The sequence below is a fragment of the Lycorma delicatula genome, chromosome 1 (assembly GCF_047948215.1).
Source record: "Lycorma delicatula isolate Av1 chromosome 1, ASM4794821v1, whole genome shotgun sequence".
Lineage (NCBI taxonomy): Eukaryota > Metazoa > Arthropoda > Insecta > Hemiptera > Fulgoridae > Lycorma > Lycorma delicatula.
The window spans coordinates 183,408,083-183,480,171 of NC_134455.1; the positions used below are offsets into that span (position 1 = coordinate 183,408,083).

A 72,089-nucleotide genomic window follows, 5' to 3' on the forward strand; every position below is an offset into this window, starting at 1 on the left:
TGATTTTGGTCAATTTGAATTATGTTACTGCTTAGTAATTGTTTTGTATCATGTTTCACCATCGGTTGCAGTGTGGGAAAAATTCATCTCTATTTCTCTTTTAGCAGCCCAGTAACCCATGTGCATATGTAACGTTTGATTTTTGTGAATGTTAGTAAGTATTTCTGGAACCTATCTACACTTTATAATAAGCTTAATTTTTGAGTAATAGTTTTATACATTGTATACAAAAATAAGTCTGAAAATTCAATTTCAAGAACACCACAAATTCTAAAAGAATTTCCTTGTTCTTTGCTTAATTTTTGTTAAGTCCTTTTCCTGAGGAATTGGATTACCAATGAATGAATTTAAAAACAGGGCCAAACAATTTATCATCCAAGGTATAGTCATTGTCCCAAGAAAGGAAACATTAAGATTGCTGACAAAATGGATGTTTGTCAAAAAGTGGTGCTGATTCTTTTAATAAATTAAGTCTTTGAGTTCTTGTGATTATAATTATTTTATTGTAATTTTAAATATCATTTATATGTATAATGATTGACTTGTAAATCATTATGTAAGTTTATTATATTAATAAATGTAGTGAGTGAAAGCCTTGATGGGTCCCTAGAGATTTGTAGTAGTCTCTTCGAAGACTGGAATAGGACTGTCTGAATGAAATGAGGAGCTTGCATATACTGTGTACGAAGTCACTGAATCATCAGGAGTCAAGTGCATCTGAAAGGAGCTATGTGAACTGTAAAGACCCAAGTGATGAACACCTTCTAAACAAATCAAACTTATTTGACACAAACTTATTGGCACAAAATTTGTGGTAGCCTAGCTTCTGTGAAACAATTTCAAACAATAAAGTCCGTGAAACTTGTGGGAAACATAGGGAAAGCTCAGTTATTGTGAAACGGGGGTTTTCACGAATCTTTTCGTCAACTTTAGAGACCAGATCGTCAGTCACAATGCTCGGACGTCCACTCTTCTCTTTATCGTGAACGTTTGTTCGGCCATTTTTAAACTGAATGCACCACTTCCTGACAGAACTTTCACTCATTACGTTGTTCTCGTACACTTCACTCAGTTCCCGATGAATTTCTATTGGTTTTGAGTTTTTTACCAACAAAAAACGAATCACAGACCGCACCTCACAACTGGTGGGATTTTCGATTGCAGCACACATTTCAAATTTGTATATAAAAAAAACCGGGCACTGCAGAGATGTTCCCGTTGTCACGGCTGGACGCTGACTGAGGTGCCGAGCACGAGCACACCAATATATACGCGATTGGCGTGAGCCTGGCGGCGTCAGGTGGAAACGTTCCTTACTTTCTGAATAGCCCTTGTATAAAGAGCCGAGTGATAATGACAGGAGCTGAGTGCATCTGTAAGGAGCTGTGTGAACTGTACGAAGCAGAGTGATGTCGACAAGAGCCAAGTGTGAATGCTATATAAATTAAATTATTTTAAATGATAGCATAAATCATATGATTTTTTACACTTACAAATAAGTTACATAAAAACTACAATTTATAATGAATTATTTGAATGAATAACAATAAGTTTAGTTGTATATATGGAAAATAACAAGATTAACATAATGTTAAAATAATAATACAATTGAGTAGTTTGCTTTTTACACAATTATAATTAAACTAATACAAACATGTAATTAAGAACAATATTTATAAATGTATTCACAGACATTTTATAAAAATACAATCAAATGAAATTAATGAAAACAAGTGTATGAAATATTTAAACTAATCAAAAATATTATAAAAAATAAAATATATATATACTATTTGAATTAATCATCTGTGCTTGGTACAGGCATAATTTTTGAATAGGTCTTCTAAATGGGTGGAGAATTTTCATTAGTAACTAATACTAAGTCTCCAACACAAAGATTACATGATGGAAAACGTAATTTATTGCATTGCTATAAATAATGTAAATAAGTCTTTGACCATTGTCTCTAGATAGATTGTACAAATTTTTGTAGTAGTTGCCAGTGGCCTAATTGATTAATTTTAAGTTCTTGGTAATCGGGATCAGGTAAGGAAGTGAGTGGACATTCGATAAGAAAGTGTCTCGGTGATAGTGGTTATAAATCTCTGTGATCATTTGAATTAGGGAAGATAGGACGGGAATTGAGACAGGCTTCAATTTGTGTTAAAATTGTATATAATTCTTCAACATTAAGAATGGTTTTTCCTATTACACGATGCATATGAAATTTAACGGTTTGATTGTGCTTTCCTATAAACCACCAAAATGGAGTGAAGAGGGAGGAATGAAGACCATGTATGCTAGTAAATGTTCCAATGCCAGATTTTAGGTTTTCTGAATTTAAAAATTGATACAAATTATAAACTATATTTTTGGTGAAACAAAAATTGGAACCGTTATCAGAAAAGATTTAAGTGGGAATGCCTCTATGTGATATGAATCTTTTAAGTCTTGCTATAAAAGACTGTGAGGTGAGATCAGAAACTAATTCTAAATGAATAGCCTTAGTGGTGAAACATATGAAAAGAGCTATATAAGATTTGCTTAATGTTTTAGACCTCTGTCTGCCAATATGAATCATATTAGGACTGTTGTAGTCAACTGCGCAAGTAGAAAATGGTCAGGAAGGAATTACTCTGGAGGGTGGTAGTTGACCAAACTGTTGTACTTGGGTTTTTGCAATATATCGAAAGTATGTCATACATTTATGAATGAAGAGGAAATAACTTTCTTGCCATTTATTATCCATTATTTCTGTCGTAATGAATGATGAATAAGTTGAACACCAGCATGCAAGAGTCATAAATGTTAAGCATTAATCATTCGTGATGTTAGTATTAAAGGGTGTAAAACAATAGGATATTTCACTTGGTAATGTAATAGAGAGTGTTGCAGTCTGCTATCTCGAGTAGTAAGCCTGAATTATCTAGAAATGGATCAAGTGAAATAAGTTTGATTTGTTTAGAAGTAGTTATTCAACAATCATCACATACATTTTAAAAATGTATGTGTTGTGATTGTTGAATAAAAAAGGCAAAAGTGAGGTTTAGTTCCTGCGTAGTCAAAGAACCAGAAATTCGTTTTGATTGTCTTGATTTGGCATTATGAATAAATCTGAAACAAAAACTAAAAGTGTGAATTAAAAGTATATAGTGACAAAAATCGTTCTGTGTAATCGAATACAACAAACATAGATACAAATTATATTACAATATGTTTGCGTTTTTCTATTAGACATTCAGCACTTATATTACAGTTATTAAAGGTAATATTAATATCTTTCAGTCAATGGGCAGCAGTTTGTGAAAACCAATGAGGACCATGCCACCACAGTGATATGTGAATTAATTTACTTGGTGAACAATCTCTAGACAATACATCTCTGCTGGATTATCAGAGGATTTGATGTAATGCCAATTAGCATTTGTGGTAATTTGTTGAATCTCAGAAATTATACTATCGTAAAATATACAGATTCTACCATAGTAGAATCTGTATATTAGTCAAATATACAGTTTGACTAATTTTGTCAAACTGTATATTTAAGGCATTAATTACCTTTAATAATAAACAACTAATAATAAACCACCACAAAGTTCAAGTCTTGGAATTGTAATTTGTTTTAAAGGTGTCAATTTTGACTTGGAACAAAGTAAATTTAAGGAAATTGTATTTTTAGTATATACAGTTCTTATGTAAATGCAACAATAATAACCCCTTTATGGAGGCATTGGAGAATCCATGTATTTGAATAGAATTAATTCTACTATCAATGTTGGGTTTGATGGAATGATCTATTTTAATGGAGTCAATCGTATGCAACTGGTATAAATTGAGCCGTTTTGTAAGTAACGTATTGGGTGATGTTTTGTCCCAATCAATTTAAAGTTATCACACTGATTGCATAAAATGTTTATGTGAGAAAACAATAGAACCAATGAGTCTTAAAGGATCAAATACACCAGCTATAATGGACAGAATATTTCTTTTAGTATGTTTTTTAGAATCAATGGCATGAATAGTTTGGAAAAATTAGTTTATCTGAGTAATTATTCCATAGAATCTTAAAGTATGTAAGTTCTGTTTTTGATGTAAAGCAATGGAAGTATTGTGTTCAAAAGTAGGAATGATGCTATTATTGGAAAACCATTTATGGAGTGGAAAACCATATTGTAATAATTTAGCAATATCAGTTTCTAACTGAATAATTTTGTCAAATTTTTCTGAACTTGTTATGGGATCACTAACATAAAAACCATTTCAAATGAACTTACTTGCAAGTGAAAATTATTTTTCATTTGCAATTGGAATTAAATACTGTGTGGCCAAATATGGTGCACAAGCGGTCTCATAGTTACCTACATAATGTGTACATAATGCGTAGTGTTTTATCTCCTGATCTGGAGAATCACACCAGAGTATACATTGTATTAACACTTGATGATACATTTTAGCTATGTCAGAAGTAATGAATGACATAATTATGGATTCTAAATCTAAGCAATATGGAAATTGTATCTTGTTGAACTACAGGTCTAACTGAAAGAGTATCATTGAGGAATAAACCTTTAGTGGTTTTTAGTGAACTGTCAAAGACAAATCGAATTTTAGTAGTTAAACTTGATGGTTTAAATACTGGACAGTGAGGTAAGTAACACACCACTGTAGAACAGTGACCAAATAGAGTTGCTGCAATTTTTCTTGAGCTGTCGCTGTGGTATGGTGTGTAGTTTAGAAAAAGAAGCAACACATTCAGGACATCACAGCTTTTGGAGCAGTAGGTTGGTTTAATTATGTTTTGCTTGCTTGCAGTAGTATGCAGCATTTATTATTATTCTTCAGTCATTATAAATTATGACCACCAGTGAAAAATTTATGTCATGAAAAAACTTGTGTTTTTGTCAAAGTTAATAATATTCTGATCAATAAAACTAGGTACTGGTTACTCACTCATCCTGTTACGGAGTAACAGAGTAATTGCATGTGGTACACATAATTACATAGACATGTTAAGAGTAAGAATAGACATGTCCACACATTTTTAACAACATACAAACAAGTATTCAGTTGCTACAAAGAAATTCCCTTTATAGTTGACTGTCCTCACAAAATATCTTCAATGGGTTTATTTGAATAAATATATATCATAAGGAACCTGTGTAACATTGCTACTAACAGTTTAATTTATCAGCCACTTTTTAATATAATAATGGTAATGAATTATATAATGTAATGTTTTATATCTAGTGATGAATGATATTCAAAAAGCTTTTTATATAAAGTGTAAGTTTATAGTAAGCTTGAATTCTGTTGTATTTGTAGGTGATTTTGTTTATATATATTACATGTAACAAAACTGTTCAAGTAATTTATAAATTAAAATCTATAGTTCTAATATAAATGTAAATAGTCAAATTGAATAATTAAAATTTTTTTAGTAATTTTAATTTAGTAATCTAATTTATACTAGATAACAAACAACAATGTTCGTAACACTCTCTATGTCAGGCATTACATATGTAGCGGTACAATTATCAGTTATACTATTTCTGAATTGTGTTAATCTTTTAAGAATTGATATCATACAGTCTGTAAATAACAGTTTTTGGCAAATGCATAATAATTTATAGAAGGTGTTGAAAATGATGTCCATTCGTTCCTATGCATTTGTCAACATGTCTGACCATGTTCCTGGCTACTCTTGTTAGCTGTACCCTGTCTGCTTCCTGGATGGGATAGGTAATGTTCATTTTCAATTCCTGCAGGGTGTGTGAATTATTCCTATAAACAATTCTTTTTAAGTAACCCACAGAAAGAAGTCTGGAGTAATCAGATCAGGGGATCTTGGTCGCCACTCTTTAGAAATGACTCTTCAGCCAAAAAGATCCTATAGCATCTCCATAGTAGAGCAAGCTGTATGGCAAGTGGTGTTATTCTGTAGCAACCAGCAGATGCTCATTCTCTTGAAGTAAGACTATGGACCGTAGGATAATTTCTTGGTAGGTGGCAGCATTCACAGTTTTTTTTCAAAAAACAAGGGTCCTATTATTTGACACCTTGAAACTGCACACTATATACTATCTTCTGTAGGTGAATGGGAAATTCAAAGAAAATATGTGGGTTTTCAGTAACCCAGATCATGCAGTTTTGACTATTAACATACCACCAAGATGATCTTGATTCATCTTGAATCAAGATGAAATCTTGATTCAATATGGAAAAAAAATTCTAAAATGCCAATGTTGCCTCTAATGAAGTTCTTGAACCTTTGACACTAGTGAACCCATTTAGCATAATTAGCAACAATTAACTCATGGAAAACCTGCATTTGATATGCATAACATTTCAGCATTCTCCTCACTGCATTATGGGCTGAACCTAGTGAAATGTTCTTTTCTTGGCACGATTCCACAAAGATTTATGAGGAATCTTGTAATAGCCGCTTTAATATCCTGTTTCACCTACATCGTTAAAACTGACCTGTTGGACACTTTTCAGGTCTAACATTGAATCTGTTTCACAAAGTTTTTTTAACTAACTTCTGATAAACACTTTTCACTAATGCTTCCTTTTCAAATCGCTCCCTGAACCTTTGCAGACACACAACATAATTGTCCCTAAGTAAGTTTCCATCACAAATACATGTTCTTCAACAGTTAATCTTATTTTAACAAATAACACATGATTATGCAACCTTCTTCAAAAGCCATTGCTCGACACAGACTGGCAATACACAAATGTGCAGGCAGTAAACAGTCCTCCCCACTCCAGCTCCCATTATACCAACATCTTTTACATTACTTTATTCACCTCAAACCAATATATGTATTTTAACAAAAATATGCATTTAGTATAAACTACTGAGTGGTGGGCCTATTTTAAGTTGAAACTCTGTTTATGCACAACAGCTAATGATACTCTTATAGTCTACTGTCACACACACTCATTTTTAAATTATGCTGATGGAATATTATCATCGCATTACCACTACTAGAATAAATTTTGTGATATCATACATTAAATTCTATTCAGTTTTAAAATTAATTATTTCTGCTATTGATATGTTAAATTTAATATCAAACATTGTGAAGAAAACCATATTGTTATGAGCACTTACCAAGCCTCAATTATCTTATTATATTATGTAAGCAATCATATACAATAAAATGCAACTGTGCTCCAGTTTTATTTCTATGTCTTATTTCTACACCTGCTGTTTATTAATAATAATTTATTATACGCTCAGGTGGATCTGTTTTTGTGTTTTCGAAAAGTAGCCCTGAGAACCCTGTATTGCATTTTACTGAATAGCAGTATTTAAAGAGTTAAATCTACATAGAAGATGGTAGAAACAACAACTGAAAGATAAGATACCACTTCAGATACTTATACTACACACATCAGATGCTATATCAATAGCTCATCCAACTATTAACATCTTTTTTTGACTAAGTATTGAAAAGTACACGAAAATTGCATATACAGAAAAATAAAACAGAAAGAAGTTTGTCAAATTTTATAAGTAGAATGGAAATAATTTTTATTTTCTATAATACTCACACAGAATTATAATGTGATGAACTCTTCAGAATTAATAAGGAGCAATAAGTTTGGTAGCAATGGGAGAATTTCAGATGGAGACTTGCACTCATTTCCTTACTTGGCTCTTCCAATATCCGAAGAAAGCAAATATTAGACTGTGCTTCAGTCATTACAACCTGTAATAATAAATAATAACTCAATTAAAACAATATACAGGTATGAAAAGGCAAATACATTTTATATTAAAAAGAATTCATTAACAACAATGAAATAAGAGTAATTCAAATAATTCTGGTTAAACTGTACTTTTATGTACACTACCGAGCCTGATTACTTACCTCATCGTTTTTAAGAAATAGTAAATTATTTACATCATTAATGTTAAGTGAAGAAATGCTTGTTCTATTGTTGTTACACAACTCTAATGTAGCATATCAGAAGCACATAATACGACTTTATTGTTTGTCAGTAGGCTAAGAATAGAATAAAAATACTGGAACAAGCCAAGCTTCCAATATTAATCTGCAAGTAAACATCTTAGTTTCTCTTTAAAAATTAACTTCTTTTTACTACTTTTTGGAAATCAACAGTGCAGTTGATTTTCTCCATTCACCTCTTTCAATAGTTTTCATAATATTATCTTTTAGACAAACAACAGAATGTATTTTTTAAAAGATTTTTTTGCAACATGAAAATCAAATTCTTACTTTAGATTTTAATTAAAAAAAAGGACTAATAAGAAACAGTTTTAGCATATAAATAGCTAATGTAATTTTCTTCTCTTAAAATATCCACTGTTTGTATATAAAAGAGTAACCAATATTTCAGTTCTGTTATTTACATAAATAAAAGAAAAAATATTTTTATTAATGTGAAATAGCTTTTTTTTTCTTTTTTTCTTAATGATATGTCACATAAGCTTGAAGCTTGTGTGTGGGATATGGAAATAGGATTTTTAATACATGAAAAAATGCCATGGTTGACTGGTATTCGAACCTGGCACCTTCAGATGAATGGTAGAGATGCTATCACACTCTGCCACAGTTAAGACATAAAAATCTCAATAATTGATTGATCATGTTAAATAAATTTGTTATATATGTTCAAACTGACATTCTTTATGAAATAACTAACTGAACATTTTATATTTTAAAATTTCAGTACACTTAATTCTTCTAATATTGTTTCAATAAAGTCTTGATATAGTAAACAAAGTTACACTTAATTTGTTTAAGTACAATGCTCTAGTGCTAAAGTGAAAATAGATCAGTTTACAGAAATAATTCTGAGCCAGATTTCATCTTCACCACTCCCAAATTTATAAAACAGCAGATCTGTATTGTTGACCAATAGATTCATTGCAAATGGCGATTATGGTAGTAGACATTGGATTGTACATTATGGATTTATAATTTATATTATAATTTTTTCTCATAGTTAGGACCATCAAAAACTTTTTGAGTTACTGGATAACTGAAAAAAACCAGGTGCACAATTAAAACTATAAGCAAGTTCATGTAAAAATGTATTAATGTATTTAAATATGTATAATTTATTTTGAAATGAATGCTTTCATTTTTCTTTAGACTTATAACTGGAACTTATTAGGTCTTACTTTAAACAGAAGGTAATGTTACAATTTTATTATGCAAATGACATAGAAAGATGAAAAATACCATTTACAAAGTATAGGAATTAAAATTTACCATACCACAAAGGTCAAAATTATTTTCATTATTTACATTCGCTTTGATTTTTACAGTCTTAGTAAAGCATTCAGTTTAATTCCTGATTTCTAATTGCTTACATTTCCCACTTTCAATTAGCTTTATTTATTTCTTTATATATGAAATCATACCTTACCAACCATCTGACTAAACAGAGAGATGAAATTTTATTGTGTTTTACGAATACCCATAATAAAACACATTCTTATTGATGTAGAATAATGCAATGATACAGAGAGTTGTCTGTGGAGTACCTAATTAATTACAGTGATCAACAATGATTTTATTATGTAGTTAATATTTGCAAAATGTTATCTATTTTTAGGAACTGATTTCAAATATAAAATCAGAATTTCCCTATTGGCCTCATATCTTTTGTAATTGCCCTTCCTATTTTCCAGGTGAACAATGGAAATGCAATATATTATTTACTTGCTTCATTATGCTTCAGCAGTTAAAATTGCTAAATAAACTATAATTTATTTGAGTTGATAAGAGCCATGAAAAATAAGTATTATTATAATTTACACAGTAATTAAACAATTACAAATGATTCATGTCATATTTTTTTCTAAATGTACTTATGTCATGCATTAGTCACATGGTATTAATCAAACAATGCGCAGCATATATAAATTTTGTTTGGGTGATTCAGTGTTGGATGTAATACTGTAAATATTAAACAATGTATCATGAAGCGCGAGATCTTGTATGTGGTGCAGCTACATTTTTGATCAATCTGTGATTTTATTTTTTCCTGTTAAGTCAGTGTATATACTAGACTACTGTGTGTATAAAGTGTTTAAAGTTTTGTAATACAGGTTTATGAGTATACTGCAGTGAATGTTTTAATAAAAATGTCATGCAGTTGCATTAATCATTCAGCCAGTTTCTTGTACATTTAAGGTGAGGAAACATTAAAATCTCAGAGGAGAAATATCTGACATCTGATAAAAAAAATATCACATGAACTATATTGTGGTTATAAAGTAGGTAATCAGGACAGGTTATGGGCTCCTCAAATTTGCTGCTATTCATGTGTAACACTGTTTACTGTTTGGTTGAATGGATTTCATCACATGACATTTGCAATTCCAGTGGTTTAGAGAGAACAAAAGGATAACTTCACAGACTGCTATTTTTGTGTAATGAAAAATATCAGGGATAATAGCTAATTGATATTCTTAACAAATATTGATAACAGCTAACTGATTTAACTGTTAAATGTCCTGATATTTCCTTTGCTATAAGACCAGTCCCTCAGTCCAGTTTCCAATTCCAGCACCACGAATTTGAAGTAGATGAAACTGTTGATGTTGAAGGTTGTGTAGATTTTATCAGATAATGAACAAAGGAGAGATCCAGAATTGTTAGAAAATAGAAATACTACACCATATTGAATTAATCAGAATTAAATGATCTTGTTTGTGATCTAAATTTGTCCAAGAATCAAACAGATATTCTCACATCACAACTGAAAGAATGGAATCTTTCACAACACAATATTAATAAAATTCTTTCCATGAGAGGCAGTATGAATCTGAATGGAATTCTTCTTCAGTAGAAGAAGAAACATTCAGATTTCCATCATTGCAGTAGCAATGATGTAAAATCTTTACTAGAAGCTTAGGGACATATGCACCATCCTGATGAATGGCATCTTTTATAGATTCAAAGCGTACTTTGAAAGTAGTCTTTCTTCATGTTGGAAATAATATCCTATCAGTCCCTTTAGCTCATACAGATCACATGAAGGAGTAATATGAATATATGAAACTTTTGTTGGATATGATTCAGTATGAGAAACATTTGTGGCCTCTAATTGAGAGCACTATTATTTGGTTTAAAACTACTTATACTAAGTTTTGTTGCTTCTTGCGTGAGTGTGACAGCAGAGATAGAAAGAATCATTATGTTAAAAAAAGAGTAACCATAAAGAATAACATTGACTGTAGGAGAGAAGAATGTTGGGAGTCCAGCACTAGTATAACCTGAAAAGGTTTACCTTCTGCCACTACAATTTAAGTTAAGTTTATTGAAAAATTTTTCTAAAGCAATGGATCATGATAGACTGGATTTCACTTTCTAAAAACAATTTCTGGAAGGTATATTTGCTGGATTGTAAATAAGAAAATTATAATTTCCCCCCAACACTTGTGAATTTTTTAATACAAAATTGTAAGACACCCAATCATTCTACTTCCTAATTCAAGAAGAAGAAGAATACCATTGGCTAAGTCATGGAAGAAAAGCCCAGCAGCTGCCCGACAGAAGAGAGAAGAGTCCTGCTCTCTCCCCTGTGCTGCCCTTTCCAGACCACGGGATTATTCAAGGCTTATGGTTTGTAAATTATTTACAGCTGGTTTATGGAAAAGGCAGGCTGCGGAAGAAAAGAAGAACAAAGAATGAAAATTGGCTCGCCAACAAGATGAGGAATCCGACACGACAGAGCCCAGCAGATACACAGCATTGAAGACAGCCCAAGTGAAGGAAGACTACAAACTTCAACTTCACCTCACCTATTCACCTAATTACAATTATGGCCCCAGCCAGCACATGTGACTCCCTCTGGAAAGGGGAGCGCATTGCTTCCTCCAAACACTAGAGTTCCTGGAAGGTATATTCCTGTTAGGTCAAAAGGTGCTAGCACCAAAAGGACTTCAGGAACAGATTGAAAGGGAATCAGATGGGAGTACGAAGCTCATATGCACCTAATCTCCCACGATCAGTACCTGTCAATTATTTCTCATTAGTCTAAAGGACCAGAATGCAAATGCCATATCTATCCACAAATAAAAAATATAAAATCTACAACCACCACTAAACACTAAATAAATAATGACCCTCCTGATAAGTGAAAGACAAAGCAGGAAGGGTGGTCATTTATCTATGCATTGTGATTAGTAGGGAGATAATAAACTCCCGCTATACTTGCCTTCTGGTCCGTTCCAAGAAAACTAATGGATGATACTGAATTTGAAGACAGTCTGAATGACTGGAAATCTTTCCATATCTGAATGATATGGAAATCTTTTAAAAGGTTGTAAGCAACTTCTTTGGAAATCATAAGGTAGATAACTACAAAGAATTTATAACAAAGTTTCTTAAACTATGAAGCACTTAGAGGTAGTATGTCATTAATGATCCACATTTTAGATTCTCAATCTGGATTTTTTTTTGCTACCAATATTGGAGCTATGAGTGACAAACATGGAGAATGCCTTCACCAGGAAATATTCATCATGGAAAATGCTACCAGGGAAAGCGGAACTAAAGAATGCTGGTTGACCACTGCTGGAATCTCAGTATTGATGAACCTACAGCAAACTACAAAAAAAATTCAAAATAAGTAAATTTTAGGCACGCAGCTAATGCATGTATAACATTGTTATACTATCATCAAAATGTTTTTTTCTTACAGAAAAAACTGTTAATTACAAAAAAAGCTGTGCCTGATAGAAAGAAACAACTTACATCTTTGAAATCAAAGTCAATAATGCTCTAAGATTCAGCTATTAACATTTAAAACAAATTAAAAACGAGATTTTGTTGTTCAATGTTATCTACCTCAAAGTGAGCTAACTTCTGATTGTATTCACAGATAATGCAGTGTACCTATACTCAAAGACAATTATTTAAAAAGAATTAGGAAATTCATGTTAGACAAAGCAAAATTCATGATTTTGTTTTGTAGGAATTTCCAGTAGAAGTACATCTTTTAAAATTTTCTACATTATTCTGTTTTCTTTTTTTGTAACATTTTTTTCTAAGTTTTCGTCGGTTTTGTTGTTAATAAGAGTCGGACATGTTTAACATTTTATTTGTTTTCTGTTGACATTATTTACATCAATCTTCTTATAATTAAATTCTCTACAATTTCTGTTTAAAAAATGTATGATTTATTGCCAATTTAACAACGTTATTGTACGTCAAACGTAAAAAAATATGTTTTCTGACCCTATTTTTGGCGCTTTACATGGAATATCTTAGAAATTAAGAGAGATACAGTTCTGGGACCTATTTTTTTCGATTTTCCAGCTCAAAAACCATAAGAAACAATTGAATTTGCCCCTTAATTGACTGACCTTCCCAAAATTTCAGAAAGCCTTAATTTACCCGGTGTAACTGAAACTCGGCGAAATCTTTCACTCTGTATAACTCGCTAACGAAGCGTTTTCAGACCTATGTTTATATGAACTTTTTTCTTATTTTTAGCCTCTAGAATGAGTTGTCAAAGTATTGCCCTTTTCTTTTTTAACACTCCGTATATAAACAACCCATCAAGTTAACATCTTTTTTAAAAGTTAGAGTGCAAACAACAAATAGGTTCTTTCAGAAGTTATACTTTGCACATTAATATAGAAATAAATTGAAATATTTCACAATAACTGAACAATTATGTAATTATAATATTTCATAAATAAACCTATCCATAAATCTTTCTGCCTTAATTACATGCCCATACACAAATCCAATACCATGTAAAATAATGGGTGCAGATATAATAGAAATATCATAACACAAAATATTATTATATTATATTATACTGTCACGTATATGTGTTAGTATGTTATAATTAATATTATTCATTTATCATTTATGTAATATTAAATTGGCCAAAAAAATAGTCAAAAACTTTTGATACATCAAATAAAAATGCAAAACTCCAATACCAAGGCAGAATCACAAATATAAGTCCTACTGAGCAAAGAAAAATCAAGACCAAGATAAAGTTCAGAGTATTAAAGCATTATATCCTCACAAACACCTTTGTAAAATACACACATGGTTCTGAATCATTAATAAGAAAGTACATAACCTTTTTGAAAATTAGGTTTTATCTAAACCAGGAAAACAAAACTTGTGTTTTTGACAGGTTTTCTGAGACTAAAACCCTTACATTACTTTATATAATCTTTAGTAAAACTTGAGAACTTTTGGATTTTTGTCAGTTTATGTAATAAGTAAGAAACAGGAGATACCAATTTAAGAAGTGGAGAATATATCAATATTCTCTACAGAATAAAACAAATTTTCTCTACAGTTTTAACAACGAAAGCAATAAAAAATTTGCCTTTCAGAAATACATCTTTAGTATGATATTCAATGGATACATCAAGTTGAAAAAAATGGGGAAAAAATGCCAGGAAAGGTAACATTTGTATCAAATGTAAACTGAAAATTAGAGACAAAAATTAAGAAGTTAACAAAAAAATGTTCATAAATTAAATAATTGATGTAGATAAAGGTTACAATGAAGATGATGGTAAATTAATAGAAAATTTGAAGCAACAAAATTATGAACTGGGAAAAAGGAGATTATGGGTAGAAAGAAAAATTAATAAAACTGTGATCATCGAGTATAAAAACTTACTGGAAGAGCTTTTTTAAATTCTTTAATAAAGAAGAAATAATAATTAAGTTGGGATGCAGATGTTGTTTTAAGAAAGAAATTTTGAATTTGATACTGTTCTAAGCGCTGAAATTTAATCATGTAGATAAAAAAATAACGAATTTTTGGGGAAAATATTTGATAGAGGAACTTTTCAGTAAAGATTGTTTAAACTAAGCCAATAATAAAAGTATGTTGTTTAAAGTGTCAAATGAAGAATTAAAATTAGATTACAAATATTTTGCAAGTTGTAAAGGCATTACAATTTTACAATTGTAAACGTAATAATATTATGAAATAATATATGAAATAAAGAAAATAATATTATGTTTATATTGATGGTCATTTCTTATTCCGTGTTTAACGTTCTTCTTAGGAAGAGCAAAAATTTCACTACTGTTGTCAGAAGATGACATTTTAAACAAACATTGTTATTACAATCACCTATTCATATATAAAACATACATATGAGTATATAGATATAATTTACATTCATATATCTATATACTTGAATGTAGATTATTTTCAAATAAATATGAAATAAATAAAACAATAATTGGGTGTAAAGTTGAAGTATGAAAAAAAATTGGATTAGATTCATCACTCTATACACAGCATAATTTGTTGTAGTTACTCAGCATTCAGCATTAGAGGAAATCATCCATAGTTACAACAGAGGTTGTCATACAATTGTTATCAAGGAAGTGGTTTTATAACTTGCCCCCTCGGTCATTCATTGTACTAGATAACGTATCGTATCATAACGTTCTGTTACAAAAACAGCCAAATTCTAACTCTTTAAAAAGCGATATGCTAAAATGGCTAGCCAAACAACGAATTAACTGTACTCCTGCTTTGATGAAGACTGAATTATATGATATAAAATTACACAAAGAAAATCAAAACAAATTTTTAATAGATGATATTTTCAAAAATTATCGTCGCATAGTTCTACGGTTGCCACTTTATCACCCTGACTTAAATGCCATTGAAATGGTTTGGAGTCAAGTGAAAGGGCAAGTAGCTAAAATAAAGGCAACTTTTAACATGTTGGACGTTCTTAAGTTAGATGAAGACGAATTTCATAAAGTGTCTGAAGCTGAGTGGAGCAATGTCAGCGAACATGCTGTCAACGTTGAAAAAAAAATTCATTGAAGATAAAACATTTATATGATGTGCATATCGACAATTTTGTGATAAATGTAGATTTAGAATCGGACACGAGCTCTTTAGAATATACCGAAGACAGCGAATTTGGAATTTACGAGCTACAGGAATAAAATGAGTAGAAAAAGTGATTATTTAAAGTACTTTAAAATAAAAAAATATTAATTAGGATAGTAAACTAGTTTAGATTAACTAGGTTACTTACTATGTATGTATACATACTATGTATTGACATTGTGAATATTATATGTATTTTTAGTTATAAATGTCATCTGTATTAAACTGATAATGTTTTCAGTCGGCCTAGTACCATGCCAAATGTTTGCTGAATGCTAGTAGTCTTTTGTACCAACTTATGTGCTGATAGTTTTATTGTATTAGTACAAAGATAAGATTAGTCTAAAGTTCTTTGACTGCAAATATCATTCCTTTTCATAAATAAAACTACCCTATAGTTTATATGAATGAATTGAATACTTTATCCCTCCACTAATTGGCTAACTAACTCAATGAACAACATGTACTGTATTCATGTACTGTCCACACTGGAATGCTTGTGACCTCACATCTAACACACTGTTCAGCACTACACGTTGACAGATAACGCTGTCTTACAATTGCAGCACTCTCTTATACTCACTTCATACACTACTCGCTGAATACTCCTTGCAAAATACTCTCGCTTAAAAATGATCTTAACTCATCTTTCCTGAAGTATTTATACTCCTATCCTCTTGACCTGCAGAACCAGACCCAAGTTGAAGTGTGAGAATGATTGTCAGAGTCCTTACATTTTCTTATGAATTCCTACTCTGGTCCGGTAATTCTTCTCATAGAACAACATCTGTTGTAGGTGTGTCAGCGAGCAGTATTACAAAGAATGATTGTTAAACGAACCTGTTAGCCTTAGAAAAAGAATTCCTTTTAGTCCCCTTCTGAATTCCTTCCATCATTATTTTATACTACTTTCTTCTTAATTGGCAGGAATCCATTACTCAGGTTCGTTATACTGGTCTTGTTACAATACACATACTTATATAGCCTGTGGCATTCCTGGAAACATAAGGATTCCAACACAGGGTCATTCATCTAAATCGGTTCAGCCGTTGAGCTGCTATGGTAGAACAAACATGCATATATACACCCTAAAAACATTACACTTCTTTCTGTGTAGTCGTGTAAAAATAATAATTGCATATATAAGAATACTGCGGTACACACTGAAAAGCAATGAATTATCTTCGATTTTTCCATTGTAAAATATTGCATAATTACTTTGTTACGGCAATGCTGGATTGTAGAAAAATTATGTATCATAATGAAAAATTTTTCATTTGATGAATCATATTTTTATCTTTGAAAATTTAAGAACAATATAAATTAAGGTTAAAAAAGTATTCAAAATTAATAGAATTCATTTTAAATAATTATATATTAAAAGACCAAATTATACATATATATATATATATATATATATATATATATATATATATGTGTATAATATTGATTATATTAAATTGTACAATTTCATCTACCTGACTCATCTAACATACAGAAAGAAATTACATAACACACTTGCCAAATTTAATAAATAAAATATAGTGCAATAAACAATGATCAATCTAGATTTCTTTATATTAGTGTTATGCATCCTGAGGGATGGTAGCACATAAGCATTACTATTTTATTGCAAGGCAAGGTGGTTATCACATGGGAAATTTTTGCAATGTGTTAATGAATTAAGAGATGAAATCGTCATTTTTCTTGAAGAGGAAAACCGACCGGAAGCCTAGAAGTTTTGATATGATTTATCTCTGATTGAATTGAGCTACTTGGTCGACATTTTCAAAAAATTTCATAGTTTGAATCTTCAACTCTAAGGAGCAAATCGACATATGTTGGATATGAGTGATAAAGTTTTTGTTGAAAATTAGAATTGTGGAGCAGAAATTTAAAGCAAAAAAACCTAGAAATGTTTGCAAATGTGGATGATTGTGTTAAAATTTACAAGGATGAAGAACATCATGTAAAAGTTGTTTTTGTGTAACCTTTGAAAATCATTTAGCCATGCTGGCAAAGAATTTTAAAAAGTATTTTCTTGCTGACAACAATTCTTGAAGGGCTCTCAACTGCTGAAGAAGAAATCATCATAGACTTCACAGCAAGTGGCGAAATCAAAAGACAGTTTAGTAATAAATCACTTTTTAAATTTTAGGCAGGGGTGGATGATGAGTTTTCTGTACTGAAAACAACAGCATTTTGCATATTATTACCATTTTCAACATCTTACTTTTACGAAACCGAATTTCTTGCACTGGTTGCTTTGAAGACAAAATACAGATCTCAGCTAAATATAAAAAAAGAAATGAGTTTCTATTTCTAATATTAAACATTCCTTCAAAAATCTTTGCTCTGAAAGACAGGCCTAAGGGAGTCACTAACAGTTAGTATACTTGTTTTTAATTTAGTATTGATATTAAATACATTGAGCAGTACTGATACAATCCTATTTACAAGTGTATTATATAAGTGTAAATGTGTATTTTATTATTTGGTTTGTCAGAATGTATTTTGTTTTGCTTTCCTTTAAGTAAATTAATAAATTTTTTTAATAATATTTTCTTTTTGATGTGCCTATGCCTCTCCATTGATTGTTATCACACTCCCCTATGGGGTCGTGCCCCACAGGTTGAGAAACACTAATGTAATTAAATGGATAAATCTCAGAGTTATCAGCATTTGCAAATTACAGTTGGGCCCATATCCTTACATTCCCTTCTTGCCAATTTTGACCCTTCTTCTTTTGATATTGATCTCAGTCCTCATCACACTCTTCAACATATTTTCCTCTTCTTGCCTCTTGAACCCATCCTCCCATATGCTGCTCTCTCATCATGTACAAAATCTTCTAACCTTCATTTCAGCTTAGTTCAACAAAATATTACAGCAATACTCCCAAAGACTGCATTTACATTATATGTAAATCTCCATTACATGTGCCATCCTTTACTCACACTTGTACTCTGAAGCACACAGTTTATATTCTACTTTAGAATTCTTTACGAAAAACTTTTGTTCTCAAAAGAAACTGATATTATGTTTTTTAGTCATCTGGTGTTTATTCAACATCTGATATCCTCTTTAAATGCCTTGTCATTCTCTCTCCAGTAAGAAAGCAGTGTTATTTACTGAAAGTAAAAGTGCTAGTTTTGGGCACCATTCTTGAAACAGTCCTGTATTTAATTTGTCTGTCTTTTATCCTCTACATTTTCTCAAGCTCTAAAATAATACCAAATGAAGTAATACAATTTCTGTGGTCTTCCTGCAGTTATCTAATCATAAATATCATTGTTTTTCTGCTTTCCATGAACCTTGACTGATTTAATGTATAGCCCCTATTCATTGATTCCACCATTTTGTCAATTGTTTAAACTTGCAGTCTTCATCATTCTGAACTAACTTATTTTTATCTGAAATGCAAAAATAAGAAAAATTGCAGAAAAATAATGTAATGCAATTGCTATCAATATAAGACAGGCTCCCTGAAATGAAAAATATGTTTTTTTTTTCAATTTTCTTGCAATTATCAAAATGGAATCAAGATACTTATCATTATAATAATTCAGACCTAAGCAGTGACAGGAACAAAATAACAAACTGTCTTCAGAATGTCATGTAGACAATCTATTTCTTAATTTATCTGAACATGAGTTACAACAGGACCATCAGAGGAAGTTCTTTAAAATAGAATTTAGGTCTGATTGATGAGGAGTATGATGTGAACATACATACATAAAGTCCATAAAAAATTTTTTTGTTGAATTCAGACTTTTTTTTTATTAGTTAAAAATAAAGAAAACTCTTTCATTTGGTATGAGTAGGTTCAAAGAAATAAATATTGCTTTACAAATATTTGTAATTATGTTACTATTTGTAAAGTTAATAATTTGATATGAATAAGTCACTACAATATAGCCAATGAAAGAAGAAACCAATTTGTGCTGTTATAATTTTATTACTAAGTACTATGAAAAAATGATATTCATAATATTAAAATCACATTTTTACACTATTTTAATGACATTAATTTAAACAATAAGAAATGATGAATTATTTACTTTTTATGTCTTTTTAAATACTTTTATATATTTCCTGTATGAAATTTCAGAGCTCTATAACTTTTACATAATGTCTGTAAAGTGCACAGTATAGATATGTTGAAATGCGGCTTTTTATCCTCATAAAATTTCAAGTTGTTTCAGTGATTATTTTGATGATAATGGACTTATAAAAAAACAGAGAGTATTTCCTGCCTCTATTTATTAGGTCAAAATTTTTTTCTTTTACTTTTCTTGATATATGCAATTTATAAGCTGCATAACTTCTACTAAACTATTCAACAAAATGTGTAGTTAATATACATTAAAATCTGTAACTCTGTATGTCTACAGTAAATTAAGCAGTTATCAATTGTTAGTATTAACGAAAGTTAAATTTATTAATGACATAGTTTATTACATGGCTATTTGCTTTTGTAAATTAATGTTGTTTATTGATAATTATCCAAAATTTGAGTCATCCAAAATAACAAACTATTGAATGTTTTTACATTTAGTTAATGTTGTTTTCTATGGTCTATTATAATGTATTATTCTTTCAAAGAATTAAGATTTTGTATATAGCCAAAATTATTGGTTTAAAAGTATTTTCTTTGTTGTTTTTGTTTTGAACTAAACTTAAAGTATACGAATAAGTACAACAATAAATTATTATTTCTGATTATTCCCCTTCAGGAGAACTTGAGCCAATTACGACTTTACTTCCTTCTTCTATTTTCTTTTCTACCCAAAATCTTTTCATCCATTCACTATGTTTCTTCTTCCTCTCCTTTGTCCATCTTCTTCCTATTGTTTCTCTTTTTCGCTCCTGTTCAATCTCTTTATCGCTAATTTCATCCCTAAACTTCCTTCCATCCATGATTTCTTCTTCTGAGATGTTCAGTATTTCCAAGTTGTCTTGTTTTTCTTTCATCTAAATCGACTTTAACTTATTTGCCTTGAAGATGTTGAAAATTTTCTTAGTGAGTCTATCTTCACCCATCCTGCATATGTGTTCATAGAATTGTAGACGCCTTTTCCTAAACTTGTCAGTGATGGAGTCTGTGTTTTCATATAATTCCTTTGTGGGTTGCTTGATCCAGGTTCTGTCTGAGAACCACACACACACACACACACACACACACACACACACACACACACACACACACACACACACACACACACACACACACACACACACACACACACACACACACACACACACACACACACACACACACACACACACACACACACACACACACACACAAACACAAACACAAACACACACACACACACACATACACATATATATATATATATATATATATATATATATGTATAAATTTTTGAGGCTCAAAAATCTCCACACTACTACATCAGTTTCATTGAAATTTGGATATGCATATTAAAATTTAATGTAAATTGGTTGAGTCGTTCTTGACCGATCAGTATCAGCTGATCTCGGTCAGACCACTTCTAAAGTCTGAATATTTTTATAGTAGTTACTCCACAATGCGCTCACTCCACAATAAAAAAAAAAAAAAAAATGCTAATCAAAAAATTGTTTTGTGCATAAGATTACATTTTTATTCAGGATTCTCAAACACAACCATACATAAACATATCATTCCCATTAATTTAACAAAATGAATTTGAAGGTGTGGAAGGTTTCGAAAAACCCTATTTTAAAGATTATAAAGGTACCATTGTCACCTCTTCGTCTTGTCATAATTGCCCAGGGGGTGTCTCTTGATATATATATATATATATATATATATTTATTTAGCCTATGACACTCCTGGTAATGTAAGGATTCCAATGCAGAGTCATACATCTAAACAGGTTCAGCCATTGAGCTACTGTATGGTATAGTAGAACAAACATACACACATTCTAAATACATTACACTCCTTTTTGGGCAGTTGTGTAAAAAGTAATAAGATTTACTGATTTTGTAATTAATTTATTAATATTTAAGCCTTATTACAATAGTGAATTTTTGAGCAATAAACAATTTGTATTATTAGTTTATCTTAATTATCTAGCTTAAATTAAAATAATTTTTCTGATGGTGAAATAAAATGTTTTAACCAAGTTATGATATCAGATATTGACATGCCTTGCAATAATAGATTCAATTCACCAACAATTTCACCAGAAATGGTGTCAGCAACAACACGTTCATTATCAATGCAATACTGTTTTAGTGAATGACTCAAGAAATCATTAACTTGTGTTTCAGTTAATCCTTGAACTTTAAGCCCTGTTGCATTTGCCTAAAAAAATACACAAATACATTAAATTTAACTTTTAACATGTAAGAATATAAAACAAACAAATCACTCTTTTATATAAATAAAAATAAGTTGATGTTAACAAATAATTAAAAAAAAAAAAATTATTGTGATAAAAATATGCATATTCACATATATTTGAAAGTAATAGTGATAATAATGACTTGTTTCACCTGAATTTTTATTACTTTTACATCAGCTGACAATGAAACTCATCACCTCATAGACTGCAAAATCTCTTTATTTCTTGGTATTCTCTTTGTAGAATAAAAGGCATGAAACAAAGACAGAGAGTAATAACTAAAAGCTTTCTAAAGGAGAATACATTACTGCTGACATCCGTAGAGGTTCCAAAATGATTATGTTGAAGTGACAACTATGTGAGTAAAGAACAGGGATTAGTGAACAAATTTAAAGCGTCTGAATAAAAACCTCACAGAGAAAGACTATCATCAGAAGCTTTTGTGCTAAACATAGAGGTTAAATAACTGGTGTCTCCTATTGTTTAAGTGGCTGGTGAGAAACTTGGTTGTGGTGAAAGCTCATTCAAACAGTTTATTCACTATTTTAGATATATGAGGATGTGTAGAAAGAAAGAGAGAAAAATTACACCTACTGCTGTTATCATCATATGATCAGAGAACAGTGAAGTGTACTTCATATAACTTTATGTTCAAATTCATTATGTCATAAAATTATTTTAATACACCTGTATATCATTTTTATTACAAAAATTCAATGTTTTTGAACAAAGAAATTCAATTTTGGTAGTGCAGTTATGTAATTTAACACCAAAACTTTAACCGATTAAACTTTTTCAGATATGATTTCATAAAAATACATAAAAGCGAGCATACATTTCATCTGTCAAATAAGCTACAAAATTTGATCTATTTCCTAAGAATATTACATCAATTAATCTAATGAAAAGTGAAAAGTGTGATATTTTAAAGATAACTAAATGTTAGACAGAAATTTGTCTTATATTAGAACTGTAACTGTAATATAAAATTGTTTAAAATTCATAAAGTATGACAACCTAAATATTTATTTAAAATCAGTGCTATCCTTTGGTTTATGAAACTATATTTATTCCGTTTTCAGTGAATGGATTTGTATAATGTATGTCATTAAAACATACATTTTTCTATAGATTTCAATGTTACTTATGCTATTAAAGCCATAAAGAATTTACAAGAATATAATTCAATAGCAACAATTAAACATTTAAGAATTAATATACAAGAATAACATTACAAGTATTTCACTCCATTGTAATTTTAAAAATGTAAAATAGTAATTTTAGGATAATAAAATAGAAGAATACAGTCAACAAAAAATTCTGGTAATAACAAAAATACAGTGTTTTTTTAAAAACAGTCCTAAGACTAAAGCTGTAAATTGACATTGCAAAGCAGCCAAATGAGATAGCTGTCAATTCTAAAGATACGCATAACTTGCATGATTGTTACAATGAATATGTAATAATTAAATTGTATAATTAATATTTTGAATGTGTAATTTAATAATTAAATTGTATAATTAATATTTTTACTAAAAATAAAATTATTTTTAAAATCACATTCATTAAATACAGAAATTTAATTTATATATACTGGGTGTCCGATAATTATCTAAACAGATTTGTTATCAAGTAAATAATTTATTTCTTAAGATACAGAAATAGGTTGTATGAATTTAGAAACATTAAAACTGCGTTTTTTTTACCTGTAATCAAAGATATTCAATGTTTACACATTTGTAATTCACAAAATATCCAACCAGTATTCAATTTCATGCTATGTTCGTTGTAACTTGTCAACATCTATGAGTTTGAATACGTTAACAATCCTCTCCTTAAGGTCATCAGTATTCACTACATGAGTTCTGTATACATTATCCTTTATGAAACCCCATAGGAAAAAATCACATCGAGTTATATCAGTGATTGAGGTGGCTAAGCAATTGGTCCATCACATTCAATTCAGGGATTTGGGAATGTTTTTTTGAGGGATTCACATACTAACAAACCCCAATGTGGTGGGACTTCATCTTGGAGTATTGGTTTGCTTGACATTTCTCCTACCACCACCCCATTCAGTCGCCCTAAAGCATAAGACCGAATATCTGTGCCAAAAACAGTTACTGAGCCTTGAATCAGTTTAGTGACCGTGTCCTAAGTAGCTCCTAGAGCTTATCTAACAGCATGAGCGAACTAAGCGCGGTGCCATACACCACTGGTTTATGTGTCCCAACTGCTCACTTGTCATATATCTACTAAAATGGGTAGACGCACCCTGTCAACTACTAAAAATATATATAACATCCATAAATTGAAATTTACTTTGTCTAGTCAGTGGTTCGCTGCCATGCCTAGGTCACTGAATGCCAGCAAGTAACTGTATACCATATTAAAGTGCTTGGAGCCTTAATTGGTTGGTGATTAGCCATTTATCTCTAGGTGAGCTTCCCACAGCAGTGCGGTCCCTTAGGTAAACTACTGATGTTGGTTGAACAAACCAATCACTAAAGCCCATCAGGCTATGAACGGGGGTTGGGGGTGGGTGGCGACTGGAAGCGTCACAAGGGGAAGAGTGCTTTCCCTTATGGGGTTGGGATGAACAAAGCTACTGCAAGGAACTCCTACACGGTCCAACAATGCGACTCTCGCCACTTGTGAGAGGCCAATTTTTCCCTTGACCTCTAAGTTCCAGGGTGGCCCGGTCTCTTGCCCTCCTTAAAGTATCTTGGAGTATGATTTCGAGTTCAACTCTTCAAGCTGAGGGTAAACAAACAGATATTCTTATTAACTGCCATTCCGCAAAGAAACAAGGCCCAATCACATGATCGTGAAGCAGTCCGCACCAAACATTAATTTTCGGGCTTTCTTTAATACAATCAAATGTAACATGTGGGTTCTCTATCGCCATATTCTAACTTTCTGAGTTTTCACTTTTCCAGACATGTAAAATGTAGCCTCGTCTGAGAACATAACTTTTATATATATATATATATATATATATATATATATTCATCATATTCTGTTGATCGAAAGTATCTGCGTGTACGGCCAGGCCGGCTGGCGGAGAGGGGTCTCTCTTCCATCGTGTTGACTGTCTATCAGCGCGACACTTTCACAGTGTCTCATTCAAATCATATAAGCAACGACTCACCATAGTTAACGTATTATTATGTTTATCGAATTATTATGTCATCTTATTTAGATTAATATTTATCTAAGGAATTGTTGATGCGATGACTAATGTCAGTACACTGTAGCAACGACCAGTTATTGTAGTTTGGTGACTTACGTTGTAATTAATTTTTAAACAACCCTCCCCCAAATATCCCTTTATAAAACTACGAACAGATTGCATAAATTAACAGTTTTCAACCGAGTATTGTGAAGTTGTGTAGATTGTAAGATTTTTATATAGTAGTAATCTTCTTGTAATAAATGAAATAAAGTGTTGCGATAGTGAATTTTTGCTTACAAACAATTTTATGGTAGTTTATTTGGTAGTAATTTAACATTTAAAAATTTGTGTTTGCACAAAAATTTAAAAATGGACAACGGCATTCAATCGATATTGAAAGGACGCATCATTCATAGTCAAGGAGATTATTTCTAACAAGTTTATGAAGGAAGAAGTAGATAACAAGGCTGTGATAGTTCTTTATCAAAAGTTCGATGAAGAATTGCTGCAACATGTGGTGTATCTGAGCATGTGGTGAAAACGATTAATAGCGAATTGAAATAAAATAACACAAAGTGATAACAGCGAAACAAAACATTTTTCAACGCCAGATAAACGACTAACTTTTAAAAGGCGTATCACAGAACTAGACGACTTCGATAAATGTGTTGTAAGACGAACAGTTTTTAATTTTCACCTGCAAAAAAAATTGCCTTCCTATAGTGAAAATTCTATTACAAACGCTACGAGGGAGTATTCACTTTCAAGGACAGAAAATCAGTTTGAGATATATTCTGAAGAATCTTGGACTCAAATGGAGAAAGTCCCAAAACAAAAAAATGGAGAAAGTCCCAACAGAAAACTATTAATTGAAACGGTAGACGTTCGAGAACAAAGAATTTCTTATCTGAAGACAATGAAGCGTTTCAGAAATCAAGGGCGGCCCATAATTTATCTAGATGAATCGTGTATACTTAGCAGTCACCTTAAAAATCAATCATAGTCAGAATTCCAACAATGGTGTCCGACGTCCAATGCCTAAAGGGTACAGATTAATAATTATTCATGCTGGCAGTAAAAAAGATTTCATCTCAAATGCCTTGACAACATGAAAAGTGATCAAACTGGGAACTGTCACGATAATGTAAACAGTGATACGTTTATGAAATGGATGAAAGAAAAATTGCCATTTAGTAAATTTGGATCGATTTGCGATTTAAGGGGGGATCTGATTCCCCTCAGATAAGCCGAATAGAACAGCACGTAAGATCGTCCGGCTGTTGCAAAAACAGTGGTGGCTCCAGGCAGATGGGTAGAACATTGATATCCAGTATTGTCATATCTGTACTGCATTGTGGGAGGGGGATGCTGTGTGGGCGGGGACACAAGCATTGTCCGTAACAACAAACGTATAGTAGCAATGTATAGGCGCAGCTGCCTTAGGGTATGGTCCGCCTATCAGACGGTGTTCCAGAGAGGCCGCTAATGTTCTGGCGGGGTATTGATTTTCTCACAGAACTCAGGAGGAAGGTATGAAAAATTTTAGGGTCACTCTCAGACCATCGCCATGAAGTTGGGCAGTTCATTGCCTTCCTCATTATCGAATGGCAAGGATGCCATGATGACAGAGGTCATCATGGCACCTCTGGATGACAGAGGTGGAGAAGGGGCCTACTGGCTTATTAGCAATGTTGATGTGTGATTATCCAGGAAGCACAGAAAAATGAGCTACCTCCTGACCCAGTTTCTATCTGGTCACAGGGTTCAGGGCTACCTCTTTCGATTCGGGATGGGCAACACTAACCTTTGTCCCAACTGTGTACAAATGAAGGAGTCGACACTGCAATTGTTTTTTGTGTCCTCGCTTTATCTGTAGGAAGAATACACTGATGACTTGGACTGGCAAGAATGTTCATACCATATGAACTAACCAGTGACTTGGTAGGATGGCATTGCTGACTGGGCTGATGTGGTCATGGCCAAACTAGGAGCCCTAGAAGACGTCAGGAAGAGAGTGATGGTTTACTGATGTGATGCCGGGTCAGGGATTAGGTGGGCTATGAAGTGCCTGGGATGTCCTGGTTTTTAATCGGTTCATCCTGGTGCGAGGATTTAAGTAGCACTGCCTCTACTGACGGTTATGGGTGTGGCTATGGCATCTAGCTACAGTAGCAGAAGATTAAGCCGATTGTTCCTGAAGTAATGCCTTGTGGTCATACTAGATAGGATGGAGGTTTAATTGGAATGCACAACCATAAAGCTCTATGTAACACAGCTATGCATACACAGCCCTATGTAACACCTAGCAGAAACTGTTGTGAGTTCGACATGTTTGTCCATAAGTGGATTCATTCAACTCAATTAAAAAATAATAATTTCTAAATCTACTCAGCTAATTACATTCTAAGTATATGTCTAAGTATATTCAGCTGAAAGTTCACAAACATTAGTTGGAATATTTGCTACAGAAAAAAAAAATATTATTTTCAGTCTTGAGAGTCTCTGCCAGCAGTAGTCTTTTAGCTGTTCATTGGCAGTATTTTTACATTATTTCATTTTATTAATTTTCCTATTTTTAACTAGATACACGTTTTTCATATTTTATGTTTCTTACAAAAACTTTTTCTACACAGAAAATTTTTTGAAGACATATCAAGATCTACATTTTTAGTAAAAATAGTATAATAAATTAAATTAAAAAGAAAATAATAATAATAATAATAATAATAATAATAATAATAATAATAATAATAATAATAATAATAATAATAATAATAATAATAATAATAATAATAATAATAATAATAATAATAATAATAATAATAATAATAATAATAATAATAATAATAATAATAATAATAATAATAATAATAATAATAATAAAACTAATTTCAAAAATTGTCTTAAAAATTAACAAGAATGATTTTTCAGTTTGTAATTCTTAAAATTTTGACTTCTTGAAGTTGCCAAGGGTTAGTAAGGTGGTGGTAGGTTTAATTTGATGATGATATTTAGAGGCCAAAATTTAAAGAATAATCATTTTCTTGCAATTTATTTCATTGCATACAATACTTTTATATTTATGTGGTAATTTTCCACCAAATTTCTTAATAAAATCTGCAAGAGACATGTAGGATTATTTAATGCAATATAAATAATCAAATTATTTTTAGATTTGTGCCACCTCAACGTATTTCAGCCATATCTGTAGGTTAGAAATTATTGTACATAAAATTAAAAAAAACTTTATGTGGGCTTAGAACTGCTGCCAAAATTTGAGGAATGTGATTCTGACCAAGAATCGATTCTTGGACTGGTTATTACCACCTGTTCAAGAAGTAAATATCTTTTGAGATTATGAGGGGATGGTTTTGTCTGATTTCTTGAAGTACAGGTCAACACTACATCATTACATCATTACAGTACATCATTTTTATAAAATCTGAAAAGTGTTAGAACATCACAAATTGATGATTGCAGTTCAGTTACACTAGACTAGTACAAAAACCTACACTGCTATAGAAATATTACATTAACTTGCTCAGAATTTTGCAGGTAGTGTGGCAGACTAGTCTGGGACATTTTGATGTTGAAGGCATGTTAAACCAGGATTAATTTTACTTTTTCAAAATGAATTTAACTCACGATTTTAAAGTGAATGCAGCATATTGAAATATTTGTAATAGTAGTATTATGAATACTACTAAAATATTTATTTATAATAATGATATAATTTATTCTGTACTTACAGTGATTGTTTCAACTGTGTAATCAAGTGTCAATTTTTTAAGCTGAACATATCCATGAACTAGATGTGCATAGGCTTTTCCCCAACTAACAATATTTGTAGCCCATACGCTGTAAAATATATTAAGATAACATTATTATTTTAAATTATACGAAAGAATGGCAATCAAAAAATTCCAAGCTATTTCAGAATTCCAAACTGTTCAAAATTGAACTTAAGCAGCATATATATGCTGCTTAACAGTCACAAGCAGCAACATTTATGAATTAGCTTAAAAAATTAGTATTGCAGCATACACATATGCTGCAATACTAATACTTTTACATACTAATACTGATACTTTTGATATGTTTCTGCATTTTGAATTTGGGATTTTTGGAAAAGTAGAACAACTTTCTTAAGTGTAATAAAAATACAAAAGATGGATGAAAAAATGTACTAATGAAAAGCAGGTTGGCAGAAGCAATAAACGATTTTCATTTAAAAAAAAAAGTCTGTTCATATCAAATATTTTCAAGAAATTTTTCTAATAAACCATTATTAACTACTACTGTAAAGCATTATGGTAGAAAAATGAGTGTCAGGAAAGCCAGAAATAAAAAGAATAAGGTTTTGAAATGTAATGTTTCAAAGGGGTGTTGCAATATGCAATAAAATTCTAAGCCATGTGGTCTTAAGATGAATAGCTGAGTTGAGAAATTTATGATAGAATCTTACAAGAGGTTAGTGGATCATATAATAGGACATCCAGGTCTGGTATTTATTTGATAATAGAGAAACATAGAAAGAAAAAACTGAAAAAGTAGCATACATTAACAATAAATTTAATAAGTTGTGTTAAACTCACTTGAAATGTCCGTTTCCAGTCACTGCTTTGCCTAATACTTTTCCATTTATTTTGTAGTCACCTTCAAGATGCAATTTTGGAAATGTTACATTAAACGCTTCAGTTAGCCTAAACAAACTGTTATCCAAACTATTTACTACAAATTGTGAGCCTTGATCCTCTTTTATGTTTGTTAATGTGATGTTCACTCTGTAAAATAAATGTGATATATGTAATAAATTCATTGAAAAGCATATATTTTTTAAAGGGAATATAGAGAAATATTATATGGGCATACCAGGGAGACATTTACATTTTGATTTTCAGTTCAATTATGTTTTCCGTATAAAAAATATCACTACTGATTGTTTTGTTAATTTAAACTTTTTTGAGCAGATAGTTTTGTAAACAAATCTTATGAATAAGTAGGTCAATTAAAATTTAAAAAAGAAACAAAGCATATTTGTCATTCAAGAAATATTTGTATATGTCCAAAAAACACTTTGTTTTAATTTGTTTATTTGTACAAAGATAATCATACTTTCTACTATAAATACTGTATACCATCCAAATTGTAAATTATATGCATACATAACACATAAGTACAAATCAAAGCTTTGGTAAAGATTACTATTTCATATGAAAACATCAGGATCGTCATAACAATAATTCATGTACTAACAAAATAAAAATTTATTGAGTTGTAAGAAATACCTGAAAAAAGATCTGTCTTACATAATACAGACTCCGTAATTACTTATTTAAAAATACTGTACTGATATGGAAAGTTGTTTCCAGGTTTTATACTTCGCAAAATATAATGTAATGAAGTAGCTAAAATATCTGAAAACTCGTTTTTAAACTCATTAGGGACTGTTGAATTAATTTTTATTCATTTTACTAAACACCGATTTAGAAATAACTGTTTGAAATTTATAGCTATTCAGAAATTTGTTTATAATTATTTATTTTACGAGACATATTCACAAAGTAAGGGCCATTGGCTTATATTTAAATATTAGCGGGTCTGAACACAGTTTCACGCACGCAGGGCCATCTGTCGGCTATTTACGAAGCCACTGAAGTTGTTTTGATTCAATAGTCGTTTGCCTTCCGGTGTATGCAAGTAGCAATGTCCGCGACAATCGTTTCTCTCGCCAGTTGTAAAGTGCCCGCTGTGATTCGATTTTTGGTGCAAAAGGATCTTCAACTCTTGAAATTCATCGGGAGTTTTGCCTAATGTATGGACCTATAGTAATGAGTGAAGGAAAGATTAGACAATGGTATCGAGACTTTAAAAACGGCCACAAATATGTGCATGACGAAAAGTGGAGTGGCAGGCCTAGTATTTAGACTGACGAAATCGTTGAACAAGTGAACCGAAAACTGCAATGTGATCGGCGATTGACGATTAGTGCTCTGGCTGATGAATTTCCGCATGTTGGACGCACCTCTATTTACATGATTGTCACAGATAAGCTCGGGTAACAGAAATTGTGTGCAAGGTGGGTACGAAAAATGCTCACCGACCGACACAAAAAACAAAGAATGTGCAGTGGACGAGCGTTTTTGGATCGCTATCAACAAGATAGAGATGATTTGGTTTTCCACGTTGTTACGGACGACGAGACGTGGATATTCTATACCAACGCAGAATCGAAACAACAGTCAATGCAGTGGCGCCATTGTTCAATTCAAGTACACCAAAACTGAAAAAGTTTAATCAATCTCCGTACTCAAGTCGAAAAATGTTGGCTACCATTTTTTGGGATGAAAAGGTCGTCTTTTTTGTTGATTTCATGGAAACGTGGATCAACAATTACAGTTGACGTGTACTACGAAACGCTCTCCAAATTGAGACCTGCGATCAAAAATTGACGACGCGGAAAACTGTCGTCCGGCGTAATCCTCCTTCACGACCACGTGCGTCCTCACACCGATGCCTTAACCAAGAAGAAGATTCAAGATTTTCGTTGGGAACTTTTTGACCACCCTCCCGACCTGGCAGCTAGCCACTACATTCTCTTCTTGGACTTGAAAAAGTGGCATGGTGGACAACTGTTTGAAAACGACGAGGAAATCAAGACTGCCGTTGTCAACTGGTTCAATTCCCAGGTGGCGAACTTCTACGCAGAGGGGTTTAAAAAACTGTTGCAGCATTTCGAAAAGTGTTTAGAACTGAATGGCGATAATGTGGAAAAGTGAAGTAGATATGTAGTGAACTAAGACTGTTAGTAAAAATCTTTTCTCACGAGTTAATATTTTTTAATGATCAAACGGCCCTTACTTTATGAATATGCCTCGTATTATATATTATGATGTTCGCATATTACATTTAAAAGTACATAATACAGGTTTAATAACCTATGTTCAGGCTCTTTAACATCACTTGACAGCATTCTTTTTCTTTTTCTTTTTGATAAGATGAAAGGATGTTTGTAAGACTATTTTAAAATAAAACATTAAAATTTGTAAATTAAACTTAAAAATAAAAAAACAGATTTTAAAAAGTAAATAATAACTCCTATTTAGCTATTAATGTTTTAATTTTTTTGAAGTTAGCACCAAATTAAGGGTTAGTATAACATGGTCGTTGTTTATGATTCAATGTTATTACTTAAAAAAGTAGATATTTAAAGTACTGCAAACAGACTCTTTCTCTTTAGTACAAGTTTTCTTAGAGTTAAATTTTTTTAAAGTGATTCTGTTGACAAAATCATAAGTTTGTGTTTTCTATTTTGAAATAAAAAACTGCCAGCATAACATCATTTGGAATTGCATTAAAAATTTTCAGTTGATTCACTAAGAGTGAATGAAAATCTTTTAACATAAATAAAAAGTATACCTTAATTCACTATATATTTACTTATAATAAAGTAAAAAAAATAAAAATGAAAATAAAAGTAACATGACATAAAACATGAACTAACTGAACTAAATGTAAGATTACGTATAGATAATGTTGCTATTGTTTATCCATTACAAATTTAAAAAACTGATAATATAATTCTATAACATAAGGTAAGCTATTACTAAATACATCAATGATCGGATTTAACCTATTTAAAAATCATAAGTGGGTCCTCAGAAATAACCTAGGGAGATCTTTGGCTCTGTTCAAAGGCTGGTAAAAGGCACTGTCAAGAGAACTGTTGCTGAATAGGTTCCTTCATTAAATACCAGGCTACTGTTGCTGTCAAGTTAGACAGCTGTTATAAAACCAAAACAACAGAGGGATTGGCTCTTTGGATAGCAAACAAACATTATGGATTAAAAAGCCAGAAAAATCAAAGAAATAAGGATGTGGATATAGTAGAACACAGGAAACATAAGGACCATGTTACAATCTGGTAAAATGAGAGTTTTCAGATGAAGTTGCAGTAATAGTAAAGAATATATCATCTCTGAAGAATGTAAGTAGGGAAGTGCAACAAAAAGCTAGAAAGGTTGACTTATTGTGAGTGAAATTACAACAAAATACAGTATTGTGACACCTGGTGTTGTGAATTGGGTGTCTTACAAAGTAATTGGTGAGAAAAAATTTGATGATGTTTCAGTTTTCAGTTACCAGGATAATATGTTGAACTACAAAAATTTAATGAGCAACTCCATTTGAGAACATATCCAATCAGGAATTCAGGTTTATCTTGCCAACATTAAATTATCTCACTATAAAATAATTAAAAGGCATACAAAGTTTTAATTTGAATTTGCTACATGTGTTGGTAATTTTGGTTGTGAAACATGGGCTTTAACAGAAGATGAAAACATCCTAACAAGTTTTAAAAGAAAAAAATTAAGGAATATCTTTGGGCCAGTTGAAGGAGATATTTGTAGAATTAAAAAAAATGAAGAACATAATGCTTCCTAGAGGGAAGGATATTGTCAGATTTACAAACGCCCAAAGAATACATTGGATGGAGGCAACCAAGATGGCTAACCAAGAATGGAAGGCAACCAAAATTGACTATCTTGGAAAGAAACACTGCATGGAAGATGTTATAAAAGAAATACACGTTATAAAAGAAATGACTTTGATGGGTGTGAGATGGACAGTCCTGGCAACTGATAGAGGGGGCCTTGGAGGATGATGTTGAGAAGGCCAAAGAAATCAAGGCCTGTCATGCCACAAAACAAGAATAGTAATAAAGTTCTAATTAGGCAGAATATAGAATAATTCATTGTATTAGTTTCGTGGAATAAAAACACTTTATTTAGCCTGTGGCTGTTATATAGTTATAGTTATATAAGTTATGTGTATCTGTTAATAGTTAGAAAGTTCCACAAAGTGATAAATAATTTTTGTTTAAATTTTGTTCAGTTAAGTATAAAAAATATCATCTCTTATAAGCAAAAATGAGATATTTCTTCTCAAATTTCTTTAAAAATATGATTATGTAAATATATTAGCTAATTTTTGTTTTTGTTACTTATTTTTCATAATGTTGGTTACAAATATATGTACTTACTGAACATTTTGATCTTTTACTTCTGTAGGACCAATATCAGGAATGGGGTATGGTTCATGCCCTTGTAAAATTCCTCGAAGTTTTTCAAAACATTTTCTAAGGAGTACATCTACAAAATTGTTTATAGATTCTTCAGCTCTATCATCTAAAAAAATAATCAATAATTAAAACTTTTAAAGAAACTGTGAAAAATGAGAATTAAAAGATAAATATTATATGGCTTACCTTCTAAACAGGGGCATATCCATCTCAAAACAGAAGGGGAAGAAGCTTACTGAATTTAACTTCTTTCATGGAGGGTGGATAGTCCATGAGGGGTGGAAGCTGTGCAATAATACATGATAACTAAAGGAAGAATAAAATATTTATTTAAAAAAATACTAATTTTGTAACAATAGTTTGCAAGGCTTAGATGTAAACTGTTTAACTGTAGATTCAACTAATTGCTCCTTGTTAGCCAAAACCCATTGTTGATGAATGCTTAATTAATTAATTTTTCTTTTTTGTTACCTATTTTTTCTATAGTCATAATGTCTATTACAAATATATCACTGAGATAAAATATAATTATTTAATCTATCAAGTTTTCCATTATCTTCTACACAGTGTAAAATTTTACAGTTTTACAAACATAAAATTATATTAACGTTATTCACAATCTAGTAAAAATAGAATGAACTGTACTTACTGAAAACTGGGCTAGTTGAAAGAGATATTTATAGAATTAAAAAAAAATGAAGAACATGCCTCCTAGAGGGTTGTCAGATTTATAAATGCCCAAAGAATACGTTGAATGGAGGCAACCAAGAATGGAAGGCAACCAAAATTGACTATCTTGGAAAGAAAGACTGCATGGAAGAAGAAAGAGATGAATGCCCATTTAACCTGTTTTCACCAATCGTGCTTCTTAGCCATGCTCTAATTCAACAAAGGGAGCTAAATGAATACTCAATAGTACTCGTGCAGGGCTGTGAAAGCAATATTGCTTTTACATGAATATACTGGCTTTCTAATAGTCGGGAAACATGATTTTTTTAAAAACCTCAATTATGTCTGGCACTTCCACATTTTGAACCATAATTTCTTTTCTCCTACAATGCCTTTTAAATTGTAGGAAGTTGCACAAGACATAATACTTTCACTCCATTCTTCCAATGAAACACCTCTTATGATATTAAGATGGAAATTATCAACAAAAACGCAGGCCATTTATTCTGCATAAAATATGACTTCTAAAGATGGTATGATGGAATACAAGTAAGAAATTATTATTATTACCTTCTCCAAAATTCAGATGGACTTTTGGCTGGGTGATTGCTTGTACACGTCTGTTGGCCAGCAGTGTGAGTGGCGGTTATATCAACATTCAAATGTATTGCACAGTCACCTTCTTCTTTAAAAACGACAGTTGTGACATTCTCCACATTTTCCTGATGAACTTGTAACATGTCAAGGATGGTTTGAATGTGCTGGTTGGCTTTGACTATTAGTCATCAATTGAAGTGAATCTGCTACAGTTCCTGAATAGCAGAATACTTAGCAATTAATGCTATTGACATAATAAATGAAGGTCAGCATGCCGCTACATGCATTTGATAAGCACACCTGGTCTCACGGAACACCTGGTCTCACACAATTTAGGAATGCTAGCAAGAAGCTTGTGTAAAATAACGTTAATGAGCTTGCCTAGTCATAAAACGGACTCGTGAAAAAATGTGATTATTTCCTTGATAGTCCCAATGCAGTTTCGAATTTCTGGGATAACGTTTAACTTAAGGATAACATTCACGACAAGGTTAAGTATGATAAAAGAGCTTTTTTGTACTTTTGCTTCAATATCACCTGCACACTTCCTTCTTTCGCGGACATGGTGGAACATCCGTTGAAGCCTAACCACACACACTTATCAGGATCAAAGTTTAAGTTTGTCTCAAAGTTTCAATGGCTTTGGCAATAGTCACTGTATTAAGTCCTTCAAGCTCTAAAAAGCCTAAAAATTCTTCTTCGATTTCATTGGAAGATCGAAGAAACGTAATCCAATAAACGGCTGCTTTTTGCCAGAAGTATCCGCGGTTTCATCAGCCCAAATGCTGTGAATGCAAGGTTTTTTAACTGTTGTGATGATGTGTTCCGTGATTGTAGTGCAAAATAGATCAATTATTTCATATAGGATGATAGGTGATCTATATGACGCGTGTTCCTGTCCATGCTCAAAATGGTATTTTAGCTGTGAATCACCTGCTTCGGTGTGTAAGCTGTATAAGTAACGCCTTCAAAAGATATAAATAACGCCTATTATAGATATAGATAGTAAATAAGTACGCCTGCATCCAGATATTAGTCTCTGAGAGGTAAATCATGTGTGACGGAAAAAATGACGCAAACAACGGAGGACAGTACTTTTTTTGTATTTTTCGATTAATTTTCGTGAAGATTGGTGAAATTGTATGTTCACTAGAACGCTCTCCATGAACGATTTTTCAGATTCCATTGCGGTCTAATGTACCTGGGACTGTACAATGTGCTTTGCAATAATCATGCAGGTCCTAGTAATTAGTGAAAGGTTTAATAAAAAAAGAATCCCAACCACGGATAGCTTCCGCTGACAGCGGAAGTAATATACATTACTTGCAGAAAGTACCTTTGATTCGCCTTGAGTAAGCTACCCATGGTGAATGTTCATTCAGCCAATGGTGACTGAATTTCCTCTTGAGGTGTTTGGCATCTGCCGAAAAGTTCTTCGGAGGTACTCAGACATTTTCAAAGAGACGTCTTTTTATCAATTGGCATTGTGCTTGCCAGGTCGACATATTTTCCAATATCATCTTCATGAGAATTGGTCTCTTCAATTTCACTTTCACTGTGTTGCACGTTGGTTTGAACCGTAGAAGAAGGCCCTGCAATCATAGCGTTTGAACCAGAGGGGTTGGTACTTCCTTGTCCTTATTCTTATTGCTGCTGCTGGTATTTTTTTCGTTTTAAATTCACTCCAAAAAAAAATAATTTGACTAAACGTTGATGTGGGACGCGGACGTGGCATCTCACTGAATTTGGTTTGCTAAGGAAGGTTCTTACTGACATTTTTGTCAAAATTGAGTTTTATACGGTATATGACTATACTATTTGATCTTAATAATTTTGAAGGGGATTCGCGTAACGAAGAAGGGTTTCGAGCTGTTCATGCTTGTGAGACACTCCGGCTGTGAAGTCTCCAACATAAGATGATTTTCAGCTCAGAGAAAATCACAATGATGTTGCTTAAGGGTCGATTGGCTGCTTCCCGACGAATCCGGGTTCGGGTGGCTGGTCTCCCCATTCGGAACGTTACGGCTCAAAAGTACCTGGGTGTTATCCTTGATGAGAATTTTCGGTTCAAGAAATATCTACAGTATGCAGCAAAAAAGCCGCTGATGTTTTTTATGGAATCCCTAAAGTCATTCATCCCGATTGGGGGTTGAGTTACCGTACCATGCGTATCCTTTACAAAGGTGTCAATGAGGCTATTATGCTGTATTCTGCACCTGACTGGGCTCACCGCTTGGCTTTTAGGTGTTACGCGGACATTTTGCTGCAGGCCCAGCGACTCCCCTTGTTGGCTGTTATGGGCGGTTATAGAACAGTTTCACGGTAGGCAGTCTGTGTTATAGCTGGAGACAAACCAATAGATATCTTGGCCAATGAACGTAAGAAACGCTACATTTCCAAGGTAAATAACCTATTGACGTCAGAACAAAAGCAGGAGGTTGAAGACAGGGGCCTTGCGTATTGGCAGGTCAGGTGGGACGAATCTTTCTCAGGTCGCTACACGCATGGTATGTTTCCTGTAGTGTCTGATTTAGGTACGATTAGATGGGTTTCCACCAATCGGTATATTACACAGTTCTCTCCGAGAATGGTGCCTTTCGGGCAAATTTGGGTAGGTTTCGTTTAGTTGATTCGAGTCAATGCTCGGACTTAGGGACTGATGATACAGTGGACCATGTCCACTATATCTGTCCCCGATATGAGGTCGAACGTTCACGAGCTGTTAGGGAACTTGAGATAATACATTCCTTTCTGAATCTCAGTATTAACTGGATGATCTGTGAGGAGTGGTCTATGGTGGCTGGCTTTCTTCACAGCCTTGTGGTGTGTAGGTCTGCAGAGGGAGTTTAATTGAGGTATTTGATTGAGGTAGGATCCCGGGTGGTTAGAGTTCCGGCCTAGGCATTGGATTGGTTGGAGGTAGGCGCATTGGCATCATGCCACGGTTATATTGGTATTGTTTTTGATTCGATTTGAGGCTCCCGCGGCGGGTCTGACCGCGTCGCCGGGGCATGGTAGCCTGTGTGACCGGGGCGTTGCTTTCCTCCGTCGGTGGCGGTCCCTGATCGTGACTTGGTGATGCCACGCGAGACACCATGATGGGACCGGGTGGGAGTGCGGGGTTTGTCACCGGCTCCTGCGCGGTTCGGTATGAGGTTACGTTCCCCTTATTAGGTGACCTAAACTGGTCGACTTATTTTGGTGTAGGTCTGAATTTCTATATTGAGTAAGACATAATTTTATTTGGTATGAGTATAGCAATGATTAAACTTTAAACTCGTTCGTTTTCTGAGGCATTCACCGTCATAAATGGTGCTGTCACGTCTGGAACAGGCGCGGGGTTCGCGCTTCCGCAGTCTCGGTTAGTTAGTTTGAGGGAATCATGTTAAGTTGGATATGAAGATGTCTGTTTGAGGCCTACGTGAAGGTGAAATTTGATATGTATTTTACTGATGCAAATGTCTGCCGAGGCATTTACAATGGTGGCATCCCAACCAAGGCCTGGCTGATGACTGTGAGATGTAATCAGTTAGAGAGTCTAAAGATGACCTCTGGTAAAGCCCCTAAGGGTTTGGAACAGAGTGGGTGGTGTGGCGACCGGTAACATCACAAGGTAGGTGTCTTCCCCCTATGTGGTTGCAATGTGAAACAAGACGTTTCAAGATGCTGGTTAAAAAATTATATTTAGAATTAAACATTCTATATTTTCTCTTGGTTAACAGAAAAATTAAATGCTGCACCCTTAGTTAATTCAAGACTTTAAGGATGATTGTGATCAGTAAAATTGGTAGTATTTGTAACTGATATTAAATTAAGTTTAACTAAGAGATATTAACATGGCTTTAAATATTTTTTTTTTTGGAGTAGTAAAGTAATTGTTAAAATATCTGGACACGTACATGATTATACTCAATTAATATATAGAAAACAACAACATTTGACTTAAAACTGAATCTAGTGTAACTGTTTAGAGTAGAATACCATGCCAAGTAGAATTAGAACCATGGTTTTAAAAGTACTTTGACATGAGGGAAGTATCTGAAAATGCTAATTACCTACTTTTGCTGTTCATTGGCTATAAATGAGTTTCTATCATTAAAAAAAATGTTTTTTCAGCATGATGGCATTACCTTGCATGTTTTACTAATGAATTCTTTTACAGTAAGTTACAAGATAAGAGGGTTTCAAAGAAATTCAACCAAATCGTTAGTTTTCATCCCGAGAAAATGTTTTTGTGGGATGTTTTGAAATCAATTACACAATCAACCACACAAGAGGTCAAAAGAGTATTTTTAATAAGAAATATGTAAAATATATTACAGGCTGATAAAACCATTTGCCTTAGTGTTAGATCAATGATGTCTTAGTGAAGAAGGAAGGTAATTTGAACACAAATGTTTATCATGGTAATGATGTAATTGTTTAATTCAATAGGAAGTAGTAACCTTTTTTCAGCTGGTATACTTGTATTCTGTAAAAAAATTGCTTTTCTTCTAGAAATTAAAACTGCCACTATAGCCTCAATCTTTCTTAAAGAACACCATCACTTAATCTTGGAAAGATGTGACTTGTAGAACCACTCAGTTCAAAAATAAACTTTTCACCCAGTGAACAGTTTATATTATTAAAAAATGAAAAAAAAAATTAAATGATACATGTTTTAATGATTATCAGCCAGTTAAGATAATGCAACATATATTTTTAAACTATTTGGGAACTGCCAAACTATTTATCAACTATAAAATACTGTTTTAGGTTTACTTATCTCAATTGTTTGGAAAATACATAGTATTTTAAAGATAAACAAAATTAAATTGTAGTTTTCCTTTAAAGGGATCTGGCTGAACAGACTATTTGTGATGAATAATAAATAACTTTAAAATTTTAAAGGGGATCAGAAGAATATAATTTACTTCTTTAGTTGAAAATTTCTGTTACTAACCTTTCTTATTATTAAAGTAACTTGAATTGTAGAAGATTGATTGGGTTAATTGTTAAAGTCAGATTCAAAATAAGATATATAGGAAACATTATTTTTTTTGATGAACCAAGTTATATGTCAATTATATCAGTTATTAGATTTTTGTATAATTGTATACATTTAGTTTATATTACTGATTCTGAAATTAATTATATGTATGAAGTGATTCATTCATGGAAACTATGCACGTAGAATAAAAAAGCTATCAATCATATTTAAAATTTAGTCCATTTCATTTTTAAAAAATAAAAAATAATATTTTTTTTTTTACAGTTTTCATTATCAGTTAGGATATAATATAGTTGTTAAATAAAAGAGTAACATGTTTATAACTTACCATCTCTTTGAACATAAGCATCCAGTAATGAATTCAACAAATGCTCTTCATCATTACCATGATGTGAAAATACGAGGGCTAACAATGTTAGACCAAGGACAGTGAACAAGAGTACTCTCATATTTTTAATGTTACAACTGTAATTCTGCAAATTAAAAAAAAAATATTATATTTTAACTCTTGATTTATGTATAAATTATGTTACCATTAAAAAAAATATATATATATATGTGTGTGTATTAATAAATAGATTACCAAGATACATGAATGCAACAGAATACAATTTTTTCTTTAGTCTTCAGAATACAATGATAATATTGAAATTAATTTTTCCACATGTTTTCAGTTGGAAAATGATTTAAATTAACAAAACTTAACGTAACGGACCTGTTTTTAAAAGATGCTTAGGATCTTTAGCTTGACCTTTGAGGTTAGATTTATTCCTATAAAATCAAAAATTAGAAAGAAGGGATGAAGAATAAGGAAAGTAAGTGGTTAACAAGAAGAGAAAATCTATTTTTTAGATGAAAAATTGTGTGAGACAAATAAAACCAACTACAGGAAAGATCAAGGTCCCCTGGAAGTAGAGGGGGGGCACTTATCCTACTCTTAATCCCTTGATGATTATCAGTAACCAGACGTAAAAATATGTCTGGGTATTTTTACCCAGACTAGAGACAACCAAATTACTGATTAATGACTTTGCAGTGAGTAGGTTAAATATATGTCCAATAAAAATTCCTTCTCTTCCAAAAACATAAAGCACACTTGAATACAGATATAAGTTTCTTAATGGAATAAACTTCTCTGTTACTAGAATTGTACGGCATGTGAAAGTAACCAGCTGAACTATAAAACATTGTCAGACCTTCACTACTGGCCATGGTTTTTCTATGTAAATATAGGAGTTTCAGTCAACTAATTTCTTAAACATTCTTAAAGTTATCTATTCTCAGCACTGAGTAATTGGTGAAGTAAATTGTACACTCACACTTAAATTATTCAACATAACAGCTTCTGAGGTTTGTACTACAAGAAACATGAATTAATACTATTGTATTATTAATGCTAAATGTATTACTTAGATTTTTAAAGATAAAAGGCTAGCAAAATACATTTCAAGTGATAACTCTATTACTGGCAAACAATTATACTCAAATGTTTCTTTGTTATTAAAGTTATTTGAAGTAGATATTAGTAGACAGCTTAACTAAACTGAATTCAATAACATATCACCTTCCAACACCTTCTTTTTATAACACTATATTAAAAGTTCGTTATTACATTTGCTTTCTCTTCATTCCAACTGAATCAATTCTCTTAATTTTAAACATTATCCCTTTAAAACCATGTATTAATATTTTCTGTTATTTGCTTTGTGCCTTTTTTTTTTGCTATGTTAACCTATTAACAGGTAATAAATTTAAACATAAGGTAATAATTAAAAAGTCTGGATCATGACCATAGAGGAATTAGTAGAAAAAAATCACTTTTGTTTTTTATTAATATCTCTTTGCTCAGTTTAATTTTTGTGGGTCTTCTGTAGTGTTCAATCAAAACTTGGTTGGCCGCAGCTCTCCAAGTAGCTCTTTCAAATGATATTTCTTTCAAACTATTACAGCTTCAATAGTTTATATCTTTCATAACTTTTAAATATTTTAATTTCTGCCTCTCAACAACTCCTCCCTTCAACATAATCTTCCATTGTTAATTTTACTATAGGCCTACTATAATGTCTCAGTATTAGTCCAAGTAATTAATTTCTTTTGTTAATCAAATACGTTCCAAATTTCTTTTCCTTCCCTAGTCTTCTCAGAACTTAATAAGTCACTTTACTATACTATTTAATCTTTAGCATCCTTCTGAGTAGGACCATATTTGAAACGATTAAAGTTTTTTATTTTCTTATCATAGTGACCTTTGGTTCGGGGTCTGATGTAACTAAGATTTGTTTGATTAGTTATAGAAAATTTTAAAGAAGTTTTATCATATATTGTACTCGTGTAAAAAAACCTCAATTCCTTTTAAAACTAAAACAATTATAAATATATGAAAAAAAGAACAATTTATTTGGAAGTGACTGATCAAATGCTTGTTTCATAATTATTGTTATGATATAAATAAACAATAATTTATTATTAATTTTACAAATAATAAACTGTGGATAATGTCCTGAATATTCCCTTAAAGTGATATAAATTTTTAAAAGATTTTTTTTATAGAAAATAAATGAAATATTTAACTTTTATTACAGAATAATACAGAATCTGTATAGAAATTAATTATGGCTAAAAAGTTTCTTGCAATACAAATTTGATATCAGCCTAAATTAATTAATCAGATTATGGTAAAGAAACACCCGTGTTACATCAAAGGTGTAAACAAAAATTAATTTTATTAATTTCTTCTTGGTACACTATCAATGTACATATAAAGTTACAATTCTCTTTAATGATTGATTACTAATAATCATACATAAAATAAAAAAAAATTGTTTTTTTTTTTTTTTGTAAATGAAGTTGTTCATAAATTTTTATTGATTTTAATCACTAGTTAAAATTTTAATGAAAAAAAAGATGTGAAAAACATTTTCCTACATCTTATATAGTTTAAGCCAATTTTATATGATTTAAAAATATTTTAAAATGATGATATAATTCTAAATTTGTGCTTTCCCCAAAGTGTCTTCTTTGATTAGACAAATATATTCAGGAGAATTATGGCTTAATCACTTGAGTTTTAAATAAATTTTACAGGTGTAGAATAGGATCACTTATGTCTCATTTCAATGCTACAAATGCTAGATATTTTAAATAAAAAATATAAGATTTTTACAAAAATCTACCATCTGATTGCTGTCATTACCCACTGAGGAATTTAATTATCCTTATGTATATATATGTGTGTGTGAGTGTGTATGTGTGCATGTGTGTGTGTGTTTTGTGTGCGCGTGCACGTGCGCGCGCGCGTGTGTGTGTGTATGTGGGTGTGTGTGTGTGTGTGTGTGTGTGTGTACATGTGTGTTTGTGTATGTGTGTGTTTGCACACTTGTGCGTAATACTTGTATATTACTTATTAATGAAAAGAGGTAGTGTATTTTTATCCATTAATTTTATAATCTCCCTCTATGAATCATAAGACCTTGACTGTTGAGAGCGCCAGACTAAGGAATGATTCCTGAAAGAGAGCAGCAGCTCTTTCAGTAATTGTTAAGGGCGTAAGTCAGGAGGACTTAAACTGCCATATCAACATCACTCAATCTTCTGAAAGGAATGGAAAACTACAGCTGCTTTTTTTCCAAGAAAATGTAACTCTCTGCATTTTCATGTAACAAAGATGGTTGTAACCATAAAGGCGCCTTCCTTCGTAAAATATTCCGGAGGTAAACTAGTCCCCATTTGGATCTCCAGGTGGGGACTACTAAGGAAAGGGTCACCAAAAAATTAAAAAATAACATTCTACAGGTCGGAGCGTGGAATGTTAGAAGTCTAAAAAAGGTTGAAGGGTTAGAAAATTTAAAGAGGAAATGGATAGGATAAATGAAGATGTAGTAGGAATTAGCGAGGTTCGGTGGGAAGAGGAAAACGACTTTTGGTCAGGTGATTTTGTATAATTAACTAAGCTTCAAATAAAGGGCAGGCAGAAGTAGGTTTCATAATGAACAAGAAGATAGGGAAGAGAGTAGAGTATTTCAAAATGCATAGCGATAGAATCATTGTAATGAGGATAAAATCAAAATCTAAGCCGACTACGATTGTTAACGTTTGTATGCCTACGAGTGTCCATGAAGGTGATGAGGTAGAATGTGTATATGAAGAAATTGATGAAGCAATTAAACACATAAAACAAATTGTTAGGGATGTAGGTTGTAACAGATTGTTAGGACTTAAATGAAACGACTAGCACTAGATAGGGAATCTTTGAGGGCTGCATCAAACAAGTCAGATGACTGAAGACAAAACTTTATAATATGACAACAGAAAGAGAAACATTAATAAGCTAGTTTGTACTATTTATATGCTAATCTTTATTATGGGGTGAAACATTTAAAACACTTGATTTTCAATAGACACAAGTCAGTTACAGTTTCTCTCTAATATTAATGCTGTTCCTTACCCATCTAAAAAATAATGATGTAACTTATAGGTCTGAATAAAATTTTTATTTCATAGCTTGACACTGATACACAAAAGTAATACAGTTTAGTAAAGTTATTTTACTTGCTAATTTCCTAATATTATTTGCATGGGTTGCTTACTAAGGTAAGTTTTATTGCGTTTTTTCATTCTACTATAATCTCTTGTTTACCAGCTTTTCAAAATGATACTACCTTGATTGGCTACCACTTTCATTTCATGCAAATTTTTGCCATCTAGTGAAACTAGTGTTTGAAAGTCGAAAGAATTTAAAAATACTGTGTAAATTATAAAAAATTATCAGCTAAAATATAAATGATATTTTTGTAATAAAGACTTCCCCGTCACTTGATTGTATCATTTTATTCTAATTCAAAATATAATTTATGAATTACAAAACATAAAAAATATAACACTGTAAATTTCAAATTATTCTTACAAGTTTAGCGATACAAACTTAGATAAAACTCATCAAATTCTAAAATTTTAGTAGATTTAGCATTTCTCAGAATTGCAGAAAAGGACTACATGAACTGCTGTTAAAAATAATAGTATATCAACCAAAACTAAGTTTGTAATTAATGTAAAAATTAATTAATATCTTTACAAAACTTTTAAAAAGTTTGTAAAGATATTTTTGTCATTTTTTCTTTCTAAATTGGTAAAAAAAAACAGTGAAATGCTTTTATATGTTTTGCATTGATTAGATGACAGTTTAACAGCTATTTTATGTTATACTTTGTTGTATGATTATATATTTAAAACTAATTTTTATAAGTGCAGTTATGAGAGCGGCTTAAAAAATCTATTAAAAAAATAGAACTGAAATCATAAATTGCTTTAATCTACATTTTCAGTTCTTTTTTAATTTTTCTTTATCATTACGGATATTTGTGTTTTATACAAATAATAATTTTTTTCTTTTAATTCTTTTAATGTCTAAGAAGCCACATATGGCTATGTAACAAATTAATTTTAATTATCGTCTGAAAATTATACTCTGAACTAAAGTATATTACAAATTAAATAAAAAAAAAATTAATATTACACATAAAATACATGGAATGAAGCTTTGTATATGCTTATAAGCTTTTAAGCTTTGTATATATATATATATATATATATAAATACATCATATGTTTATCATTCAGTTATTCTGAAATATCATACCTGGTAAATCGTTTTTTTTTCTTATTAAGGAAAAAATTTTATTGAAATAATAGTAGGTCTACAGAACATTGTTAATTTAAAAACTTTTTTCACATCCACCAGACTTTATGTTATTTAACTACGTACAACCTATTTGTGTATGCATGTGTTTGTTAACCCACAACATTAGTATTCAAAGAACAAAAATATTTACTGTAGTGTTGCCATTGTATTCATTTCATCCTTTACCTTAAAGGGTTCTAATTCCACTAAAAAATTATTATAATATATATATATATATATTTATTAATTAATAATTTATTATTTATTTATTCAATTATTTTGTTTTTTAATAATGCAATAATCTTTTCAGTTATACGTCTTACCAATGATTCTTTAAAAAAGTTTTCATTATTCAAATTGCAAAAAGCTAAGAATAAACCAGTTTATCTAACTCAGTGAAAAAAAACTCGTTTTCGTTCATTTAATTTGGTTTTGAATATTTTAATATTCTTTTAATTTTGTATAATATTGCTGACAATAGAAACTACAGATAAAGAAACGTCAATGTTCCAATTTGCAGCATTATAACAAACCACACTTCTAACTTGCTTCGCTCAATTTTTTCAAAATTTGAGAAAGTAAGCATAACTACGGAATGACTCAACCGATCTTCATAAAATGTTCACATGTACAACTTCAGTTACACCATTACAGCATATCTAAATTTTAATGAAATTGATTTAGTAGTTTTGGAAATTTTCTAACCACAAAATTTTATGCATAGGCCTATAGATATATTTATGTTTACATAATTTTTTTACTGAAAACATATATAATTTTTATTGTCGTCTAACCATACATTTGTCATAGAAATATGTTTTCCTACATGTTTCACCGCATCAATGTATCAGCATCATCAGGCAAATTATCTACATCACGTTTCTTTAGTCTTAGGCACAAAAGAGACATTTCAGTACTACATATTAAAGCATATATTTATTAAAATTACGCAAGATTGCCGTGCAATTCAATCTAAGTTCTGGCCTGAACTTTATATATATATATATATATATATATATACATATATATACATACACACTATACGATAAAAAATGTTGATCAAAAAGGTAATATATTTATATAAGGAAACCCCAGTTTAAGTGACTGGTTTTTCTTACTCCTCATACCTCAAAAAGTAAAAAAATTCATTTTCACCCCCTCTTCCACCATACAACCGAAAGTAATACCGTACTTTTCTTCAAGAAGTCAGTAAAAAATGCGAGTGAATTTACTTTTTGTAATTTTAAACGTGATCAAACAAAGAATTATACGTTGTAGAATCTAAGTATGAATAAGATCTGAAAACCTCCAATCTAAGTCTAGGTACAAGAAAACCAAATAAATTTTAATTACTAGTGAAAAGTATCAATATTTATATTTATATCAATATTTATTTCTCTCTCTCTCTCTCTCTCTCTCTCTTACCATAAAACATGTTAAAATGTAATAAGTACACAAAAATACTAACAGACTACGCTGTAATATGCACGCTACTGCGTGTTGTTGTCGAGAGCGAAAAAATGTATAATACATCAGCTCTAATAACTCTTTATAAAAATGAAACTTCAGATAATATTATTATGTTAATTGTTACCAGTCTGCTACACAGGTTAGTGCTAAGTTATTTTAATATTAACTTCTTAAAATTAAAAACTGAATATAATTTTTTTAAATGTGTTTTTTAATTCGATTTTATATTTTTAAAAAGTTTCTTTTTTAGTTCCGCATTTTTAAAAAAATTATCTACCATTTTTTTTTTAACCTCCGCGAACACAGTTACGTATTGCTTCGTAGGATGAGATGAATGATTTGTAGCGTGTGTGAAAATGCCATGCCTGACCGGGGGATTCGAACCTCAAACCTCCGGATGAAAGGTCGTGATGATGCCACTCGCACTACGGAGGTCGGCAATACCATTTAAATATATTTAAACTTAGACTACCGTTTCCATCATAACTTAGTTTTTGTTTAAAGAACTTGGTTTTGCAAATTAACTGTTGTTTTTGTTCACAATAAAATGTTTAAAATTATAATTAATAAAATTCTATAAGTAACTTCCGAGATGTAATTGATACGAGTGTTTAAATTAATAAAACAGATTAACGGAAGGAAAAGACTTTGTTTATAAAAGGAAGACTAATTAATATTAAACAAACTTTTAAATAAAGAAAACTTTTGCGTCATTATTTATAATTTTCTGCATCATACAGCATGAAGACTATAGCAATTTTATTTAGACAACGTTATTTCCATTAATAAAAAAAAAAATTTTACAAAAATTAAAAGTTTTTTTACGTTTATAGCCTATTAAAATTCATTAATCACATTAGGGAACTATTTTAGTTCTTAAAATTAAATTTTAACAGCTTTAAATTTTCTGTTAATGTAGATTTTATATTATTGCTTTATTGAAGAATGATATTAAAAAAATGTTAATTGGTAATTTGAAAAATTACTCGCAAATTACATTTGTATAACTTTAGTCACCTTAGAAAACTTTATAACTTTATCAACAACCTTTTAATTAAAAAGCAAAACTACCCAATATTTTTCCGTCCTTTTATATTATTAAAAAAAAGAAGAAAACATATATATAAAATTTTATAATTTATTATGATTTTTTTTTTAAATGTCTAGGGTGTGAGAGGAAAATGATTATTGATAACAAAAAGGATGGATCTATTGCCAGATTCTTTGTGTGGTTTGTGCTATCATATATGGATTAGAACCGTGGACTGTAAGAAAGAAAGAAAAATATTTACATGATATTGAAATTTGGTCGTGAGGAAGAATGAAAAAAAATTAAATGGCTAAACAAATGAAAAATAGAGAAATATTGTAAGAACAGAAGAGAAGCAAAAATTTAAGTAAATTAAAACTTAAAGAGGAAAATAATAAAACTTTAGGAGTGCCAGGATAATCATTTTTAGCGTCATACATTCGAAACGTTATTATAAAATATAGCAACTTAAAAGCAAAAGTAGAATTCAATGAACAGGTAATTTATTAGGGTCTTACTCCCTTAACATGATATTCAGATGCTTTTATAAATAAAGGTGGAGTTCCTCGTATAAATACTATAAGGAATCTTACTGCCATGCACAATCCATTAAAATTTGTAATAATTTTTACTATCGGCTGCTTTCATCAAGTTAGCTTTTTGGAAGAAAGGATTTTTTTAATAAAAAATCGTTCAAACCATTTTAAGTTTTAGGATTAACGTTAACTTTATTTAAAATTACTTTTTACTTCAATGACTGAATTAGGTAACACCTTTGCTACTGTAAATGCTTTTAGATTTTTTAAAATAAAAATTATGTATATTTATTTCTGAAAGTACGTAAGAAACATAAGTTGCAGGAGTTTCTTTATATTAATATAATAATTTCGAATTCAAGTAAAAAATAATTTATTACAGAAAAAAATTCTTTAATAAAATCAACAGCTTAGATGTACATTTTTTTTAGACATTCACATATATATATATTTAAAATTTTTGTATGTATGTATATACATACATATATACATATATATATATATATATATATATATATATATATATATATATATATATATATATATATATATATATATATATATATGTAGTATATATATGTAGTAGTATATATATATATGTATATACTATATATATATAGTATATATATGCCAGTATATATACATATACTGGCTCTGCACAGTATTCCCAAGGAAATAGTTCCGTTCATTGGAAGTTGCTTCTTTTAAATACTTCTTTAAAATATTGATGTAGGTTTTAATGTAAACCCTAAAATATAATCTACTTAAAACTAATAAAATTAGTCATAAATTTATTATGATGTAAAATAAACTAAGTAAATATATATTTTAATACTACAGTATAAAATTAAAATAATAAATAAATTTTAGTCTTACCGAATTAATTCCACTATATCAAAAATAGTTTGATTTAAAAGTAAGTTTACATTTACTTATATACTCTAACCATATTTCTTTATCATAAAATAACTTAACATTACCTCTTCAAAGTATATGATATTGCTAAATTTATCATCTATAAATACGATAAAAATTATTAATTCTATAAATTTTTTTTCAAATATCTTATGTTTTACTTTTTAATTGTGTAACATAATCTACCACTCACTGCCTATAATTGATTTTTTTTAAATGTTCAATTGTGATTTATATAATTTTATAATGCAAACTATTTAGCATAGCAATAAAAAATACAGACATGTAATCTTTTTAATAAAAAGATTAGATAATACTCAATTTCTTTATTCTAAAGTTATTACTTTATTTATTTATTACGTTACTTAAATCTCACAGATGGTTATAGCCCGAAACCGGGTAAAACTGTCCATAATATATCCTCGTAATAATGAATCACAATTTATCCAGACCAATAAGACTGTTGCCTTCTTTGTCGAAGGTATTTGAGAAGTTATTTATTCGGAGGATGTGACCTATTCTAGAGCAGAGTCACGTTATTCCAGATCACCACTTCGGTTTCCGTAGCGGGCACTCCACTATTGAGCAAACGTACAGACCTATTAACGTCATCAGCGGGAGCTTACGGAAGAATAGATACTTTCGGCAGTCTTTTTAGATGTCCAGCAGGCCTTTGACAAGGTCTGGCTGCCTGGGTTTTTATACAAGTTGAAAAAAAACCTTCTCTAAGAACTTATTATCTTGTTCTTCGTAGCTATTTGAACGGGCGTTTCTCCCAGGTTAAATATAATCAAGAGTTATCTGCGTTCTTCGACACTAAGTCAGGCGATCATCAGACTCAGTTTTGGGTCTTGTATTATACTGTATCTTCATTACTGACCTTTCGGTTGAGAATGCAGTCAATATCGCTTTTTTTGCCGATGCCACAGCTATTCTGGCTGTTGATAACAATCCAATTATACCCTCAACTAATCTATAAACTGAATTAAATATATAATCAGCAGGTGGATGGGTACATATAAGATAAGAGTTAATCAAGCTAATTCGAGCTATGTGACATTCACAATGAGGAGAGAAGACTGCCCACGGGTCCAGCTTGATGTCATTTTAATCTAGCGCACTAAAGTGTAAGGTACATGGATATTCACCCGGATCGTCGTTTGAGTGATAGGTTCATGTGAGGGAGACGCGAAAGCACCTTAACATGAAGTTCAAGGAGATGTACTAGTTGCTAGAAGGGGGTCTAAGTTATTTTTATCTAATAAGCTACTTTTATATTCAACAATTTTGAAACCAAAATGGACATGTGGCGTCCAACTACGGCGCACGGCAAGCAAGACAAATGTTGAAAAACACACAACGGTTTCAGAATAAACCAGAGAGTTGTATAGCTGAGGCGCCGTGGTTTACTAAAAACAGTGAAATCCACGAATATTTGGGTCTACGGTACGTCAAAGAAGAAATATAACGTTTCAATTTGAAATATGAACTTCGCCTAAATTACCAAATTAACCACTTTGACGTAAATCTCCTAGACAACGGTGAGGATGTAAGAAAACTTAATTTGCTGTACGTTCTGGATTTAGTAACCCTATAGTGCAATTAAACCCGCTGCGAATTGTGCATTAATCAAACCTTTATTCCTTCCTCTCTGTTTCAGTTTTTACTTTTATTTTTAATTTTTTTCTTTTCTAAGTATATCATTAATCTGTTATTTTTATGATTACTTTTATTGTTTTTTACTGTACTAGAAACAAGTAGTTCTTCAAAACCCTTATGTACGTTCTATATAATACTAATATGTAATTTTTGAGAAATTTCAATGGGGATTCCTTTTTAATGCGAATATGTATGATATAATTTAGTTAAGGTTTCTATAAAAATGTAACCTATCTTAAGTAAAAATTTAAAAGAAAAAAAATTTAATTATACGATAATCATTTACTATAGTTTATTTGCTCATCACTAGTATATCAGTTGTAGTTGGTTATTTTATTATACTTGTTTAATCGGTTATAATTTATAATAGTATTATTTTGTTTTATTTATTATTCTAATTTGTGATAAATTTTATTACGGTGAAAATTTCAATTACAGAGAAGAATTTGTTATTTTTGTATGTAAGTTCAGTTAGTTAGTTTAGTTAGTTACTCGACATTTATCTGGACCAATTTCGATGATTCTATTTTTATTTTTTTAATGAAAACTCATTTTATACCTACTTATTCAACAAGTAGTACCTAATAACAGTTGAAAATGGATGATATGAATTTTGTAGCGTGTGAAAAATACAAATTTTTGACTCGAATACAGAACTTCCGGATGAAAGCCAGGGACGGAATCATTCCACCGAGGAGAATGCCAGTTGCTTTACCAACGGTTTTTTTTCATACAGGTTTATTATGATTATTATGATTTAATAACCATAAGGCTTATTATTGTTTATTTTTAAGTTTTTAAAAATTTTAAATAGAAACAACAATAAAATATTCAATAAGCTTCAACAAAAAAAATAATAAACGAAGTTAAAAAACAACTTTATAATCTTTATAATACTAAAAAAAATTGTATTGTTTAAAATATTCGTTAGATTTTGATTTGTTATCGTCAACTCAAAATATCGGATTTTTAAGCTATTATCCATGTGGTTTTTGCCATTAGTTTTTAATCTAGAGATGATTTTTGAAAGTAATAATTGAAAATAAGAATTTAACTCTTTTTATGTATTAAAAAAAAATTGAATTTATTTATTTACTCAAAATAACTTTTTTATTATTATTTTTTAAACTTTTGTAGATTAGAACTCTTTTAAGAGTTACACTTATAGTTGAAACTATATTACTTTGTAGTTAGGAATTAACAACTAAGATTTTTGGATTTAACAATTTTTGAATTTTAAATCGTCCCTCGCTCTTCCGAAAATAAAAATTAACTTTAAGTAATTACTTTTGTAACTATACAGTACTGTTATTTTTAGTATTAGAAACTCTAACATTTTTTGTTTGCCGTCATATTTAAAATAAACGTTATTAATATTCAAAATGGTTTTTTTTAATTTTTCAATATTTTTTTAGAGTTCAAGAAATTTTAGAGTTAAAAATTTCTTAGATATTTTGGAGCTAATATAAATTCCTTAACCATTTAATGAATTAATTATTATTATTCTCTGAATATCCGAATGTCTCTAAATATTCCATGCAGTTTTCTGGATTAGCGGCCCGTAGAGGCAGCCGTATCACTTGTTCGTGACGTGTGAATGAGGTGTAGTCTTGTAGAGACTTAGGCCGATCATACCTGAAACGTGTTAATTAAAATTAAACCATCAAAGATCAGCGGTACCCATGATATAATATTCAAATACGAATAAAGCCAACTCTATTAGGATGATCTCTATTAGGATTCCAATCCGAAACTCTCGACTTCGGAATTAGCTGATTTACTACAACGAGTGTGAGTTGGTCAATGAATTAATCAATAGGTCAGAGTAGTCATTAATCATTCACTCATACTCAGAATGTTGCAATTTTGATAGAATGTTTAGAGAATTTGCAGATATTGATTAAAGAGAGTGATTGAGTAGTGATGTGATGAGTATTGATTAACACTGATTATCAGGAAAACTAGATTTATGTGAATCTCGTCCCAGTAATTCCAGTAATAACAAAACGCAGTAATAAGCGGAAATAATAAAAAAACAAATTAAAAAGAAATTAATTATGCTGTCACACATAATTTTCGATTCTACTAATAACTGAAACTAAAGCAAAACTTGAAATAGATATAGTAAATTTCATTACGATGAAAAATATATTTCTTTTAGCAGGGATTTGAATATGAATTTGGAACTTCATTGGTAAAGTTCATTACTAAGACTTCAACTTTCTTCTTTAAAGAATGGACCTTTGGAAAATGAACTCAGTAGTCAATGAAAAGCTTCAGATGTTCGAAATTTTATTAATACCATCAACAAAACGAGTTGTGAACATTGACTTTTTGAGAAGATTGAAGAGGAGAAGAGAGTAGAACAGTTAAGAGCATTGTATTATTGCATCTTAGTAACATAATACAAAGGAAAAATTATGCTATTTCTACAACTGATAATGTAGTAAATGATCCAAGAAGGGATATATATGTGTAGGAAAAGAAGAACATCGTGACTTCGTTATCTGATAGTACTACAAATGATCTTTGAGGAACTTATACTGGCAGAAGCTTTTAAAATTAAGATCGTCACGATAATTTTATACCTCTAACACCGAGGCAGTACTTGAAGAAGCAGAAGAAAATGTAAGTTAATTCAGAAATATGCATGGCAAAATATTAATACATACATTATTAAATTATTTGATTGTAAACAAATCTTACATATGTTCATACGTCTGAACTTAAGACACCACTTAACTAGATCAAATTGATTTATTTTCAAGGTGAAAGTTTTTATCATTTACTAGTTTAACAAGTAAATTATCTTGAAAAACAAACTAAAATTGAAGTTGTTCCCTCATACATAAAATAACAAATATGCAATGTATATCTTCAGAAAATTATTGTAATTTTCTATTTGAAAAATAACCGATAGTAAAATATTTCTTTTTTCAAAACCAACAATATTTGGAAAGAAGAATAATAAATAATTATTTATTTTGCTGTTAATAGGAATATTTAAAAAAAAAATTTCTTGTTTCAGACCTACATAAATTCCGGTTAAGATATAAAGGACGTAAAAAACCATATTTTTCGTTAATTTTTCCTCAGTTTTGAGGATTAATAAATTTTACAATTTATTAATAAATAAATTGTAAAATAAATTTCAGGAAATTTATTAAATAGTAGTTAAAAAAAAAATTGACTTACAAAAGTCAAATTAGTTACAAGCTTAGCGCGATGTACCTTAAAATAAAGGCATTTTTTTCGTAAATATTAAAAACTAAATGCTTGGGCACATAAAGCATCTTACAGGTGCACACCACATAGGTTAATGTAACATAAAATTAAGTTGATTTAATGTAATATATTTAAGATTGTAATGGTGACAGTAGTATATTGTTAATAGATAATTAATTAAAGTCTGATATTAATTGTACTGTATTGTACGATTGATAACACTGACTATTTTAATTCACAAATATCAATAGCAGACACGACAGCGTTACAATTCGTGAACTGACCTACGTAGCTACAGTAATAACTCCTTTCTTTGAATGAAGTAAGTAAATATAATCTTAATTGAGATATAACTGTAGTAAGAATATAGTTGTTGCCTAATGTTAAACTATTTACGGATTTCTTGTACACTAGCTGCTACTTTAAGAGGATTACTGATTAAAATGTAATGAAATATAGTTTTATTGAATTTTGTTTAACCTCAGGAATGGTCGGCCTGAGTCTGTTCAAGATTACACGTTTACTGGTACATTTACACTTACACGTCAGACTGCGAACAGATGCCTTGGCATCTCTGCAGGGTACTGTTGACTTCATATCACTGTGCTGTTACTACGTAACCTGGCATTATATAAAAAAATAAATATGCGACTTAAAGTTTATTTATTATTTCTCTTTGAAAAAGGAGTTATCTGGGTGGAAACAGTTTCATTTCTTACGAAGGTAATACAAACTCGTACGAAAGTAATTTTATTTACTTTTTACTGCTTCAAACTTCAATTATGAGAATGTTATATCCCCACTCCTAAAAATAGGGTTTCATGAGTTTTCAAACTTTTTATTGTTTCAATTTATAGGTTGTTTTGTATTTTTTTCTAATGCGATGTGATGGTGATTTTAAACCTTTATAATTGATGAAGAGGACAAGTGTTTTAATTTTTACAACTTCTTATTTTATTGCTAAGTCTTTTTACGTTGCTATTTTAAAGCAAATTAAAATGGGGGTTTAGAATTCAAATTGTATGAGGTTTTTCGTGTAACTTGTACTACTTATCATTGATTTCAATGACATTTGAAAGAAAAGTTTCTCTGGTGGTCTCAATTTTAGTAAAACGAACTATTTTTTTGAACTTAGAGTTTTGATATAAGATTTTTCTTTACGCAACTGTTTTTGATTAAACTGTGTAGGGTATAGCCTGACGTCATTTTGTTATTCAAAGGAATTTCGTGTAAAAAATTCAAAAAAATTATTTGGAAAAAAATAGGGTTATGTTGGAGACAGCGCCACTGTCAAATCAGTAAAATAAATATCAGTTGTTTAGCAACCGCCTACCTCCGTGGCGCGAGTGGTAGCGTCTCGGCTTTTCATCTGGAGGTCCCGGGTTCGAATCCCAGTCAGGCATGGCATTTTCACACACTACAAAAATTGTCATTCACCTCATCCTCTGAAGCAATACCTAACGGTGTTAAAAAAGAAAAAAGTTATTTAGCAACCAAATAATAATAATAAATAGAAACATCCTTTTTTTTATATAACTTCTTGTTATTCGTGGTTGTTATACTTACCATGATGTAATTGTTTTCTTGAGAAAATATTAAGTGTTAATACATTATATTTTTGTTCTAACAGTATCCTTGTGTCATTTATAACTTTAAATTTACAAACCCGGCGGGAATGAAGTAGCACCTATTAATATATCAATTACAGTCCACATATTATTCCATCTTGCATTTTTCTCAATCAGGTTAAAAATGCACATCTCCAAAATTCAAAGAGGCTTATCTCACTTCATTAGCTATATTTCTATGACGATTCTCTGAATAACTTTACTTATTTTTATTAAAATGCTATTAAATTTTTTTCATGCGAACAAATGGTTTTATTTTTTTTTTTAGAGAAAATGGCAAAAAAATTCAAGCTAATCTTATAAAACAGCCGTATATACGTAGTTATTAAATTGTACTTTATTTCTTTAAATCTTGACTTTCAAATCGGAATAAAGAATACATGTTTAATCTGACAAAGTTGAAATTTAAAGAAGGATTGAAAAATTATAATTTTTTTATCTTATTTTATTTTTAAATTTATTTTGAATTTATTTTTTCACTCAAAAAAATGGTAAATAAATAAATTAGAAAGAATGTAATTAAGTGTTTGTCAGCTGTTTTCTTTTGTTTTTGCTATAATTCACATGGTTATCCATATTACGTTTCTATTTCATCAAAAAGTACTATACTATTTCTGATTTCTCTGTCATGTATTTTAAAATTTTATTCAAAAACTTTTGATGAAATTAATATATGTTTAAATTATAATTATTTCTAGGTAAGATATTAGTTGCCAGCCTCCGCGGCGCGAGTGGTAGCGTCTCGGCCTTTCACCCGGAGGTCCTGGGTTCGAATCCCGGTCAGGCATGGCCTTTTTTCACATGCTACAAAAACACTCATCTCATTCTCTGCGGAAAGAATTGCTTGACTGCGGATCCGGAGGTTAAACAAGCAAGGTAAAATATTAGTTAGCTTTTATTATTTTTTTCTTTATTTGACTTAAATTTGGAAACATTGTACGATAAAAATAAAAATGTAATATCAAATTTCAGTGAAGTTGTATTTTATAATTGGCTATAAAACAAAAGGACAAACTTTCTTTTAATGTTGTATCTATTTATTTTTAAAGAAAAACCTTTATTTTAGAAACAAAACTGTTTTATATTTAATTCTAGACCTTGAACTAATATCGTAAAAAAATAATTTAACAAGATCCAACAACACAATTGTTTTATTGTAAATCAATAACCCTGACTGAATATTTTATCTATAGTTATAGTTAAAAATTAAATGTATAGTTATATTAAAAACTATTTTTTATTTATTTAAAAAAAAAATCTGTTTAAAATATACTGTCATAGGATCTTTTCCAGTCATTGAAAACATTTCATCAATTTTTAATCACATTTAAGAAGTATTATTTGAAATTTAAATAAATAAATTATATTATCATTTATATTCTTATAATTGTACTGAAATTTATATTAGGATTTTTTTTCACAAATTTCTGATTTTATCTATTCCGTTCACCTCAAGAATTACAAAACAAATTTCAAGGCACCGTACATATTTGCATTCAGGACGTTGATTCGAAATTTTTTGTTTGAACTTTTTTGACCGGATCAGGGTTGTGAAAGATTCAAATTTGACGATTTTTACACTGAACAATCTTACTGTAGATTCGAAAAGAAAATTAAAAATGCTCTATTAAAATGCTTAATATTGTTTTTTGATTGGTCGATGTACAAAAAACATTATAGAAATGCTAAATTATGGTTGGTTACGAAGAACGTGATGGGAAGGAATGTTAATTTAGATTGGCTAGCGATAAGTTCAATGCGCACTATTGCAATTAGCAAACTTCTTCGGAAAAACAGGATACCATTTTATACTTCTCATATAACATGGAAAGTTGGCATGAAATAGCTAATATCATTAAGGAGATCGATCAGTTTCCTAGATTAAGCAATCCCAATTTATTTTAAATGGATAATTTTCAATAAATTATTAACACGTGACATGTGCAACTCCTACTTTTTTGTAATCTGTAATTTTTATAATTAATTTTATTTAAGTAGCCAACGTTTTGTTTTCGTCTGCAACGTATTATTCCTTGTTTTTTATTTATTATTAAAATTACTCGTATGTAAGAAAGTAAATTTCACTTCGAGGTGGGGTTAATTTCAAAACAAAAACGTTCTTGATATTGTATTGGGATTACCTTGGATTGACCTTTGTTGTAAAAACACGAAAAACGTAGTAAAATTTCAACAGGAGGAAATTAAAATTAACAGTTGCCCGTAAATAAAGATTTACAATACATTGTAATAAAACGTTCGTTATGTTAATAATGAGACTTTTAAACATAACTGAGTTTAAGCAGGAGGCTAATCCAAATATATACGAGGAATTCCAGGAATTCTACTGCATGTTGGGAGACGCTCATAAACAAGTTGAGTTTGTTCAGTTCCGTTAAAGTCAACGTTAGAAAGTAGGATTTTCATATACTCCCACCTCTCTTGAACCCCTTACATATTTAATGAATAATAGTACTTATATAAAGGAAAATAAATACATTTAAGAAATATTTATAAAGAAAAAAACAATAGTAAAACAGTGAATTTGAAAAAAAAATCAGAGTATATTTTCGAAACTTGTAAATCAATTAGTTTCACAAAAAAACCTTGCTGCACAGTTAAATGCTTGCAGAATAATTAGAAACAAATTGTGTAAGTATTGATTTTTAGACTTCTATGTTACTATTTTTAACGGCAGCAAATTAAATGAGACAGGAAGTATGAATTCACATTACAATACTGATAATACTGTATTTGTTGTCTTCTATTTTTCCTGCCCACCACTTCTTTTTTTCTTCATCAGCCCGATTTTCTCTCTTTTTCTCCCCATGCTCCCCATGTTTCTTTCTATTTTATGATTTGGAGGAACATCTCTTATAAATTTGGAGGAAGCTCTTATAAATTATTGGAAACCTTCCTTGAATTTTGTGTAAGAATTCACGCGCGTGTGTGTGTGTGTGTGCGCGCGCGTGCATGCGTAAGCTCATGTGCATATGAGTGCGCATGTGAGGGTAGGTGTGCGCGCATGCGTGTGCACGTGTGTGATTATCCAAGTAGATCCTTTTTTGTAGTAATTTTATTATATTGACTTTTATAGTTAATTATTAACAGATCATTGTAGTAACAATATAACATGAAAATCCAATGATCAATACATGCATACAAAATGAAAAAAATAATGTACTCAAAAAAAAAAAAAAAAAGATAAATACCAAATATCAGTTATGTTGGTGAATTTTTTTTAATCTTAATATCCTATTTAAGATTAGCAATATGAATTTATTAAACATTTTATTTTAAATATTTTACTTTACTACATAGCTTAAGGTTTCATATAACTCAGATAATTACTACAACCTATACTATTATGATGATGGATGAGAATTTTGTTTAAAGAATTCTGAATTTGTCGTTTGATCACTCTGGCATCTAAAGGCAAGAAAATTTGTACTGAATGTCTATCATATCTATAAGATCAATTGTCTGTAAAAAGATGGTTTCCAGGATAAAGCTACACTGATTTCCTGAGCGGTTATAGGAGGGATGAACCCCACTGCCTGAAGAGTTTATTTGAATAAAGGAGTTTCTCATCTTTTTTACCATTATTCTGTAGATTATTTTTTTACCAACATCTTTTTAACTTTATCTATAATTTTTTTCCTAAGCCAGTGTTTTTCTTTTTGGTTTTAGCCTGATGTTGGTTGGATCTGTGTAAAATATGTGGGGACCCTTTGAGTTGTGTGTTAATAATATTTGCATGCTTGATGGAGGTGGCTCAAGAAATAAACCTATGTGTGGATACCTATACAAAAGCCTATGCTAGAGCTGAAGTGATTATTGGGTAAAAGGTTAAGCTTAAGTACTAGTATAATTTAATATCTATTTTCTTACAGAAAGAAATTCTTCAATGAGTTGCAAAAAAACTGAAAATTTTTATGGTTGTAGCACAAATATATTAGTGTACTAATTTATTTTGTCTTAAAATATTAAAAACCCTTTGAATTACACATTTTGCCCTTTGGAAAAACAAATTAATAAAAAGAAAAATAATTGTTTTATTACGCAACTACCTATGTTTACAGCTAATCAAGATTAATTAAATAATATTTTATTTTTTTATTTTTTGCTTTTAATTAATTTTTATCGCAAGTTATAATCCGTTTAATTGATCCTTACCTTTTATTCCGAGAATGCAAAATAATTCCAATGAGAAACTATTAAAGAATTGTCTTAATGGCTCATAGAAAATACTAAAATAATAATTTTCTGAATTGAACTTTTTTCTATTCTCCGAGGAAAAAATACATAGATAGATTTGAAGAGCAACAGACAGACAGACAGAGAGAGAGAGAGAGATTGAGTGAGAGAGAGAGAGAGAGAGACAGACAGAGAGAGAGAGATTGAGAGAGAGAGAGGGAGAGAGAGAGAGAGAGTGAGAGAGAGAGATAGAGAGAGAGAATGAGAGAGAGTGTGTGAGAGAGAAAGTGAGCGGTATGTTTTCTTCTAGAACCTAACATGATTTGTCAAAAAATTAACATTTTACGTGAAAATACATATTATAAAAGAAATTTAGCATTATTTATTTATAAATGATAAATATTTATTTTAAAACAATTTAATAACTTAAAAATTATTTGTTTAATCATTACGCTAATCATTTAAAGATTCTACTACTCAATGATATGACTACATCAAAATATCTTAAACCGTTTTTGCTGTTAATGTAATATAAAATTTTTCGTTAAAAAATTTTTCACTTCTTTATTTGGAAGAAATTTAATATAGGGCCACCATAAAAAAATTAAGTAAAATTAGTTTAAACAAAATATTTAAAATTGGTGCGTTTATTCGTCTACATTGAAGAAGTTATAAACAATAATAAAATAGAAACATGTTAGTCGAAATAATAATCTTTTTTTTTGGATGTCAAAAATAATTCTTTTTTAATAATTTTGAGAAAAATCTATGCAACTGCTAAAAATAGGTACAAATAAAGAAATCAGAAATCCACATGTGTTTATATAACAATAAATACATGTAGATTTTAAGATGTTTATGAGAAAGTCTACTTCTGAAATTTAACAAAATAGTGGCCTATTAGGTAGAAATATAGTTATTATTTTTACATTCATTTTATACTGGTTAATTATGTATTTTTTTTCAGTGGAATCTGATAAAAGTCAATAATATTTAACGAATTTACAATAATAGTTAGCTAAATTTAGCAACTACTCAAAGTAACAAAAAAATATCACAAGGCAAAAAAATATCGCAGATCGAAGGTAAAAGTAGTAATTATATTGTTAAAACTTTTATCATGATTTCTAAATTTTGTATTAGTTTATAGAAAGTTATGCCGTGTAAAAAAAGTACAGTCTACTCTGTTTTTAATAATTAATTATACAAACTCTTTTTTAATGAAAGTTCTTAATAACTTAATTAAACGTTACCCTTGTCCCACTATTAATTTACAGATGGCCTTCTTTTGCTTTTTCTATTATGGTAGTACAAAAAAGAACGAAAATGTTATCAGAAAAATAATAACTACTGACAATTAATTTAGTCCTTGATATTTTTAGGTCCCTGAGTTCAAAAATAAACATCCGAAGTCTAACGTAGAAAATTTTGTTTGCATACGTTAATAAACAATCATGAAATTTTATGAATTAGATTGTAATATTAGGTTACTTAAATAGACCTATGTGAACTCTTGTAACGTGTGGTCTTATTCAGTGCTAGTGTGTTTATATACATTAACTTTATATATGTACTTAAGTACCGTATTTATTTCAGTACCCCAGTTTTCCAGTTTTATAAAAATACCGTAACTTCGTTCCTATCGATAATATGAACAGGATGTTAATAATTAAGGATTATTCTGTATAAGCGGCATCCGGTATTGATAAAAGAAAGCCTAATGTAACTATATTTATGTGATTGAATTTAGATACTTCTAAGAAAACGTTTACTTTACATAAATTATCCTAGCTAAAGGCTATGTTTCAAGTAAGCCCCGCACCCTTATTTTTTCTCTCCAATTCCAAGAAAAAAAGTGCGGGGGGTACTCGAATAAATACGGTATATAAAATAAACTTTATTTATATTTTTATGTAAATGCACGTTTTAATGAGAGTGTTCTTTGGAAAGTCCACATCGTATGCTTTTTGTAATACACTTTACTTGTGATTCCTAACTCAGAACCGATTGTAAATAAACAAATTGTGAAGAAAAAAAATTATATTAAATTACAAAATGGAATTGATCGAAATTTTCTAGAAATTTGATTTAGAAATGTCATCGTATACCGCAAAAAATATTTTCAACGAAAATATGTCAACGATTGTTTATTCTCAAATAAATACTTACATTATGTATTTTATTTATTTATTTTTTCAAATCAATTATATTTTTTTTACATAACGAAAATCAACTTAAGTTTAATTTATTTAATAATTTACTTAGTAAACCAGGATATTGAAGAGTAGTCGAAGAACGATCTCAGGGGTAAAATCTAGGCTTAAAGATGAAGTAAAACTTAAAAAAAAAGAAGTATCTAATGTTTAATCATTGAGAGATGCCTGAAAAAGTGTGACGTCGAGTAATGTTTAATGATTGAGGGGAACCACAAGTTCAGTTTCTCAGAAATAGCGGCTTAGTGATAGAAACTTCCTCTCCACTTCTCTCTTGAGGATGTCCGGTAACTGAAACTCTACATGTGCTGGACTTGGGGGAATCTGAATGGCTCTTAAGTTGGTTCAATATCACATATGCAATGAGCATCTTACAATGGCTTAATGAAGAGCCTAGCCTCTTTCTATTTATCTCTATAAGCTTGTTATATTACTATTTCTTTGTGTTAATTGTTTAATGATGTTATAATTTTTTTTTGTTTTCATTAGACCTTTGAGAACTCTTGTACCATGTGGTCTTATTCAGTGTTGGTGTGTTTTTATGTATTTACTCTATACATGTATGTATGTATTATGCTTATATTTTTATGTAGAAAAGACCTTTTAATCAGGGTGGTTCGTTGGAAACTCTCATCATGTGATTTTTGTAATACGATTTACTTGTGGTTCCTTACTCGGAACCGATTGTAAATAAACAAATTGTGAGAAAATAACTCATTTTAAATAAGATTTTAAACCATTTTATATGTAAAATAAAACTTTTGAAAGAAATGCAAAAATGAGTAGAAAAAAGCAAAAGAAACGCTCAACGCTTAAATAATGTTTTCTTTTAAAATTTTCCATAAAAAAAACATATTGATTTGATAATGTATGAATGATGTTAAAATAAGCTTAAAAAAAGAAAATAAATTTAAAAGATAAAAGTAAGAAATAGATGAATTTCAAAGCACAAACATATAAAAAATTTGCATTTAAATTGATGTGTTTTATAATACCACAGAAAATGAATGTATGATGCTTATTTAATGAAAGTACAAGGTTAATTATTGATGGTAACGTTCGTTTCTGTTTTTATTTTTTAGTTACTTTGCAATAAAATAGCTTTTTCTTAAGTATTGGTTACCACCTTAAGCTGATCTTAGTAACTTTCTCTTTTTTATCAATGGATGAATTAAAATTAACAATATAAATAAATAGTTTTTCTACTGCATTTCATAACTAAATATAAATTTGTAATTACATGATGTCTACAAAATATCAGTGTTTCATAAATTTATTAATAAAGTAAAAGAAATAATTTATTTTACATTGTAAGAAAGAAGAGTCCTGCGATTAGTATCATTAAAAATTGTGCTTATTTTTAAACAATTTTTTCATTTTCAATATCAAAGGGAAAGAATTAACGATGTTTTAACAATTCTTTTTTAATATTTATTTAAACCTACGAAACAACAGACTTATTTATTAAAATGAATATTATAACCAGGCTTTTAGCTATGTTGAATAATTTATAAATTACCCATATTAGTTTTAATTATAATAAGATAAACGCATTTAAAGGTATAATTAATATTTAATTGAAAATTTAGGATATTTAAAGCTTTAAAATAAACTGAATTTTATTTAAAAAAAATTAAATACTTTAACGAAAATAGAGAAACATTTTAAAAATAAAAATTACACTTAAGAAGCGATATCTGTTCACTAGAAGTTAAAGAACCAAGTAACAAATATAAAATTGTACAGGATAGCTAACTGAGTTTGTTTATCCAGTGAATATTTAGTGAATAATTTTTAAATACCTTTTTACATAAATTTTATAGAAGTTTTAAAATAATAATTTTAAGTCTTTCTAACACCCAGTTATCAAGTTTTGAATTTTTTAAATAAATTTTGAGTTACTGGATTTGGATCCTTTTATTTTTGTTAGAAAACATAACTACGCCCTTAAAACAAAGCAATGTGTCCTTATTGCCCATTAAAACTGTGCAATTCGACAAAGGAAATTCATTATAAATTAATAATGAAAATGCCAATAATTTATTCTTAACTCTGAGCACAAAAAAAAGTATATATATATATATATATATACAACAATCAGAAAATGATATTATACATAATTTAAATAGGAAATTTCTGAAAATATCTCAAACATTTTGTTAAACAAAATATTCAAAGATAACAAAAACTTCGACATACATAACTAAAAATACTTAAATAGGTTTAAAATAATAAAAAAATGGTTTAAAAAATTATGACGTAAAAATGAAACCTAATGATTAAAAATCTATTCAAATAACAATAAAAAATTTCAAAATTATAAGCTTAAACTTACGCGATCAGTTTCAATTTATAGTGTATAAAAAAAGATGACCCGATTTCAAACAGATATAATTCATACTAGTATTTTTCATTACAAGACAAATTACTATATAAAAAAAATTAAAATTTCGTTACCAAATTATCAACGTTGTACGCTCACTACGGATTACACGGGTAACATCAAGATGGTAGCTGAATTCTTCCGCGACGCTTAATAGAGGTTGTCAGGACTTATGAAAATATTGTTTTTTTAATTTTATGAAAAATAATTATTTCGTGCATAAAACTACATATAATAAATAAATCAAATATTTAAAAATTTTCTCAGATCATTGTGAGATTTGGTTGATTGAACAAAAAATTATCGTCTTGTTGAAGTAGAAAATCTCCCGTATCATTCATTTGTGATGGTCGAAAGCTTTTATAAAATTAGTTGGAATACGAAAGAAAAACTGTAAAAGATCTAAAATGTCATTGTATTTGATTTTTAAATGGTACGGAATCTTTAGGAATTGAATCCTTATTTGCAGAGATTTTAAGATTTTGTTTGTGAAATCTCCTTAAATCTGTTTCTCTGAAACTATTATCTTCAAAATTATTTAAAAAAACAAAAACTGCCAACATTTTTCTTCCTTTACTCAATCATGAGTACTGCAACAATAATAGCATTTCTTATTGACATCTAAATTTAGATAATAACGGGAGGTAAATGACTACATGTTCGCTTAGTGCTCTTTACCTCAGTACTATAATGGTACATAGTACTCTTTCTTACAGGCTATATCGCTTATTATTAGTTGTAAAAGGCAGTACTTTATATTTCTGAAAAGAATACTAAGATTTATGTAGAAACGTGTCAACAAGTAAACTGAAAATAAAATGGACTTGATCCCTTTTATCTTCGGTGAACAGATACTCGTATATCTTTTACCAAAATATAGGCTCTACTAGAATTTGCTATTTTTAATGGATAAATGTCTTTGATAACGTATTAAAAATATTACTTGTTACCTCTTTTTCAATTAAACAAGAATAGATAAAAATTATAACAGCTATTGATTATTCGATTTAATAAATAGAAGGTAGCAATAATAACATTATGTAACGTCAGCAGATTCAAAACAATTAACAAATGTTTATTAACGCAATAAGGACGATTTGATAAAAGTTTCCTTATCAATATAACTGCAAACTTTGGTAAACGAAGTTAATCAAATTAGTAAATATTGAAGGTTGACTTTGTTCTTAAATGGTGCAAACAATTAATCTCAACTGTAGCACTGATTGTATATGATATACTATGTTCCTTGAAATTAGGCAACCAGGTCTAATAGTTATTCTCATGAGTAACATATATTCTTGTTTGCCAAACTTACTAAAGAAAAGGAGGCAGGAAATAAGTTTCTTGTTGTATTCTTGACGGAGCCGAATACGTATTATTCTTCGTATAACAGCAAATTAAGTGAACCAAAATGCAAGCGACGTCAATGGTTTACAAGAGATTTTTTTTTAACACAGGTAATTCTGGCTTATTCTTATGCAATTTTTGACACTGAATGTAAATTTGACGCACAGAGTGATATAATTTTGAGGCGTGACCAGCGTGATTAATATGGTTTTACATTATAGAATGACACTGATACTGTTTACTATGACTCATTTTTTCTAGGATAAAGAAATTTATTACAGAAATATATTTAATCAATAGCCTTTATTAATGAGATCATAATTTATGTATTCATTTCAATCACTACCTTGAACGTGGAATAACACAGACCAGAGAATCGGTTTTTTTTTTTAGCTTTCATTCGTATACCATCGCAAGTTTATTCTTTTGTTTTATTCCTAGTTTTTCTATTACAGATGCGAATAGTTTTGTTGTACTTAATTTATATTGTTTTTTGTGAATTGTTAGTACTTTATACAAAAATGACTGATAGTTCTATGAAAAAAAAAATTTGTTAAGTGTGTGGTGAAATAACTTTTAATATCGAAAAATAAATATTGGTAAAAAAAAATCATTTAAACTCTATTTTGGGAATAAAGAAGAGATCAGAACAACTCTTGGAGTCCTCATACGCATTTGCTGTCGTTCTTGTGTAACATTACTAAGCAACTAGCATAGTGGGAAGCTGTGACAAATGCCTTTTTGTGGAAAGAGTCTACCACTCGATAGATTACTTCTCTATCATAAAAATCAGATTCTTTTATCGGAAGTAAATTCAAAAAAGCTGTTCATATTCTCTTCCTTCAGCTATAAACCTGTTCTACACAGCGTACAGTTACCTGTTCTAGATCTTTCCAAAACATTGAATTTAAAAGATGTTGAAGCTATAGAAGGATATGGCGATTTAGAAAGTAATGAAGAAGAAGAACAGAATCCATATTTCAAGATTAAAATATTCCTCTTCGTAAATTTTTAGTGGTTGAGAGCACTGAACCTCGAAAAATTACACACAATTAAAACTTAATGGTCTGGTACGTGATCGTAATTTGCCTTAACTGCTTTCAATATTAAAAGGCTCGAACCTCCTCAAAATTTGCATTGAAGTATGATTTTCCGTAATGGATAGCAAGAATTTTATCACCTGTTCACGTTACAAGATATAGTGTTCTGCAATGATATAAATCCTTTAAATTTACTAGGAAAACATCGAAATCCTTTAAAATGGTAATGAGAAACCATCATTTCTCTTCTTCTAACAGAATTTCGGGCTCTATTTTCTGAAAAAATAATAGAGAAAATAAAGCCCGAATGTGGTTGTCAATTTTTCCTGAAGACTGCATAGGGCACTGCTGAGACTGAATACAGTAAAAAGCTAAAGAAAAGCAGATACTATCATCATATTATATGTTACATAATGGATTAAAAAAACAAGTTTTTTTTTAAACTGTTTTACTACAAAATTCTTGTTCTCCATTCAATTTTGGTTTACAGATTTCAGATCAGCGCTTAAAATGCTTTAAGACAAGTGTTACTGATCGCAAGAATTTTATTGAACTTTACGATGTAAATATATTCTTTTTATTTACTTACAATTTATAATATTTTTCCTATAGATTCACTATTAATTATTCATTTCCAATTTACTGTTTTTAGCTATCACAGATTATTTAAAATAATTATACTAATTAATTAATTGAAATTAAGGAATTAAATTTTATAGATATTTACTGTAATGAAATCTAAAGTAACTTATTAATAAGAGCAATTTATTTAATATACATATGATTGTCCCTGATCTAATGCGAGCATTCTTTCATCTTGAAAAAAAATTCCTGTTTATGAAATATGACGATCACTATAACACAATTTTTGAACTAGGTTCAAATACTTATTACTTATTTTATTTTTATTCAAATCATTGCAAAAATAATTTTTTTAACTTCATAAGAAATTGGTAAAAAAAACATATTTATTTAGGTCAAATTAAAAAATAAGCAAGGTTATTGCGTGACTTTTCCGGCTGTTAATTGTAAATATCGAAAGTGTTAGTCCCAAAAAACAAAAATATTAAATAATTATTTTTTAGAGATTAGTAATACATTTTAAGAAGATTCTTCTAAAAATATTCGTATAGGTTTAAGCTTAATAAATTTTCGTTATAAAGTTTTCTAAAAATTAAACACCTCTTTAATACTTCATTTGAAGAGCAAATTTTTTTACTGGAAATTGTACGAGCATATAATTCGTAATCTCAAAGAAAGTTCAAAAGTTAACTAAATCGAAGAGGATTTTTTATGTCATCATTGAATTGAATGCTTTGATGTTTTTCATCCCTTTCGGCTCTTTACAAATATTTTACGTCTAACATACTTAATTCATTCTCCATTAACATATTTATTTAGTATACTCCAATTTTTATCTTCCTCTACAATTTTTAGCAAAGAAAAGCTAGTTTTTTTATTCAGGTGCAACTACTGCCACAAATTCCTCGCCAAACTTACTTATCTTTCAGATCTCCTTATTTTAATACCATATTATATACACCGTTACATTTTTAAAAAAAAATCTTAAAGAATTTTCTCAGACCTATATTTCATATTTGCACACTTCTTTTATTCACAAAGACTTTCCTTGTTTGAACTAGTCTGCTTTTGATCTCTATCTCACTTCATCTATACCAACCTTACCTTAATTTTCTTTATACTGTTCTTAATTAGGTAATAAAATTACGTAACTTGTGTTGCAATATGATCCTTCATCGGTGTGTTTAATTCCTCTGTCCTTTTCTCTGTTATTTCTTTTTTACTGTTATTTGAATTTTGAATTTAAAATTTACTTTGTAGAATATGCAACACAGAGTAAAAAGAATTAGTGGTAAATCAATTATTAATATTATAATTATTATTTATTTTTCATCCTTTTTACCATTCATAATAAATTAATCAAAATTTTATTTATTTAAAATTATTTAATTTATTCTAAATGACGCAATATAATTTTTTGGCAGTTTTGCGTGATGACGAAGGGAAGAGTCATGCTTCAAGATATATCTATATTATAAAAAAACCTTTTAGAAAGTTTTGTACCAATTTCTTGATTAATAATAACTTTTAAAAATTAAAAAAAAAACCTTATCAGTATAACAAAAAGTTCAATGTAAATCAAGTGGATTGCATTACTATGTCTTTTTAATAGTTCAGAGATTTCTTATTTACAAAATTTGCGCAATGTAATAAATAACTTATCTTAGAAAATTTAAATTAAATATTTAAATTTAATAGTAAAACAAATTGACGCTGTTCCTCAAAAATATTTTTCTTGTTTAGAAGATTTTTAAAAAAAAGGTGGCTAAGTATTGCATGATTTTCCCGACTATTAATAATAATAATTAATAGAGTTAGTCCCAAAAATTAAAATAAATATTTTTTAGAGGTGAGTAAAAGTTTTAAGAATTTTCTAAAAATATTCATTTATAGGTTAAGCTTAACAAATTTGCTTAAGTAAAGTTTTCTCTAAACCTAGCAAAAAAAATTCACTTAGTCTAAAATTAGAAAAATAAAATTTCCAAAAAATATTTCTGTATTTTAGGTCCAGGTCTAAGTTTAAAAACATTTTAAATCCTTGATAAATTTATATATGAGTATAAACTTTCAAAAACTTTTTGAAAAATATTTTAACCGAAGCAAGATCGAGCAAAAACACAAAAATATGTGTATCAATTTTAAGAGGTAGTAAGTAAAATATTGAATTCGTTTTAAGTTTGTACTATTCTTTGAATAAGGGCCCAAAACTTATCTAAGTAAAGTTTTTTAATATCACCAACCATTGGCCCATGGAGTGGAAAAATGAGGTTTTGAAGACAAAAATATCTTGAAAATAATTTTTTCAAATGATTTATGTATACTTTCTAGGCAATATATATGAGTTGTAAGTTTCCTCCAAAATGCCTCTGAAGAAAACCGGAATTGGTTTTTTCACCTTATTCTTCGCTCCTTTAACGAATTTTGAGAAAAAAATGATCAATGCTCCATATGTAGAAATATTTATACCAAATTTCAAGAAAGGCGGTTTGGTCAATCCTGAGATATAAGGATAAAAGAAGTGAGACACACATATGTACATACGCACATACATAGATATATGTTTTGTGTTTGTCTAGATGAACTATTGCACTCTAAAACGTAAAGGTTTGCAAAATACCCGATGCCTCAGTTTTTACACGATACCATATTTTACAATACCATTTATAACATACTTTTTTTTTCTGAATTTTTATGGGCATCGACTGCTAAGGTCATTAGCCCTCGTCACATTCTTTAAAAGAAATTATTATCTCCATCAGGATTGTCATATGTAAGGGTGTAAAGGGCCCTTACATTTTATTTAAAAAAAAAACAAAAAAAACACAAACTTCACACACAAACTTCAAACACAAACACTTACGGGGTGTAAAGGGCCCCGATATTAAAATTTGAGATAGGTTCTCAAAAGACCATGAAATTAAAATGTCAACTTATCAATACCATTTCTTTCTTTCTTTCTTCCACGAGTCTCGTTTATAGTTTGTTAAGCACCCTCGGGGCGACCAGAAACGCCGTTGAGCAGTACATCAGTCGCGCCAGAGTGCCGTGGCAGTTGACTCCTTCTTATAAACAGGCTACAGGCATGCACCGCGCACACCCATAGCCTCGCGCCCTCAATCCACCCTTGAGGGTCCACCATGCCATCATCGGACACACCTCGACTCACTGCTCTTGAGTGCAGAAGAGCCAGGATGGCCTAGGCAAGAGGGCTACCTCCCGTCACTATACGTACCACGCTTCGAGACTCCCATATGTATATATAAAACTACCGCTTAGAGATTCTTTTATCACAGCTTTAAACTTTCATTTTATAGACTTTTAAGAAGTCCACTGGCGTGTAAAAATGAAACTATATTTTTTTCATTTCCATTATCCAGATCAGCACTAATATTATTTGTAAGACGGAACCTCTTTCTGAGGTCCTCATATATGGT

The 72,089-nt window shown here is 30.2% G+C and overlaps 1 protein-coding gene across 1 annotated transcript; it reads right to left on the reverse strand.

The window, feature by feature from the left end:
- Positions 1-21,870: 21,870 nt before the first annotated feature.
- LOC142318227 (uncharacterized) lies at positions 21,871-50,441 on the reverse strand. The gene is made up of 6 exons (XM_075354793.1): positions 50,346-50,441; positions 41,086-41,230; positions 34,463-34,607; positions 30,015-30,203; positions 29,169-29,277; positions 21,871-22,204 (listed from the first exon to the last, which is right to left on the reverse strand). The coding sequence occupies exons 2-6, from the start codon at positions 41,204-41,206 to the stop codon at positions 21,980-21,982; spliced, it is 789 nt and encodes a 262-aa protein (XP_075210908.1). The 5' UTR covers positions 41,207-41,230; positions 50,346-50,441; the 3' UTR covers positions 21,871-21,979.
- Between the last annotated feature and the right edge of the window lie 21,648 nt (positions 50,442-72,089).

Coding starts and splice junctions, on each gene's coding strand:
- LOC142318227 (XM_075354793.1), bottom strand. CDS start 41,206: ATGAGAGTACTCTTGTTCACTGTCCTTGGTCTAACATTGTTAGCCCTC. Junction 34,608..41,085: donor TGCTTATGTTCAAAGAGATG/GTAAGTTATAAA, acceptor TTATTTTTTTAG/ATGATAGAGCTGAAGAATCT. Junction 29,278..30,014: donor ACTGGAAACGGACATTTCAA/GTGAGTTTAACA, acceptor TATATTTTACAG/CGTATGGGCTACAAATATTG.